Raw genomic sequence first — 72,089 nt, 5'->3', positions numbered from 1 at the left:
ACCTGAAATTAAGGTCAATTTCACATGAAGATTTTTTCAGGTCAATTTCAGGTCAATTTCAAAATTGACCTGAAAAAATCTTCATGTGAATTCAGGTCAAAATCTTCATGTGAATTCAGGTCAATTTCAGGTCAATTTCACCTGAAATTTTTTCCATGTGAAATTCAGGTCAATTTCAGGTCAATTTCACCTGAAAAATGCTTCAGGTCAATTTCACCTGAAAAATTCTCCATATGAATTTCAGGTCAATTTCAGGTCAATTTCACCTGAAAAATTCTCCATGTAAAATTCAAGTCAATTTCATGTGAAATTGACCTGAAAATAGCTTCAGGTCAATTTCACCTGAATTTTTGTCCATGTGAAATGAGATCATATTTTAATTCTAAAAATTGACACAATAAAAATCTGAAGATGAACATGATCTGAAATAATCACAATAAAAGTTTAGTCAGTGATTTTTATTACCTGAACCCTTACATTGACTTATACCTTAGAAATACTCCTCTATATAACAGTGATCATAAATTTTAATCAAACAAATGCCAGTGTTGCTTTTACTAGGTATCCACATGAAACCTGTACAATATGTACATGTAATTTGTATCTTACAAGCTATTGAGAATTATACTGGAAACTAAGATGATGCAACAGGTAAAAGAGAGACATTTAGTATAAAACTCAATATGTGAAACACATAGGGTATAAATTTCCATGATCTTACATTAATTATTTTTATATTATATTCATCCAATGTAAGAGAGGTAAATACATGTATTAAATAAATAAATAAACAAATGTACCTGTCAGGTCATTACAAGGAGAAATAATCATTTATTAATCAATTTGTCTTTCAACATGGTCTATATTGCATAGATACTGGAATTTCTGATTTTTTTTAATCACACACATGCATGATTTTTTACATCTACGGTATGTCAGTATATTATGAGCATGTGTCTACTTCATTTATAATACATTATACATGTGTACAATAATAACAAGAGGCCCAAAGGGCCTTAACGGTCATCTGACTACCTTGGCAATAGTAAAGCTAATTATATATGGTGTCACTTTGTCAGGACCCTGTCAGGATCATTTTCAATTTCTTTCAACAAATTTTATTTCAAACAAGAGGCCCAAGGGCCTTAACATATAGGAAATTAATTAGATATAGTGTCATGGTAGCCATCTTCGATTTGTGATCAACCAGAGATGTAACAATACTTTGTCGGGACCATGTCAGGATCATTTCAAGCAAATTTCAGCCAAATCGCACCGGTAGAACTTGAGAAGAAGTTCAAAATGTGTTTTCAAAATGGCGGCTGTGGTGGCCATCTTGGATTTCGCATCAACCCGAAAAATAACAACACTTTGTTAGAACCATATCAGGATCATTTCATGCAAGCTTCAGCCAAATCACAACGGTAGAACTTGAGAAGAAGTTCAAAATGTGTTTTCAAGATGGCGGCTGTGGCGGCCATCTTGGATTTCGGATCGACCCGGAAAATAACAACACTTTGTTAGGACCATGTCAGGATCATTTCATGCAAATTTCAGTCAAATCGCACTGGTAGAACTTGAGAAGAAGTTCAAAATGTGTTTTCAAGATGGCGGCTGTGGCGGCCATCTTGGATTTCGGATCGACCCGAAAAATAACAACACTTTGTTTGGACCATGTCAGGATCATTTCATGCAAGTTTCAGTCAAATCGCACCAGTAGAACTTGAGAAGAAGTTCAAAATGTGTTTTCAAGATGGCGGCTGTGGCGGCCATCTTGCATTTCAAATCGACCCGAAAAATAACAACACTTTGTCGGGACCATGTCAGGATCATTTCATGCAAGTTTCAATCTAATCGCACCAGTAGAACTTGAGAAGAAGTTCAAAATGTGTTTTCAAGATGGCGGCTGTGGCGGCCATCTTGGATTTCGGATCGACCTGAAAAATAACAACACTTTGTTTGGACCATGTCAGGATCATTTCATGCAAGTTTCAGTCAAATCGCACCAGTAGAACTTGAGAAGAAGTTCAAAATGTGTTTTCAAGATGGCGGCTGTGGCGGCCATATTGCATTTCAAATCGACCCGAAAAATAACAACACTTTGTCGGGACCATGTCAGGATCATTTCATGCAAGTTTCAGTCAAATCGCACTGGTAGAACTTGAGAAGAAGTTCAAAATGTGTTTTCAAGATGGCGGCTGTGGCGGCCATCTTGCATTTCAAATCGACCCGAAAAATAACAACACTTTGTCGGGACCATGTCAGGATCATTTCATGCAAGTTTCAGTCAAATCGCACCGGTAGAACTTGAGAAGAAGTTCAAAATGTGTTTTCAAGATGGCGGCTGTGGCGGCCATCTTGGATTTCGGATCGACCCGAAAAATAACAACACTTTGTCGGGACCATGTCAGGATCATTTCATGCAAGTTTCAGTCAAATCGCACTGGTAGAACTTGATAAGAAGTTCAAAATGTGAAAAGTTAACGCACGGCGGACGGCGGACGGCGCACGGCGGACGACGACGGACGAAACATGATGACTATAGGTCATCCTGAACCTTCGGGTCAGATGACCTAATAAACTGTGGCCTTAGAAGTAAACCATAATATTACATGTAACAAAGAAAATGGGACTTGTGTAAGACTACAAAACATAACACTGTCATACGTCACAACTCGACTCGCTTACGTCACAGACATTATAAAACAGAATATAATTTTATTCCGGAAATATTACCCACTCCAAGCTATATTACTTGTTCCTAAAAAAGATAACGAGGATGTTCAAAATATATCAAGAAATACAGATTATTCATATTGATATTTTAGTAGCATTGATTTGAGAATAATGTATTTGAATTTGAATAAAAACGTATTCATATCGGCGTTTTACTTTTCCGGAATTTCGTTGTTTCGGCAATTATGCTGTGACCTGAAGTGCACGGCGATATTGTGCTCGGCAGACGATCGATGCATTTGACGTACATGGAATATGCACGGTAAGTTGTGAGTGAAATAACAGACACTATATAGTTAATATAATACATTTTTCACTTATTCAAAAATCTATGTAAAATATCGATGGCCATACTGCAGTGTAGACTGAAATGAAATGCCGAACTGATCAGCGCGGACATTCGTGTTGATATCGCATTCGCGGTGATACCGTGGCCGTTTTCGATTATAAAATACGGAACAACCGGTTCGACCGGTTGTGAAAGTCGTTATTTAGACCAAAGTTTAAATCCTGACGGACCTGCATTTTTATACAGGTCTACAGGCATGCAAGTCTGAAAACAATGAATATATATAAAAAAACGAACAACTAGCCAGGCTACTGTACACGTACAGTCTGTACATGTTAGGTCTAATCAGTCATCGAAAACCAAAAATGGAAATGGTCCGTGTTTCAATTTATCTAGTAGCATATACATTTAGACCTACATTGATTCAAGATTTGGCCTGCTTTACAATGAGAATACATGATTTTTACAGCACTTGAGAAACTTGTACATTTACAATATGTTAGGATCTAAGTACACGTATAGACCTGTTTTACAGTACGAGTGCACTGTTACACTGATTACGTAATCAGTAAAACATGTTTATAACGAACACGGTTACAAAGGTTCCCATGATAGGCCTATACATCTGCATTATCTGTATAACGAACTTTGCTAATAACGAAGTGATTCTGCTGGTCCTCAGGGGTTCGTTATGTTTTACTGTAACTCAACTGTGTTTTACATTACGAGTGTGTATACAGTGAGTGTAACCTTAAATGTTTAGGTCTGTCTTACATAGAGTATACGTGTTTATGTAAAGCCAGTTATAGGCCTGTTTTATAGTGAGTTATACATGTATTTTGAAATGAATGGAGTCTGAAAGGATTAACTGATATGGCATCCCTAGCCTTAGCCCGGGATACCCTAGCCGTAACACCAGACTAAGACATTATGACATCTACAACATGTAGGCCTATCTGTCATAATCCCCAAGGATTTATAAGCGTCATGTGCGTCCATGTAATGTCTAAACTGTTAATTAAAGGTGATAAAAACAGAACGGACATGGAAAATGAGATAATACGCTAGAAACATTTGTAATGCCTATCTAAACATATACCAGTTTGATATTTACTTATATTTTGTCTCTAAATAGTAAAATTAATGAAAGCAATCTTCACATCATTTCGACGACAGATTTTTTTCTATGACTTACCTCCCTTGAGTTCCGATGAGTTGTGACGTCATCTGAGACAATCAACTACCGGAAGCCGGTGTGCCGATCGCGGAACTGTCAACATGCATGTGTATTTTAGCCACATGTCTTAGTACTTACGGAAATACACACGGAGAAAAATATGTTATATTTCGACTTATTGGGTAGCGTGATTTATCCCCTACATATTGACACATTATTGACGTCATAACCTATGAAATGACGTCACTACATGTAAATAATGATGTCATTAATGTCGCGGGTACATATGTCATGTGGCTTATGGTGTGCCAGGGGTTAAACCACGAATGAATAAGTAGTTCTTTCCTATTCAGTCCACCCTGGAGTAGTACGACTGTGCATGTATGTAATTTATAGTTTACACATAAAATTAACAGAGGAGTTTTGATATACATAGAATCTACTGGTAATTTTATGTGCGAAATAAGATCGTAGCGAAAATGGACAATTATTGGGGCCCACCTCTTTAGACCTACGTTTTAATAGAAAAATCATTTGTTACAAACATACGGAGACATGAAAAATACATGCAGATTAAAAGAAAAAAATCAATAATTTATAAGTTGTGTCTTTTTGCCCCCCATTTTCGTCGACTGAAATGTTCTCAAAATGCGCATTAGAAATAAAAGAGGTCCTTCTGCACATTTTTCATACTTCATTTTAGGGATTTTCATATTTATTTTGGGTTACACAACAATGTGCCGGTGGTGTGAAACCGGTATGTTCAGATCTAGTCCGCTAAACCTGCTCATATTATTAGACTTTTTTAATTAATTTTTTTTTGCCTAATATATAGGGGGAAAAAAGCCTAATAATATAGGCAGGTTTAGCGGACTAGTTCAGATCGAGCAGGGTTGCATAATGATATGACGACATTCACAGTTATCATTATTTAATTGCAGGAATTTAAATTCGAAAAATTACCATGTTAAGAACGCTCTAAAGTCATCAAAATACATCGTAAAACTCATCTCAGCAATCGTAAATACATTTAGTAATATTTTTCCTTCTCGGGGGAGACCTTAGGACCCCCAAAAAACAAAATCTCTCGCCTTAAGCCCTCGCAAAATCATCAAAATACATCGTGAAAACTCATATCTCAGTCATTCTAAATTGTAATGTCTTTATCAGGGTCTCCCCCGAACCCCCAAAACACCACAATGCTCGCAAATTTGGCCAATTTTAGTACTCATTAATTTCCTGTTATATTCTACATAGTACACTTGCGTATATATATGTAGAATGCGAATTTTTACCGATTTTTTTTATTTAGACCCCTAGATCGTCTCATAATGTTCAATAGGCTATCGAGTGTGCTGTGGTCTGTGCGTATACTTTTAAAATTTACTAAGGTCGACAGGTTTCTCATTTCCAAAACTCCGCACGGTTAGAAAATATAATGAAGCGGTCTTGTAAATGATTTGTGTTTTATAAGAAATATATGTTGTTTCATGGTCCTGTGTTAGTTGAACTATTACATGTGTATCTTGTCCACGAGTACATGTCATCCATATTAGGTCATTGTATCTAGTTTCTGTGTTTTGTGTCCCGTCTTTTTTATCGGCCGTGCGTGTATTGTTACTACTGTACATGTTATTCTATTTCGTACACATCCGTAAAACTCATTATAGAACTTTAAGAAAATAAATAAGTCTAGCCCTTTCTGTGCGGTGTTCTGAAGGATTAAGCTTCAAATAGGAAATATAGAGGTGTGCAGTACGTACATAAGGCGGGAAAGGGGCACGTTTATCGCGGTATGATAGGGTTTTGGATAGGGTATGAAGGATGGCGGTTTTTTTTTTTTTTTTAAATATGCATTATATGTACATGTATGTGCATGTAGCATGTAGTTTCATTGTAATTTGGGACCATTTTCTTGTAAAGTTATATTTCTTCTTGTTGGTTTAACTTTAAAGTCTATGTTTTGAGTTTTAAGTTACAGACAAAAGTCAAGCACAACCCCCTTGAACCTGAGTCAGTGGCACACACGTGCACGGTGTCAAATGGCTTTTAAAGATGCTCCACCGCCGACAGAACATAAATGATATTCACCATTTGAACAATAATTGGTGTTTAATCGTGTATATATATGTCTAATTAAACAATAATATAGAATAATTTATTTCGCCTTTGGTGCATGCGCAATCAGTACTTTATTCCATATCGGATATAGTAACACGGATTTTTTTCGGGATGCAATTAATTATATTTCATGTTTTTAACTTGAAGTAAAATTAGAAGCTCACAAACTGTTCAATGGTGGTAATGGTGTAAAGTAAGTAACTTTTGTAACTGAAGAAAAATACTAAATCGTCTGCTCCTGTTTTTGATAGTTAAAATTTACCATTAGCCCAGAATATGACGATAAGAATGAGTAAGCTATCGTTTTTATTATATCATTGTATGTTATAGATTATATATTATATACGGATTCATTTCCACTATTCAATATAGCAACTACACGTAGCGCGACTGTTTTAAATATCTATAATCGCCAATACCGCAACACTGCCCCATTGAGTTTCCCGGCTCTTGTCACAGCTGTTGGTCTCAGATGACGTCACGAATCTACGGCCACCTGGTGATATCAGGGGCGATAAGCGATGCGATCGTTCTAGACAAGGGTCGTTGTGGACTTCGTTTCAAGCACATTTTATGGAAATTACGTCAAATACAACCTGTATTTTTTGTTGGAAATCATAAAGTGCACCACAATAAACAAATATCAACACAAAAATAGCATATTTAAAATCTGTTTTTATCACCTTTAAGTCTGGTGTCGTGGCCAGAGTATCACGGGCTAGGTAACCTTATAATCATCCTCAAAACTGCAGGGGTTACTATCAATGACTGTCACGGTGGCGTTACATTATATCCAGCCCTGGCCTATATATCTCCTAGTAAAACTAGAGGCAACATCCACTGCTTTTACTGATATTTTTTGTTCATATTCAACAGTTTACACTAGGATGGATCTGGATCTGGTGCTTGTGAATTTCAGAACCTAAGCCATGGACTACAGGAGACTTTGCACAGGCGACTATACTGTACATGTGTCCCACAGGACAATATGAATACTAAGAAGCCAGAAGGTAATGTATGTTCATGTAAAATATATATAAGATGTGAAATTTAGTGAAGGAAGTGATAAACATATTGTACAATCATAATTTATATACATATATATGTGTCTTACACAAACATCACTACATAATAAATAAACTTGTTAAACTACTTCTGAATCAGTTACCAATTTAGCATACAGGTAACTGTTATATGCAGCTACGTTTTACCCTGCATTTTCACATCTTTTTTACAGGTGCGAAGAAATGCTAACCAGAGATGCAGGAATTGAAAGAATCGAGGATATTGGATACTGAATGCAGTTCAAAAACATCCATTTCCCGTGTGCAATTTAAAACAATACCTAGCCTGGTATCATCAAACTTGTGATGGCGATGACTGTGTTCCTTTGGCTTGTATTATATAAAATTGTTAGTCCAGACTCCTGACAATATAGTACATGTACATACAGAGTATACTGTAATATTTTAATAGTGAGTGGTATAAGTGTAATTTGAATATGTACCATCACAGAATGACTTTGGTATATATAGGATATTGGAGTGCATTTGATGTTTATTAATAAATTTGTCACTAATTTTATGTTATCTTTCTTTTTCTTATTCTGCAGGCATCCTTCATTGTGTCAGACAGCACTAGTGTATTCATTTTCTATCATGGAGAGTGTACCGATACATGTAATCAATACATGTAAACGATCTACAGAGAAAACTGACAGGAATACCACCTAATTTGCATATGAAGATTTTGACGTAAATTCACATGAAGATTTTTTCAGGTCAATTTCAGGTGAAATTCAGGTCAATTTCACCTCAATTTCAGGTGAAATTGACCTGAAAAAATCTTCATGCGAATTCAGGTCAAATTCTTCACCTGAATTCAGGTCAAATTTAAGTCAATTTCAGGTGAAATTGACCTGAATTTGACCTGAACATTTCTTCATGTGAAATTCAGGTCAATTTCATATGAATTTCAGGTCAAGATTTTGACCTGAAATGACTTTTTTGCTCTTTTCAGGTCAATTTGACCTGAAACATTTCACCTGAAATTGACCTGAAATTACCTGAAGACATATTGCCTGTGTATAGCACTATAAAAAGGGCAACAGTTCCACTATAAAAGAGGACACGACATGAATATACCGCAGTCTCCCAAAACACGCACCTCTCACAACATACACACAACACACCACATACATGGGAGGCCGTCCTTACATGACCATAGCTGTTAAAAGGTTGTTAATTAATCAAACAAACAAACAAAACATCAATATGACGTCATTCGCCGATTGATGACGTTAACAATATGTGACGTAACAATGAACAAAAAAAAGGAGCTCGGGTTAAAGTTTAAAATCTCGACCAATCAAAAGATTGGAAGATGTTATTCCGTAGTAGAATATCAATACATTTATCCAACACCTAGCTTATTTATACGATGGCCTGAGAGTGGAATAACACGACGTGTTGTGGTAGAAATAAATATACCACATAAGTTGTCGTATTTCATCCCTGTTGATGCCATAATGGGATATGCATGTTCACATTGGGAAAATCATCTCATAAATCCCATAACATTTTGTTTAAACATGCTGGTGGTGCCCGTACTTCCCTTATTTAAGGGGTTAGTATCACTTTTCCCCATACTTTCCCGTGGCTCAATATTCTTCTTTATATGGTCATCCGACCCGTCATGTAATCATACATCGTCCGTCGTCGTGCGTACTTTTCATTATCAATAACCGAAAGGTCCCGGGTACTGATATTTGGCCTGTTGCATGCTGTGATGAAGGGCTACAAAGTCTGTTCAAATGAATGACATTGACCTTCATTCAAGGTCACAGGGATAAAAAAGCCTACAATCTTTAAACGACTTCTTCTCACGAACCAAAAGATAATGAGTACTCATATTTGGCATGTGCCATGCTTAGATGAAGGGCTACCAAGTTTGGTCAAATGAATTACATTGACCTTCATTCAAGGTCGCAGGGGTCAAATAGGCTAAAATCTTTAAACGACTTCTTATGAATAACTAAGAGGCATAGAGACCTGATATTGAGCCTGTGACATGCTTGGACGAATGACTACCATGTTTGTTAGAGAGAATAACCTTGACCTTCAATCAAGGTCATAGCGGCCAAATAGGCTAAAATCTTTAAACGACTTGTAAATATATAAGAGGTGTAGAGACTTGATATTGGATTTGTAGCATGGTGGGGATGAAGGAACCGTTATTCATGATCTAATTCATGAAGTATATCAGAACCTTAACTTTTTCTATTCAAACAGTTCTTTTGTATTGACTTCATTATTTGCCACTACCTTATTCTTTGAGATGTTGTATTGTGCCAAATAGTCAGAGAATCGTTAAGGCCCATGAGCATCTTGTATAAAGTAAAAAATATTTTTTTGCTCCTCTGTCAAAGTTTCGAAAACAAACGTATTGCTTAATTGATGGGATATATATCAATGCTTTTTCAAGAAACAATACTTTAGCTCTCGTCATAATTAATTTTTGGTGGAAATTAAGTAAAACAGATGTACATTACCTAAAACATTCACACACAATTGACAATAAAAAATCGTGACGTTGTAAGAAAACATAAGAGAATAAAAGTGATATAGTTGCTTTCATTCAGCCAATTTTCAAGAAAATAAAACCACAAGTTTTCAAGATGAAGCATTTTAGCACAATACTTTTTTTTTTTATATTTTTCACTGATAGTGGCGTTAATCAGAATATAGCTATCTCCTCTATTATATATACTTTTTATGCAGTCACTGTACGATTTCCTGTTACTATATAGCCTAGATGTCGATACGTTTAGTATTATAATGAATACAAAGTTTAATCTATATATATTTATTATGAAATAGCAATTAAAGGTTGGTGGGGTTATTATTGTTGTTTTTTTTTTAAACTAAAAACATGATTTATTCAGAACTTCAAACTCAAAAAAGGGATATTAATAAAATCATGGTCATTCAAATGCCTGAATAGTTTGGGGCCCTGTATATTAAATTTCGTGACTTTTTAAATTTTGAAAATTAACTTACTTGAGTTTAATAAACATGGCAATAATCACTTGTTTGGGAACCTCTTTATCCCGTACGAATGAGAGAAAATATAGTTACAGCATTAACCCCTGGATAATCGTGGGCCTAATGTTCATTTTCACCAGGTTTTATCAAAGGAGTAAACTGTTATCGGGTATAATAAAGGAAGCAGACTACTTACCGATGAAGAAATGGATCTCCTGAACAGAGTCTGGAAGCTTCTCCCAACATCGAAGAAGATGTGTAGTTTGTTTGGCCCAAGCTCACAGTATCTGTGGATTTTACTGTAGGAAATGACCTCACAACTTGTCCTCACCAGACAGGCGTTAATACACGACCGCAGGGACATGGACGGGGATGAGAATATCACGTTAGGTACACGGATGTTCTCCAAACTGTACACATAGTTAGTGGTAAAACAAGGCATTACAATGGCGCTGACAGGATAAGTCAATAGTAACAGTGTCGTCACAAGTCTCAGTAAACTTAAACACTTCCTCAGAGCAGGTAGTTTCTTAAACATACCCATTTGTCTGCAGTTTGTTGGGCTGCACTGTCTACAAACAAAACTATCGTCTTTATCCGTTCACGTCTCGTAATGCATGTAACATGTAAACTGCTGCCAAGTTAAAAAAAACAATTAATGCAAGGTTATGATATTGTCATATATGAAATAGTCGCTTCTTTTTAGTAAGTCGTTCGATAACGTTATAGTTTAATGTCGAAAGGTGTTACTCGATTGGGTGTGGGCGGGGCTGTTCAGCTGTTGTCTAGCGCCACAGCGGTTGGCCGCAGATTATAGATGCTATAGTACAAAGGTGCCCATTGGAGTAGTATTGTAAAACATTATTTATGCATCTGTTGTGCCATTTTTCGAAACCGTTTTGTTTTAACTTTTTCTCCTGATGTAACCTATATATGAAAATATTGACTTCAGTCAGTTTTTTTGTTTAAGGTTGTATCGAGATGTCGGCGCCTGAATCCGACTGCTATATCCTCTTATACATGTAACCGATTAGAAACTATTTGCAGTGACAAAATATTTGCTCTTAACGGTAGGATACATTCGACAATGATTTTGACGGCCCTGTAGGTAGGGCATGATAATTTCACCACCTGCCCCTATTGCATGATCATAAAAGGCGATTCAACTTATTATCTTATTTTTTCTTTAATACTAACTTACTTTCTTCTTCCTAACGTCTCACGCTGCACTATGGGAATTATGTTGAGCCTTCGCCCCTGTGAGAAAGACTCTGGGTTCTTACCAATGACTGAGATCACCATAGATTATAAAATATCATAGTAATTACATTGTGTGTTTCATAATTACTGATGTAATGTAATAAACATTCATAAAGATATCGCATGAAAGGACGTTAATATATTAAATAAAACAAGACCATGTTTTTTTTTATCTAAATGTGATTAGTAGTGATTTTTGTAAGGGAGAGTGGACATCCTCGATATTCCGGGGACTACTATCACTTCCATTTAATACATTCCCTTGTACTAATATGTCATATTAAAGCAAGGGAGAAATTGACCAATGACAGGCCTACATGGGGAAGATATCGGCGTTGGTTAAGATTGAGGCGCTAGTTTGTTATAGATATGGGCAACTCTTGTGAGCGAAACATAATTTGATAATTTCATGAAGCTTTATTGGTAAAATTTAAGTTTATCTTTAAAGACTAAAATATAATTCATGTGACAGGTAGACCCTATATTTGGCAGAAGTGTTGCCTAGGAACGTCTATGTACTGTTATACAGTCGACCTAAGGTTGGTTACCTGAGTAGGCTCAACGTTCCAGCAACAGCTAATGTAATGGTTGTTAACTGGATAGTGGGCCCGAACTTAGTCATGATTCCGAACAGTTTACCTTTGGGATCACATAATATTTTGGTGTGATGCTTATCGATGACTTTATTACACTTTGTGATCCCTAGGGTAGATAAGACTTGTTATAGCTATACAAATAAAACATTGTTTTTGTTACGCTTTATACACATGTAAGTAATACTCAGACTATAGACTAGTTTGTTATCAGATTACTGTGAAAGTCCAGACTTAATAACAATAAACATCTGTATATTTGAAAGATTCTCTTTCTAGAGTTTAACGAATATTTGTTTGATTTTTTTATTATTATTTTACCATCTAGATTTTGAAGAGCATATATACGAAAGCCGATTGGGCTCCATTTGGCAGAAGAAAAAAATCAATTTTGCGTTATTACACGAAACTTAAGTGTTAATACGCGAAACGTACAACATAAGTACAATGGTTAGCACACATTTTTGTAGCATTGAGAGAATAATCAACAACTTTCAATCCAAAAGGTTATCATATGATCAAAGTTGTTTAAGTTTTTAAAAACCGTAATTTCCCGTATATTACCCGCACCAGCGTATAACACGCGTGAAGCAAAATCATGCATTTGCTGTCTATAATCTTGTAAAATAAATTCCAGATAACCCGACACCAGCAGATTGCCCGCTTTGTTTGTTTTACGGCCCATCGACAACTAAGGTCATTTAGGGGCAAACTACAAGGCAGACATTAGTATTAGGGCATAAGCAAGGACTGTATCGAAAAGATCAGGATAAGAAAAAGGTAAAACTAACACAAAATTGTATATGTTGATATAATAAAAGAAGTTGCAGAGGATAAAATAGTTTTGGCAAAAACACATGAGAAAACTCATGCACAATGTCGATGAAACAATGAGTGTTGCGTATATAAGATAAGATGAGAAAACGTTCAAATTTTGTTAAAAATGCCGATCTCTTTGAGATAGTTGAAAATACGATTATGTCTCACGGCATGGAACAAAGTGTACATGTCGGAGACATCATAATACTTATCTCGTATGTGTTTAATATCAATACAATTCAATAAGCATGCTCGACTGTGAGAGGAGAATCACATGCATGGCATGTAGGAGGATCCTCCCCTCTCAATAGATAGGAATGTGTAAAATATGTGTGTCCATTTCGGAGCCGAGAGAGAACAACTTCCTCTCTGTGGTCTCTCCGACTAGAAAGTTTAGGATTAAGTGTAGGTTGTATTTTAAACAGTTTATTATTTGTTTCGGTATACCACCTTTGTTGCCAATGGTGTTTAATGGCTGACTGAATGTAAAGTTTGATGTCGGTGTAAGGTAGTTTCAAATCTGTTTGTGCTAGGCGAAGAGCAGTCTTAGCTGCCCTATCGCTGCTATATTGGCCTTTTCATTTCCCTTTATACCCACATGGCTGGGAATCCAGAGATAAGTAATTTGAGTTTTAGAAGATAATTGAAATGTTGGTTATCAAACGATTTGGGATTAATGTGTTTCTAGGGTTTCTTGATTTCAAAGCCAGAAGAACCGAAAGAGAGTCGGAACAGGTGATTGCCTTTTCAATGTGGTCAAGTGTCAGATCGATAGCACATGCTTCTGCAGAGAAAATGAAGTTATAGTGATTTCATGTTTATCTAAAGACATGCAAAGTTATAAATATCATATATTTTGTTAGGAAATAGGTTTTAATTGTAAGAAATGCATAGCCCATACGAAAATGCTTTAGCATAGAGTGTTACTTGAGCTATTTACAATGTATACTACGCATTTTTTGTTTTGAAATTTTGTATTAGTTTCCCAAGATAGCCCGCATTGGCATCTTCTGATGTAATTTACGTTCTGGGCGACTGTACACGGAAAGGCGACTGCCTCGACACCGCCAAACTGTTCCTGAAAGATTTATTGATAAAACGAGATTATATCTGACTTCCCAAGTGTGTATAAAGATGTAATCAATGTCTTTCCACAAATAGATTTGAAAGGGTCTAATGGGTTCATCGAACGATAATAAAAACTCTCATTTTTGAAATAACGAAAATAATTCTTTATCAGATATATAACTGTGGTATCATGATAATAAAAGACGACAGTAAGAATAAATTATTTCATTATAATCCTGAATACTGCCGTAAAGTACAATTCATTATTGAACGTTGTACAGAAATGGATTATTAAACTGCACATTGGAGCTCAGAGATATAGATTTACCTGCTGATATAAGTATAACGGCTTATCATTATTATATATTATTCAGGAAAGTGACCTTTCATATCAATAAAAATAGCATTACATCGCCCATAAAACTATACCATAGTTTTATTTTTGTCACGTACTAAATTGACGCCTGGTCGATTCACTTAGATAAAATCTGTTTGGAAGTAAATAATACAGGTGTCTGGGGTTCATGTGTTGATGAAACTTGTGTTCACTATAAAGGTGTGCTACGGGGGCTTTGGTCATGGAATCGACGCCTAATTTAATACATGTAGGTTAACTTTTTACAGCGAGCTGTGTACCTCCCGTAAGATATTAATTAGAAGATGTATGAAAACTTGTTTTATTCTTCAACTTCGAATAGAACTATTGGACGAGTTCTTCCAGAGTCATAATTACCTTATTAAATCTGTCGATGACGACAATCCAATATCCTCAAAAAGAGGAAAAAAGACATTTACATATTATTCAGAAAGCTCCCTGATGGCAGTGTCAAACATTCTATAAATGACTAAACATCAAATTTATTAGTGAACCTTTCTTGTCAGGCATACTCAAGAAAAATCCATAATAAATGGTAAAATTGCTTGAAACGCAAAAGATATGTTCTTTGCCAAATGTAACACCATAAATTATGATTTTCTGTTCACATCATATTGCTCCATGATCAACGAAACTGAATTAAATATTTCAATTAAACAATTTAAAAAAAATGAACACTTAAAAATCCGGCGGACGGGAAGGAACGAACAATAGTATGCCTGGTATGTATAGGTGGGAGGGAGGGGAACATTGTTAAATACTCCATTCTGACGACTTTAAACACGCAATTTTAAACAGTAATATTGATTTGTTTTTATTTTATTGATTTTGTGCGCCCCTGTGATCAAGGCCGCATGCAGTCTTCTATGTAACAAACCAATGTGGTCTTAGCCAGGTTCCATACCCTACATCTAAGTACGGACCCAGGTTGATAACCAAATATTTACTCGCGCACGTGCTCGAAACTGGTTAGTATTCAAATACTTGTAATTATTTGTGCTCGTGCGTAGCAACGGCAATACATTCAATAATGACCCCAATCAAACAAAGGAGCTATGCGGTAAGTTCAAGTTATCGGCACCCTTGTGGAAGTGAAACCAACAAAAAACTAAACAATCTCGGTCGAGACACAGGGCCTCATAACATTATATATGTAATGTTATGTAAATAGACGCCACATACCTTATGTCCTCAATTAGGAACGAAGCCCTGTGATCGGGATATGCAATCAAGCATGACAAAGGTATAAGTCAGCCTTCATGTGCACAGAGACGGGGCAGTGCTGTAGCAGATGACTATTTTGAGCTGAGAAACAGGTACATTAAATCAAACATGTATAATAAACAAACTTAGTAGCTCAAGAATTCAGCGTATGGAATTCTATCTTAATGCATCACACGCAAACGTCGTTTATGATTTAATAAAACAGAAATCATCAAAAAATATATTCAGTAAGGTGAATGATCGAATTAGCAGAACATTAAACTAACCAATTATGTAAAACGATAATAACACGACATCGATTTTATCGATGGTTACATTTGTTTGTTTGTTTAAATAAGTAGCTTATTAATGTAACAGCCAGGGTCATGTATTGGTGTGTAGCGTGTATGAAGTGCGGGGGATGATTCCGAAAATGGAACATACTAAGTATCTGCTACAGCTAGGTTTATTGTTTGTTGGACCAAAACTAGTTTATCTTAACCCTTGTGCCCTGACCTACCCATAATGCTCCGCATAGAACCGTCCATACACAGAAAGCAACATGACGGAGGTAATGGTTAGTATACGGCAGCTATTAAAAAGGCTGATTTGGAGACTCGATTGCTGTGTCACTTTGCATTTTCCGGTTGAATTTGCAGCAATGATGACATTTCAATGCCTTATTTCCCCACGAATCACAATTTAGATCATAGATCGAAGCGTGAGGTACACAGCCATGACAGCAGGAACATGACAACAATCGACGACACCTTTTTAAAACGTGCTTCATGGCCATCGCGGCCGTGTCATTTCATGATAATTGACTTAATCTAAATTACGTCACGGGTGAAAATTATACCTTTAGTTCTCCAAAGAACAGTTTTTAGTGCCACACGAAATAAATGTAAACAACACCCCTCCCTTCACAAGTGGTAACCAGTTATCGTCATCGCATACGTTATATACTTATTTGAATAATGATCACACACACATATCAGACATGGTAGGATCGTCTATTAAAAGATGACTTTAATAACATAAATTTGTGATAATGATACTGTACAGCAAGGCAAAAACTGATATCTTCGCGATCACTACCAATAATAGCCTGGGCCACAGGGTCATGTACTGTTTGAATGTACATGGCATATCTTTAAGATTTATACATCTCATCATTAGAAACGAAGCCCTGTAATTAGACCTAATATTTTTTTACATTTTTTGAACAGCTTACTTTACTTTATAACTAGATGCAACAGGCTTTTCATTTAAATGCTTTCATAGTCAGAATGGGATCGGTTATTAAATAAATGATTAAGGTTTGATTTTAAATCGGGTTTTGTTTCCTCACTGTATGATAACAAACAAATGTACTTTACATTATTGCAAGTGCACATATTCATAAACAGGGATGATGACAATGAGACGACTCAATCACGACAAGGCATACGATAAACTTTCTCAAGCATCCTGATGTCATTGGATATTGATGAGAGAGACAGAGACCTGGTAGACCTAGCCATGAATTTAAACTTTACATGGGTTAAGCGGGAATCTGCAGACCAACTTCTGTGTGTACATTCTGCATATGATGTGTGAAATCCTGCTGCATTCTCTCAGGTAAATAGATGATTGTAGTGACTAAAATACATAATATGATGTTATTCAAATATATTTGACATCTTGATTATTATCCCGCGCGAAACACCTTTTCGGATAGTATTAAATTTGGCTACGTCTGTCCCTCTGTCCGTCCCAAGATTCTTTTCCGGCCTACTACTCCAAAACTATTTATCGCAGCTCCTTGAAACTTTCAGCATACATTAGACAAGTACCCTAGCTGTGCCTATGTTGCTGCACACTTTCAATTTTGGGGATTTTTTCTGCTAACAAATTACAGTTTCTTAGTGTTGCCTGCTATATTTTTTTTCAGTTTTACAATACCCACATGCATGTACATTTAAAATTTATACTTGAATAATTGCTACTCTGACCTCGATGTATTTGGGGTTTTATACCAACTGTGTTGCGAAGGGGATAAAGCCTTGCTTCGCGGCTCCTTGTTATTTTTCATCCCTTTATCATTTTATCTGCAGTTTGCACTATTGTATATTTGAATTATTTCATTTTTCAGGAAAATGGTTTGCACTTATACACATCTGCTTAGGATAATGTCAGCATAATCGATACTTTCTGGATGCAAGACTAAATTTCCTTGGTCACTACTATACAGTCAAACTCCTGCAGTCATTAATAGCTAGAAGGAGCATTTCAAGATGTCAAAGAAAGGGTTTCCTGACAAACATAATTTGAAAACCAAGTTGAAGGTATAAAAATAACATAAATTTACATGCATGTCTTAGTTATTCACCTTTTAAGAGTTGTTGTTCGTAGAAGAGTAATTCTAAAGTCATCAGAGAGCTGTAGCGCATACTTTCATATATCTGCAATGTATCTGAATAATAATTGTTAGACAAATTCTGTTTATTGTATGTTGTACTGAAGTTTTTGTTTTTCTCAGGTCCATGATTTTGAGTACTTGATGTTTTCTTTGATCCAGCTAATATCCTTCTATTTGTAATTTGTTTAAATTTCATGTTTATAATGATCCGTGTAAGAAATGTTTCAACTTGGTTTTATTAGCACATGATTGACTTCAGAAAGCTTCTGATTTTCATATTTCAGGTTGTGGATGATGGGCTTTTCAAGTCTAAAAAGGATCAAGACACAGTTTAGAAACGGACTGTTAACGAATGCTCAGAATGCTTTGATGATTGTATCTTTTGTTTGTTTGTTTGATTAATTAACGTCCTATTAAAAGCTATGGTCATGTAAGGACGGCCTCCCATGTATGCGGTGTGTTGCGTGTATGTTGTGCGAGGTGCGTGTTTTGGGAGACTGCGGTAAATTCATGTTATGTCTTCTTGTATAGTGGAACTATTGCCCTTTTTATAGTGCTATATCACTGAAGTATGCCGCCGAAGACACCAAGCAACACATCCCACCCGGTCACATTATACTGACAACGGGCGAACCAGTCGTCCCACTCCCCGTTTGCTGAGCGCTAAGCAGGAGCAGAAACTACCACTTTTAAAGACTTTGGTGTGTCTCGGCCACGGGACAGAACCCAGAGCCTTCCTCACAGGGGCGAACGCTCAACGCAAGGCCAAAAGTGAGGCGGTGCCAAGGAAGGCATTCGGAAAGATAAAGTCAGTTAGGAAGAAAAGAGAAGATAAGATCCTAAATTTAGTCGCCTTTTACGATCATGCAATAGGGGCAGCAGGTACAATTCTAACGCCCTACCTGCAGGGCTCTGATTGTATCTACACAAGGACCAGAGCAATAGGACTTTTTAAGGAACTGTGATTCATAAGACAAAAGGAAGATCAACATTATTGAGTCTGAGGGGGGATATTAAGATGAGCCATAACAAACTTTATTATGTGTAGCAATTGTGATTGACAGTTGATATAATAAAACTGATCATTTAGTAGCGTTAAGAATTATGGAAATTTTGATTCAGTTTACAGTGTTGCCTGTGTTGTAACATGTAATCAGTAGTGCTGCCTGAAATGAACTCATATTGACATTAATTTATTGTGAATTCTGTTTTTATTGGAGTTGTTAATATGTTGTATTAAAATAAAAAAAAAAATCATTCAAAACTTTACTCAGCAGTTGTAGTTAATAAATAATAAATAGAAGTAATCACTGCAATGCATATTTACTAGCTTACCTGCCCAACATAATAGTTATTCCTTTTTTATCCAGAACTCTGACTATTCTTTACTTTATCGAGTTACAAATGAAGTTTATACTTCTTCCAGATTGACGAACACTGTGAGAGGAAGGCCTTGGAAAGATATAATACTGCTTTTAACTGCAACATAGAAAATTTGAAGGAGAAACAAAGGGAAGCAGTGCAATGTATTTTGGGGAAAACAGACACTATTTGTATGCTTCCCACTGGCCACGGGAAAAAACCTTGTTTACGAGATTTTGCCTATGCTTGCTCCTAAGGTTACAATAGTTATTATTGAGCCTTTAAATGTCATTATAGAACAGCAATTGACAAACCTTGGATCATCAAGCTTTTGTGTCAAAAGAAATATCTCAGAAAGGGGGCCTAAAGAGAATACGTGATGGAAAATTGCCTTTCATTTTTTTCGCATCCTGAAAACATAAATGGAAACAAACCAATGTACAAAGCTCTACAGGAAAATCCAGACAGATAATTTGTAATTGTTGTAGACGAGGCACATTGTATTTGAGACTGGGGTGAGGATTTTAGGCCTATTTTTCATGACATTAAACAACTACGATCAGTGTTACCCAACGCATGCATTGTTACCTTGAGTGCAGGCCAAAAAACTGTATCAAAACATTTGTTGATGAAGAATCTTCACATTGTTGCCTTGAGTGCCACACTATCTCTGACGTATGAAGAATCCTCACATTGTTTGCCTTGAGTGCCACCACACTATCTCTGGCGTATGAAGAATCTTCACATTGTTGCCTTGAGTGCCACACTATCTCTGGCGTATGAAGAATCCTCACATTGTTGCCTTGAGTGCCACACTATCTCTAGCGTATGAAATTCACATTGGCCTGAATCTTCACATTGTTGCCTTGATGCACACTATCTCTGGCGTATGAAGAATCTTCACATTGTTGCCTTGAGTGCCACACTATCTCTGGCGTATGAAGAATCTCACATTGTTGCCTGAGTGCCACATGCCACACTATCTCTGGCGTATGAGAATCTCACATTGTTGCCTTGAGTGCCACACTATCTCTGCGTATGAAGAATCCTCACATTGTGCTGAGTGCCACCATCTCTGGTATGAAGAATCTCACATTGTTGCCTTGAGTGCCACACTATCTCTGGCGTATGAAGAATCTCACATTGTTGCCTTGAGTGCCACACTATCTCTGGCGTATGAAGAATCCTCACATTGTTGCCTTGAGTGCCACACTATCTCTGGCGTATGAAGAATCCTCACATTGTTGCCTTGAGTGCCACACTATCTCTGGCGTATGAAGAATCCTCACATTGTTGCCTTGAGTGCCACACTATCTCTGGCGTATGAAGAATCCTCACATTGTTGCCTTGAGTGCCACACTATCTCTGGCGTATGAAGAATCCTCACATTGTTGCCTTGAGTGCCACACTATCTCTGGCGTATGAAGAATCCTCACATTGTTGCCTTGAGTGCCACACTATCTCTGGCGTATGAAGAATCCTCACATTGTTTGCCTTGAGTGCCACACTATCTCTGGCCTATGAACTAATGCCTCACATTGTTGCCTTGAGTGCCACACTATCTCTGGCGTATGAAGAAGCCTCACATTGTTGCCCTGAGTGCCACACTATCTCTGCGTATGAAGAATCCTCACATTGTTGCCTTGAGTGCCACACTATCTCTGGCGTATGAAGAATCCTCACATTTGTTGCCTTGAGTGCCACACTATCTCTGGCGTATGAAGAATCCTCACATTGTTGCCTTGAGTGCCACACTATCTCTGGCGTTGAAGAATCCCACATTGTTGCCTTGAGTGCCACACTATCTCTGGCGTATGAAGAATCCTCACATTGTTGCCTTGAGTGCCACACTATCTCTGTCGTATGAAGAATCCCCACATTGTTGCCTTGAGTGTCACACTATCTCTGGCGTATGAAGAATCCTCACATTGTTGCCTTTGAGTGCCACACTATCTCTGTCGTATGAAGAAATCCTCACATTGTTGCCTTGAGTGCCACATTATCTCTGGCGTATGAAGAATCCTCACATTGTTGCCTTGAGTGCCACATTATCTCTGGCGTATGAAGAATCCTCACACTGTTGCCTTGAGTGCCACACTAATCTATGAAGAATCTCTGTTGCGTATGAAAGAATCCTCACATTGTTGCCTTAAAGTTGCCACACTATCTCTGGCGTATGAAGAATCCTCACATTGTTGCCTTGAGTGCCACACTATCTCTGGCGTATGAAGAATCCTCCCATTGTTGCCTTGAGTGCCACACTATCTCTGGCGTATGAAGAATCCTCACATTGTTGCCTTGAGTGCCACACTATCTCTGGCGTATGAAGAATCCTCACATTGTTGCCTTGAGTGCCACACTATCTCTGGCGTATGAAGAATCCTCACATTGTTGCCTTGAGTGCCACACTATCTCTGGCGTATGAAGAATCTTCACATTGTTGCCTTGAGTGCCACACTATCTCTGGCGTATGAAGAATCTTCACATTGTTGCCTTGAGTGCCACACTATCTCTGGCGTATGAAGAATCTTCACATTGTTGCTTGAGTGCACTACTCTGGGTATAAGATCCTCACTTGGCGTATGACCTAGAATCCTCACATTGTTGCCTTGAGTGCCACACTATCTCTGGCGTATGAAGAATCCTCACATTGTTGCCTTGAGTGCCACACTATCTCTGGCGTATGAAGAATCCTCACATTGTTGCCTTGAGTGCCACACTATCTCTGGCGTATGAGGAATCCTCACATTGTTGCCTTGAGTGCCACACTATCTCTGGCGTATGAAGAATCCTCACATTGTTGCCTTGAGTGCCACACTATCTCTGGCGTATGAAGAATCTTCACATTGTTGCCTTGAGTGCCACACTATCTCTGGCGTATGAAGAATCCTCACATTGTTGCCTTGAGTGCCACACTATCTCTGGCGTATGAAGAATCCTCACATTGTTGCTTTAGAACCAACTTTAGAAACCAACAAAATCAAATCAAGTTTAAACAATACGTCGACGTCCATCTGAGATAAAAAAAAACTTCTTATGGTCACTTGTTTGAACCTGTGTTCTTTGGTGTGAAAGATAAAGGTCAATGTTACCCATTAACATTGATATACTGTGTCGACAATATAGATTGGGTTGGATACGGGATTGAGCTGGCTAAACGCATCCTAGGTGAGGATTTTACTGTGGACGGAAATCTCCAGAAAACGTGAGAGTGGCAATGTTTCATTCATCACTTGAAACAGGAGCTCATGTTCTTGTTTGTTTTTGATATGTAGTTAATTAAAGAAGATACCAAACAGAAAAATAAAGAGAGTTTATTTAAGGTAGATTGTAAATCTGATGTGATAAACGATTTTGTCATATTTTCTAAGACACTTAGGATTTACGTGAAAGATTCAAGAAATGCAGTTATAGGGCTGAATGCCAGGAGTAGAAAACAAAAATCTATATGAAGAAATTGATTGTTTTATTGTATTTTGCAAGCAATGAATATGTATTATTTATTTACTTTAAATGAGAGATTTTCTTCATCTTTAAAATATACAATTTGCAATTTGATTTAGTTCTCATTACATTTAGTACATTTGTAGTTTGTGTGAACTTTCTATTGAAATGAACAAAGCCAGAGTTAATTTAACATTGTAAGTATTGGTATATATGATACAGTTGAAGGACATAATCTTTGCCAACCTTGCCAGGGAGGATAGCCCCTTGCGGGTAGTCATCGCCACAGTTGCTTTAGGAATGGGAGTGGATTTCAGGTATGTAACACAAGTGATTCATGCTGGATCACCAAAAAATATTGAAGGTATGACTCATGACAAAAATATTGACAAATCATAATATAAACTATCTGGCACATGAATAATTAAGCTTTCACTAATGACACCATTTAAACTTTTAAACTAATTAAGTACATTGTTACAACTATAAACATGTAGTATAAATTATGTTGTAATCAATCATCCCAGTTATTGGAAATCTTTGACTATCCAAACTTAAAGGACATACATCATTAAATTAATTGAGTGCACATCATAATTGCTGTCATCTTTAGAAATTATTTTTATCAGTTTGTACCAAAGTTACAAACAGCAGATTGGTCGTGGTGGACCCACTGGAAGCGTATGTTATACAAAGATGTATTTTAACAATGCAGACTTGGGAAGGCCAGCAATATCCAAGGATATACGCGAATATTGTCGAAATGAAGACAAATGTAGGCGGGTGATGCTGAATTCATACTTTGGACTCTCTGGCATACCAAATCTTGAGAACTGCTGTGATTTTTGTGATGTAAATCTTATAAACATGTCATTTACACAATTAAAGGTAATCAACACTGTAAACACTGTAGACAGAACAGCATTAAAAGCAGCACAATATCTACATATGCCAGCATTGCTTATTTAGCTGTCTTGAATTCCGAAGGAGCACATAGTGAGAAACTCTGTTTTATATATGAATTCTAGTTATGTTATGAAAAATTTCAAACTTCCGGAAGAAGTATCAAAAATGTTGTCAAACATAATTCAACAAGTATGTGAAATAGCAAATAATTAAAAGATTTTCCACTACCATATCCAACATTTTTGTATGATAATACATGCGTAACTGTTTACAAGAGGTACTGCTTATGCACTATTTCCTTAAAGTCATATTTCATGTACCTATTAAAAACCATAAGGTTTGTTGAATTGGGGTATGAAAATCATTCAAATGGTCAGACAAACAATGTCATGTATAATGCCTTATAAAAATTAGTTACAACACAGAATTTATAGACTATATATATATATGAAAACATACCATCAGAAATCACTTAACATTTTCATATTTCAATGTAAAAATATGAAATGAAATTACAGCACATATAACTTGTCATTAAGTCACTGCTCCTGAGATTTCCCATGACTAGGTCACTGTGACCTACACTTTGAACTTTTACCTTAGCTTCTCTAAGCTTTATCTCCTGTATTATATAAGGCTCTGAAACTTCAAATGTAATTGGCCTGAACTATTTAATAGTAAAACTAGAGGCAGTTCATGAGAAACAAACAGATCAATCACAAACCTACAAAATCTTCCCTTTGAAGACTATATATATCACAAACCTACAGAATCTTCCTTTGAAGACTATATATATCACAAACCTACAGAATCTTCCTTTGAAGACTATATATATCACAAACCTACAGAATCTTCCTTTGAAGACTATATATATCACAAACCAACAGAATCTTCCTTTGAAGACAATATATATCACAAACCTACAGAATATTCCCTTTGAAGACTACAGCAATTTCAAACCAACACATGAACAGTCAACCACAGTGAACCATTATACTACTATTCCTTTGATGTACATCAAAGAATCAAATTACCTGTGTCTTCTGTTGTCTTCAGTTTCACTACCAGATAGTCCATGGGTGGATGTAATGTTATTGATAGTAACCGCTGGAGTAACGAGTCTAGGGTGGAAAGAACGACAGTCATAGTAACCCCTGATATCGAGGATTGGTATGCAAGTCCAGCCACAACTTAATTACCAATTTCGTGAAAGAAAGTATACTGGTGTTCTCGAATCCATTCAGTAAGTTTTGCAACATTCATGTGATTCAGTGGACTCTGAACTGGCTATGAATATGATGGTAATTCTCGTCCTACATGCATCTGGAAGGGTGCACTCTTTTTAAGCCTGCCATCACCATTTCCTCGTCTTGAACTGCTGATTCAATTTTATGATTTTAAGCTCGTCTTATGACATTTATCACTGAATCAAATTGTGAGGAAATAACGTCCATGTCTGCAAATGCAGCTGTTCTTTTAGCTAGTGTCTTTTGGGATTTGTTGGACTGTACTGACTTCACGTGTCCTTTGATCATGCGAACAAGATGTTCCATTTGCAAATCTGCCCCGATGAGAGTGTCAAACTTTCCCTGTGAGTTTACGAACAATCCATGAAATATGTCATATGCTGTTGTTTCATCCAGTATGCATGTCTGATAACATAAAAATCTCAAAATTTCCAAAGCATACTTAGATTTGTTATTGTTGAATTTAAGTACACACATCAAATACTACAAAAGTGGCAACACACGGTCTTTGTTGGGAATTTTTACGTTATTTAGAAGGCGTTTGTATAATAACCCAATCTCTAATACCCTTTTTGCATAGCTGTTGACTCCATCTGTATTCTTGGTTGAACTTTTATCTGACACTGTATTGAGTGTTGACAATGGCACTACCAACTGAAGCGGTGTTCCATCTTGCATGGTAACCAGGACAGTCATCACATTCTTGCTGCTGGTTTCAATCAGATAATTTCGTTCTGCCTCCTGAATAACAAATTGGTCCGCCATTTTTTCCAGTGATGTGCATTGCACTTCAAATTGTTCTTCTTCTGTGATTTTATGGAAATGCCTAGGAACGTTTGTAGTTGGTGAAGATTTGACAGATTCCATTCCGAAAAACTCCAATGCGGCTTCAATGATGTGGGCATCAGTAACTGAAACTGCGAGATCTTTGCAATGTTCATAATGATTCTTCACATCATCTCCATTAGCATCAACCTTTGATAGTCTGACTTTCTCTCCATGGAGTGTTTCAAGCTCAATACTTGTTTTGTTGTATAAAAGCTTATACATAAATAAAGAGAGATGGCAGGTGAAAAAAATCAAACGTGATCGGGGAGAGATGATAATTTTTTTCTCTGTTTGTCAAAGCATCACTTCGTAAACGTTTCCTCTGTAAAGGGAACAGTTTTTTTTTTTTTTTTATAATTCTTTTATTTTTAAATCATATTGGTATTACAATTAATCATCTATATTTAATATAATTTAATTCAATATGTTTTTTTATGCGATCACTTTTTCACACATACCTTTGTATATCTACACATACACGATCATACATATACATATACCCTTACATACACACACAGATACACATACATATACATACACACACACCTACATATATACACACATGTATACATACAAACATACATAAACACACAATCAATCACACCCTTACATACATTATATATACCCAAACATATATGTACAAGGTAAATGCATAATTTACATTTTAATATAGTTTTACATACATTTATAAGAGGCATCACTCCATAGGCACATACACACACACATACACACACAAACACCCTCACACATAAAACTTTTAGAGTAAATACTTGTGTTTCCATGCATAAACATACTCATACACACAGCCTAGCACACTCACAGTTATAATAATTCTCTTGACAAAACAATGAAAATAAATTTTTAATTCTAGAAAATTTAGAAAAAGAAGAAGAAGGAAAAAGAAAAAAAAAGAAAATAAGAAAGTAAAAGGATGAGGAAAATGAGAGGTAGAGAAAATAGAGGAAAGGTGCAGAGGAAAGTGGTTAGAAATGTATTTGTTTGAGATGTGGCTAGTAACATCACAGTTGCTTCGGATATAAAATTATAAAGGAACTGTCAGATAGCTTTGACAATCATATGTCAAGGTGGATAAGATTTATCCACTTACTCCAGGTATTGGCGAATTTTGTTTTTAAACTGTCATTCTGTCCATTTGATATATATTTTAGTATGTTGTAATACTCTTTTATATTGTTTACCAATGCATGAACATTTAAAGATTTATTAAAACATCTGGTCCTATAAATATATTGTTTAATAATAAGAATTATAACATTATCAACAGCAGCATTTATACCATTGTTCGTAAGTCCAAAGATAAAAGACGGCTTATTTACTGCAAACGGAATGTAAAGTACATCTAAAAGAGTCTCAAATTTTTGTAACATATTTTGCACCTCTTGGCACTCCCACATTAAATGTATTATTGTTTCTCTTTCGGAGTTACAAAGTGTGCACATAGGACTGGGCACAGCACCATATTTAAATAAACTAGAGTTTGTAGTAAGAATATAGTGGGATAGACGATATTGGAGCCATTGAAGTTTCGTATTTTTAGTTATTTTATACGGAATATTGAAAATTTTGCTCCATTCTCCGTCAGGAAATTCAAATTGTTCTTGCCATTTGAGTTTACCTGTGGCTACAGTGGTTGTTTTATTAAAAACATTATAAAAGAGTTTAGAGTCCTTAAAACTTTGGAGTACAGGTACTATGTTTGGAGGTAAAAATGGACGAACAACTGATGGAGTATTAAGGGGCAATGGATTTGGCAAACATTTCCGAACTGCTGATATTAATCCTTGAACTTGGAGGAAGTTTGTACGGAGTGAATATAGTTGTGAAAGCTCTTCTAATGTATAAAAGGAAAATATATCAGAATTCTTTACAAGATCTGCGACAGAATGAATTCCTGATTTATACCAAGTTTTGTAAAAAATGGGCTTACCTGCTATAGTTATATCCTTATTATGCCAAATGCATTTAGTTAAAAATGAATTTTTCTGCAACTCTAGCATTTCCTTAGCATTATTAAATTTATACCAGGTATTCAAAACATCTTTCCAAAAACTGTTCTTGCATAAATTACTACACTGCAATATATATTCACCACCAATATTTAGTAATATATCAATATCAATATTTTCTTTCAAAATCAATTTCCATTTCCCTTCCTTCTTGTACAGTCTTCTAATCCATCCTAATTTTAAAGAATTTATGAAAGCATGTAAATTAATCATTTTTAACCCCCCGTTACAATAATCTTGGACAACAATATTTCTTTTTACTTTGTCAGTTTTACTATCCCATAGAAATTCAAATAGAAGTGTGTTTATTTCCTTTATCACCTTTTCACTTGGATTTGGAAGAGATATAAACAAATGGTTAAATTGAGATAACATTAATGATTTGATAATGTGAACCTTACCAAAAGGTGTTAGTTTCCTTTTCTTCCATATATTAATTAAACTTTTTAATTTCACAATTTTCTTATCAAAATTCATCTTAGGCATGTTATCTAGATTTACATCAAAGTCAATCCCAAGTAATGTGAATTTAGTGTTTCCCCAATTGAGATGGAACTCTGGGAGCATAGTCTCGTTACTGTACTTCATACTTCCTATCCATATTATTTCAGTTTTATCTACATTAATTTTTAAACCTGATATATGTTTGAAGGAAATTAATTCTGTTAAACTCTCACTAAGTGACTTTTCTGATCCGTCTAATGTAAGAAATGTATCATCTGCATATTGGGATGTAAGAATATCAGTGTCATTTGTTTTAATTCCTTTTATATTAATGTTTTTCCTTAAACGAATTGCCAAAACTTCGGCACATAGTATAAAAATGTATGGGGCTATTGGATCGCCTTGACGACAAGATCTTTTGACTTCAAAAAAAGAAGATAAATTCCCACCTTGATTAATTGTAGATGTGACATTATTGTGTAAAGTATTAAACCATCTTAGAATGTCATTGCCAAATCCAAAAAAATTCAAGACTTTTCTAATATAATTCCAAGATACAGAGTCAAAGGCTTTTTCGAAGTCTACCATAAGGATCATCCCAGGAATATCATTATCTTCTGTAAATTTCATAGTATCATAAAGTAAACGTGTGTTCTCGCCAATATACCTCCCTGATAAAAAACCTGTCTGATCATGATTTATAAGTTTATTTAAAACACTTTTCATTCTGTATGATATTACACCAGAAGCAATTTTATAAGTTATGTTCAGTAATGAGATTGGACGCCAATTCTTCAAAAAATGTCGAGGCTTATCACCTTTTGGTATACAAGTAATTACACCCTGACGCTGGGTAACTGATAATTCTTCTTTTGAGAAACCAAAATTCAAAGAACGTACTACAAATTTACCAATATTCATCCAGAAAAATTTAAAAAACTCAACCGTAAAGCCATCAGACCCTGGGCTTTTGTTATTTTTCATACTTTTTAGGAAGCTACTAGCTTCTTTATAAGTAATTTCACCTTCTAGAGACTGAGACTCTGTAACAGTAAGTTTGGGTATATCGTTAAAATTCAAGTATGTATTAAGATCGATGTCATGTAAATGTATGTTCTCTTTATACAAGTCTTCATAAAAATGTCTGATGTTTTCCAAAATATCTTCTTGTTTCTCTATTATGGTTCCATCGTCTCTTTGAATTTTGGGAATAATTTTGGAGGTAAAGTTTCGATTCTCTAGACCAAAAAAATAACTGGTAGGTTTTTCTCCATCTTTTTCCCATTGCGCTCTAGACCTTATTATACTTCCTCGTAATTTATGTAATCGAATGGCTTCTAATTCTTTTTTTTTCCTCTCAATTTCTGTAATATTAATAATTTCACTGTTTTCCAAATTGTGTATGGACTTAATCAATTCGTTTTCCTTCAAGTTTCTTTGTTTTTTCTTATAAGAGGCATAAGATATTGTTTTACCTCTAATGTTCATTAACAGAGTTTCAAGGAATAACTGATCATCAATGTTAAACTGTAAAACCATCTCGTCAATGTTATTTATATTGTTAAGATTATATATAGGTAGACAGTATTCTTTTTTTGTGTCTGTAATGACATCTTTAATTAATTTAGCATATTCTGTATCATAAAGAAGAGAATTATTGAATTTCCATAGACCCCTTCCTTTTTTAAAAGTATTAAATTTTAAAACTAGTGTAGTGATAGAGTGATCTGACCTATAGCTCGGTTCAATATTGGAAGAGCTAACATTAGGTAATAAACAATCACTTATTAGAAAAAAATCTAACCTAGATTGCTTAAGAGGATTTATTTTTCTCCACGAGTATCTTTTAAGATTTGGATGGTATTCTCTAAAAATGTCTATCAGATTATACTCATCTATCATGTTAAGCACCTTCTCCCTGGCATGTGGATTATTTATGTGTTTGTAAGACCTATCATAATCAATTTGTGGGTTAAGAACCAGGTTAAAATCACCACAAATAATAGACTTTTCATTTCCAAATTCCTCTATTGTTTTAGATATAATACTGAAGAAATCAGGCTCATCTTTATTGGGACCATATATTGTTATTAAATTCAAATTTACAGACTCAATTTCAATCTCTAAAGCTAAAAAATTGCCTGAATTATCTTTCTTAATCTTCTTAAATTTAAACTCAAAATTGTTATTGAACAAGATTGCTACTCCTCTAGCATTTGATTTGTACGAGTTGAAAAAGCATTCAAAGCCCCATTCTGTCCTTATTTGATTTTCTAATTCTACAGTAAAATGTGTGTCTTGCAAACAATATATGTTGTGTTTCTTATTCTTTAAATATGAAAATACATCTTTTCTTTTACTAAAATCCCCTAAGCCCTGACAGTTGACAGAAAAAATAGTGATGTCACTATCCATTATCGAGGATAAATGAAATGGTCTTACACATCTCACATATACAAAGCAGAAACAGGAAAGATAAGGTAGAAATGGGGCGAAAATAGTCTAGTAAATAACGACTGTACTGATTCACAGCTGAAAAGGAGAAAAGGGAGAAAGACAGATAAAAGAAGAAACATAACGTAAAACAAAACATGGGTGGTTACAAAGAAATGGACTACTGCTAACTCGCACTCACTGTCATTCTTCATCCGTACCAGACAGGAAGCCAATAAAATTACCGGAAGTCTAATACTATTCTACGAAACATACAATTATTTTTCCGGATTTTTGAGAAATAAAAAGAAATACACTGTACCCCTTTTAGCAGATGGCTTTAAATAGTTTCATGGAAAAAAAATGTACGTTTTTTCTTCTTCTAACAAACCGAACTTCAATATACACAGTTATATTGTGTATCGTACCATTCTCATATGGACCGTTTTTGTGTTGTTGTTTTTTCCGCACTGCTTCCAACCAGTAAAATATAAATAAAACCATCATTATTTTTTGTGCTAAAAGAACCTCGAATATTGATTTTACAAGTAATAAAAATTGAAAAAAAAACCAAACTAACAAACACTGTATAGTCTGATTATATACTGGTTAGGGGTTTTTCTCAAAATTAAAAAAGGAATACATCCGGCCATGTCAAAACTTTTTTTTTAATAGTTTTGAGTAGCATTTTTCGATATACACTGTAAACATATTTAAAAATCTGTATCCATAAATGTCTACAACTCAATAGCGTACTTTGTACATTAAACTGAACATTCCAATGCTGTATGATATATCAAGGATCCACATGTGCGAAGGATTTGTCAGTCTCTTTCAGTACCTTTACTTACTAAACAGCACGTACACGAGACGCCTATGGAATGGCAATAAATACCATTTTTCTGAACAAATATTTGTCATAACGAGTCAAAAGAAAAGCCAAAATTCAGAATAAATAAGAAAAATATAAAAAAATATATATATATATATATATAAATTTCACGGCGTATTGTCCTTCTCACGTATAAATCGTTGAGTACACAGATACTGTATGTATCATACATATACACTGTACAAAATATTTAAATTAAGTAAGTAGAGGGAAATAGTCAATGTAGAGTAAGTCTGATTTCTTGCAGAATTACTATTACCATGTACGCAATTTTCAAAAATGAACGATCCGTACATCAGCGGAAAGGGTTGTCTCGAGAGCATAATTTGACTAAAATATGCCGCTAAATGTGAGAATAAAAATTATTGTCATAAAGTTCTTGTTTAACCTCTATTTTTGTTAATAAATTCTATTTTTGCTTACTTGTGTACATAGATTTGAATACAATACATTATGTTCTAAATCATATATATGGGGGGTCATCTCAAAATGGAAACAAATACCTTGCGTACTTAAATGCAAGTTCTCATATTCTATTTGCCTCTCAAATTAAGCTTAATATGTTGATTTTTATCATATTAACATCCTAAATTGTCATTTTGGATGCATATCGTGTTTTTATTTCACTCTATTATCGCATCATAGTAAGGATTGGCTTTCTCACAATCAAATGATAATACATAAGGCCATCTCAAAATCAAAGTACTACATACTCTTGAGTGTATATACATATATATATATATAAAACCCATAAGCTGAGTTCTTTGGTGAATAATTTAAACTTGTTATTTTATAAGGAATAGGTACATGATGCAAGATATAAAAGTTACATGTACATGTACATGCATGTATATATATTACTGCATTGTTATACACTGTACAGATGTATATACACAACTCTACCTGTGTTGCACCGCACGTATAAAAATGACGTTACATCTTATTTTTATTATATGTAGAGTGCATGTATGTGAATTTTATACGTATAAATATGTATATACTAATTACACCATACGATTTTTTTTAATTAAAATTAATTTACAACCAACTACATACAACAGTTTAATTGGCTTACCTGCATCATAAGGAATATAAATCCACACTATACACTTCCTCACAGAAATCTTTTTCACAAAATAACACACAACCAACACTATATAATTTATACACCACCGATCGGTAAAATGGGCATCCGATCATGCCCTAGTGTCACATACCGATCATCGTAGTCAATTATAAGTCGACCTTCGTAAGAAGTTGGCGTCATTCAGAAGAAAGTTCTCCTCTAGAGGGGTGTCAAAACGAAGTTGTCTCTTTTTACCATTATGCAGAACTGCAAATAGTTTACCGTCCAGACTGTAGGAGGATTTCACACAATCAAGTTTGAAGGCATCGCGAAGTCTACCTTGGTTGTATGGCGTTAAGTCCTCAAAGATCGTGATCCCAGATTGTCTCAGATTTTTGCGTTCTTTGATAATCTCGTGTTTCTTTCGTCGATGCGTAAATTTAACTATAATGTTCCTAGGTTTGTCCTTGGAATATCGTCCTAATCTATGTGCAATGTCTATATCGTCGCTGCGTAGAGGCACTTTCAGTTTTTCATTAACAAGTTTCACCACCTGCCCAATGCACTCCTCCACAGTTTCTTTTTCCGAAGGGTCAATCAAACCCGTAATCCTGATCGAATTTTTTCGGCCATGCTGCTCAAGATCATTGTACTTAGCTTCCATTTCCCTTTGGCCGAATTCAAGTTCGTCCGATCTCGCGGCCATATTGGATATTGCCTGTCTAAGTTTCTCATTTTCTGACTCTAGATCAAATATCCTACCCTCTAGTTTTTCCATCATTTCTCTGTTCTCTTTCCGGATATCGTTCTTTAGTTTTGCTACCACTGAGTCCATATAATCTCTAGTTATGAGTGTCCGGAGTGTCTTATTTATCTCCTCTAATTTATCGTCCATACCGAGGTTCTCAAAGTCCACTCCAACACCACTTTCTCTACTACTCTTCTTTCCTTTGGTTGCAGTTGTCGATGGGGTTCTCCTTTGGCTCATGATTCCTAAGTAAACGGGTAACTTTCTCTGTATGGAAATCTATAAATCGGGCACCTGTCTGTACGTATATCACACCTGTAGCGCGTGCATGTACTGGTTAGCAGTAGTCACTGTGTCGATTCAGTCCATTGTTCCAAAATAAAATCTTCAAATCTCACATTCCGGATATAGTTTGGTCAAAATTCGTTTTCAGGATGATTCACTTAAGTTTCCTACACATGGTCAGCAAGAAAATAGATTCTACATCCTTCAAAAAGACACTAATAAATGGATATATATGCGAGCTCAAAATCACCGACCGTCCGACTCGCTTGACCAACCGGAAGTCCAACTGATTTATTACTTACCATTATTCACGACATCTATGAGATTGGCATTGAAATGTCCTCTAATCTGTTTCTGGCTTTTAGTTGCAACATAATGTGAATCTGTAATCCCCATAGATTAGAAGTCTGTCATACACCTAATAAACTAAAATAAAACTTATTCATAATGGCTTGAAATGGTCATTTGGTCACACAATGCATGAATGTCTTGCAGTACGTACATAACTACTTTAAATATAAACTTTTCTTCATTTAAAGATGCTCCACCGCTGATAAATGGTATTTTTTCACTATCAAAAACAGTATCAGCCGGTTTGGTATTTTTTTTCAGTTACAAAAGTTACTTACTTTTACACCATTACAACCATTGAAAAGTTTGAGCTTCTAATTTCACTTCAAGATAAAAATATTAGAAATAATTAATTGCATCCCGAAAAAATTCCGTGGCACTATGTTCTATATAGAATGAAGTTCTGACTGCGCATGCACCAAAGCAAAATAAATTCTTTTATATTATTTTTTTGTGTTAATTAGACATATATATATACACGATTAAACACCAATTGTTGTTCAAATGATGAGTACCATTTATGGTCTGTCGGCGGTGGAGCATCTTTAAGAAAGATAGAGTTAAATCTGCATAATATTTGATATAAATGAAATGTGTAACTGGTCTATATTACATATTTGTTGTACATGGAGCAAGTAATGAAATTAACACTACAATTAATATATAGATATATGAGATATGAATGACAAACTTTTCTCATCGTTGTAACCCAACAATATTTAGACAGGAATCTGTCAGCATTTCAAAAAACCTGAAAAATTTGAATAACAATTGAAACACAAAAACAAGTTAAATGGAAAAAACAAAACAAATGATATTACAAAAAAACCCAAATAACATGAAATTTAAACACAGTTATGTAGAAGGATTGTATTATGTTTAGATATGCTCTGCCATTATATTAGGTAACGAAGACTATGTCTGTATTATAATATACATAGCATATCTTGGTTAATATTTATTAAGATTTCTTTTGTCTGTCTTTTGTACAGTGCATGATATCACTAAACCTAGCAAAACCTTCCTTAAGCTGTTAGCTCCTAATTACTTGATGGGTGTTAATATAAATTGATTCTTTGGTATAACCTGCTGGAAGAGTTTTAGTCTTTTTTTCAACTAAATACTTGTATATAAAAGACTCAGTTTCTTAACTTTTACTTTGCAAATTAAAGTAGTTACACCCCCCCTTGATTATATTCAATTAAGGAAACAACCATCAGTCAGATATTTTGTTTTTACAGCTTCACAACTGCTAAAAGTGACGTCATAATCAACTATATTTACATTTTCACTGCAGTCCCACAATGTAACCTTACCAAGCGCAGTTTGCATTCATTTAGTCCTCTAACCACATTAAGACATCAAAATAGTCGTACCAGCGGAAAATGGCTGTTCTGTCCTCGACAATACTAGCGAAAGATTTATTCATTATAGATGCAAAATCCTTTGGGCTTTCATCCTAAAATTGTAACCAAATGTAAATATAAGCATTGAACATCTTTCAGTTGGCATTCATAGCCCTTATGAACAGATGCAAATTCGACATGAAGCGCTAGGGTGGTTCATGGAATTTGCCTGTCGAGTTGGCATTCATATAGGCTTTGAATGTCAATTGACAGACGTTCATTGCTTAAATGACATTATGTAAAGGACCTCTACACAAAAACGAAAACTCGGTCAACGAATTTATAATAGTTACTGGTTACTCGAGACCTAAAGAATAAACAACTACCAGGCGGTATGCAGCAAATTTCTTATAAAAGCGATGTTTTAAGTTTTCCCATTAGACAGCTAATATATTCTTAAATAAAAAGTTTTTTTAAACACATGCTTTCCCTTTTTTACGTTGTCGTATCAACCAATCAAATGCAACATTATAAACAGAAAGTCAATTTTTTACATTAAAGATAAAACATTTTTTAAGCCAATGAAAATGCTTGTTACAAAATTATATCAAAATTCTTTATATAGAAATCTAAATTTTCATATTGACCCTCATGATAGTTGTTTATATGAGCCTGGATCTCCCATACAAAAATGGACACTCTACCTTGATTTACCTACAACTTTCATTAGGCAATAATTCAATCTACCTTAAGCTTGTTTTGCAGCATTTTCATTTGCTTAAATACTACGTTATAATCTTATAACATTAAAAAAGACGTTGTCATCTGTAACGTCATCTTTTATTGGCTGAAACAACAGCACAGTGATTTCATAGAAAAATAGAGCCCTTCAACATGCTAACAATTTCAGAATTAAGATTGAATAGTTACTGTATACAGATTAACTTGAGTAGATTTTTTTAAAAAATATTATGGAGCTATAACAAAAAAAGCTGTATTCTCATCATTCACTGCTTCACAGTTGTTTTAAAGCACACCCTGATGTTTGTGTTATATCCAAGTTAATCCTTATATAAATTGATGTAAATTTGTTAGTAATTAAAAGCTTCAATGTACAACTTGAAGAAAACTGCTGATTAACATAAGGTATATCACCTTCTGGTGAACTTGTTCTTCAGCTAAAGCCATCGTGACCACTCTTTGTACAAATCTTTGAAACGCCTTTTCATCAAAATCACATATATCAGATCAAGTTCTGGAGTAACTCTTTCAAATGCTCTTATTTGCCAACATCTTTCCTTCTTGTAGAAACTGTGAGGAACACATCAGCAAGAAGAGGAGTTTCGTTCACCAATTTATCAACAACAGCTTCCCAGTTGAATGAACACAAAACATTGTACCCTAGATAACTAAGGCGCCTTTGCATCAGATACTTGGTACTGTCCTCAATTTCATTTAAGAATGCACTCTATATTGCCGCTTTCAGGTCCTTATCAGATAAAATATTTTGGGCAATATCACTACTCCTAGTTTCACATTAACTGGGCCTGTGCTTGGAGAATTTCAAAATAGATGAAGATGATCTAGTTTCCATGCCTTCAAATAGTTCTTCTTCCGTCTGTGCACCTCTTCAATTCCAACAAGAGTATGTGCACCTCTTCAATTCCAACAAGAGACTCTCAGAAAGCCTATATAGTCACATGGTTTATCAGCCCACCATTATCAGATGGTGGGCTATTCAAATCGCCTTTCGTCCGTGGTCTGTCTGTAAACAATGCTTGTTACCACTATTTCTCAGAAAGTACTGAAGGGATCCGTCTCAAATTTCACATGTAGGTTCCACTAGGGCACTCAGATTTTCAGACTGATCGGGAAATTTATATAGCCGCAAGGCAGCCATCTTGGATTTTGGCACTTGATGTTTGTTACCGCTATTTCTCAAAAAGTACTGAAGAGAACTGTCTCAAAGGAGGGGTATCAGTTTGGGCGGTTTTACGGCCCCTCAGTGATAAGCAAAATATGTTGCATGAAGATACATTAGTATCAGCTGCATATTGTATGCTATTCAGAATATCCTATTTTTTCTGCGCTCATGGTAATTTCAGAGGTCAAACTAATTAATTAAAAATTAGAAAATATATAACATTTTTTGCCTGTAAATATTGGGTTTGTGAAGTTCAGCTCAGAAAACTGGTGAAAAATTCAAAAAGTTGGCCACAGTATTTCTAAATTTTACAAAAACTTGTTATCAGCATGGTCCACACTTTTAAGAGCTAATGATGGAAGAAACATACAGTAACTTTTAAATCAAGAATTATTTGGCAATCATATGATTGTCATTAACAGAAAACCACTTTTCTTTAACTCCTTTTTCAAGCAGTGGAATACATACAAAAGGTGATGTATGGGATTCCACACAGAAACAGTTCAATAGTGATCAAGATATATATGGGAAACTAAGAGATAAAAGAAACTGCATTTCAGAGTTATCAAGATAGAAGTTTACAATACCAATGAAATATAAACGAATATAACGCGATGAAGATATATTAAATGTAGAAAAATCTAATATTTTTGTGGATTCGGAATTGAATATCATTGATCGAAATAATAAAATAATCGAATACAAGAACTAAAACTCAAATCAGTCAGTATGAAACTTAACGGGAATAATAGACCCGATGTTGAAATAAAATGGGAGAACCTTTATCAAATACAATTTCAATGGAAAGATATCTGGTTAGATTGTTTTAATATATTAACATGTCTTAAGAATGTCAATGAAAATGTATCCACCAACTTTTATATACAGAAAAGAAGATAAATTAATTCGGTAACTCAGATGGAAAATGTCATTTCTGCAATGTCGAAAATGAATATATACAACATTTATTCTTCAGGTGTGCTTATACAAAACTTATTTTGGATTATATAGATACCATAATGAAAAACGTTGTACCTGAATATATCCTGGTAAAAGTAGTCTTGTTTTATTAATAAACACTTTTATTTGTATCATGAAGTGGACAATATGGAAATGCAGAAATGACATTAAACACAACAACAGACTTCCAAACACAGAATTTTCAAAAATACAATTGAGGAAGCAACTTAAAAATGAGTTATGGCTTTTTTTGCAATTCTAAACAGAAAACAATAGTAACTATTGATATTGTTTCCCAAATATATGATAATATACCCTAGTAATGAAAATTTGAATAAGTGTGTCGCATGTGAAGCCTACTACATGCACTATGTGCAGTGGACTTTTGTTATCAGGCATGCATCTAAAGGAAAATTGTGTAATAAACTTTGTATAACTATGTCATATGTGTAGTCTGCTACATGCACTACGTACAGTGGACTTTTCTTTTAGCAGGCATGCATGCTAAAGGAAATTGTGAAATAAATTAACACATTTCAGTTTGACGTAACTCGTAAACACCTTAAATTAAATATTACATCATATTAGGTGAACTTTTGATTCATTTTGTCAGATGTTTGACCTGTAACTATATATTTACATTTGATACGGATTCTGTATAAACATGCATGCTTCAGGCAGGGTAATTTTAGAAAATATGTAATACAACATTTTCTCTCATATCACGCTGTTATATAGAGTTTGCCCATGTAAGATAGCTATGTATGATAAATCTATCTTACATGGCATTTCACGTGCGCGGATTAGTTTGTGTTACATGGAGACAACTGTTAAAATATGCCATCTAGGCCTACCTGTTGCACATTGGCACGTAAATGCTGTTAGCATATATATTTTGATCATGTGTCAGCACTGTGCATCATATCCTATTAGAATATGACGTACATGTATATTACTAGGCGTAATCATTAATGAATATGTTACGTGCCCCTGTGTAAACCCTAACACGGTTAGGCCTAAGTCCAAAAAAGACCAGCTATTATGTCCCTTACTGTAGCCTGCATGTTTCTTTAACTTTCTGACAACAGCACACACAATCGCTAAATGATTATAAAACTCTGAATGATAGACACAAATTTATGATTTCAAACATGCTGTCGAACATGAAAACCGCATATTATAGTTAACGTAAGGTAGTCTACCATCTGAGCGAGAACAGTCCTCCGCTTCTTAACAAGAATCACGTTTAAATACGTACAATCCTGTATCACAACAAATGTCGGACACTCGTATCGAAATCATATTCGCTGGATCCCATATGAACAACTGTGAAAAAATGTTATAAGTACTGTATAGTGCATGCCGTTGCTCCCCAAATGACGTAATAACAACGTTGTAACTAGGGTGACGTAAGAATACGGGACCTAGAAGTAATCCTTGACAAATATTGATAAAGCGGATTAATATAATTGAAAGGATTATACGTAGTTGAACCAACATATTGCTAAGGGTTTTGATAAGAGAATGTGCTGTTGTTATTTACATTTTATGTAATATTAACGTGTTCTCTGGGTTATGTTTGACAAACGTGGAGATTTGTTGTAGCGGTATCTAAGAACTCGCACCTACAAGTGCCATGGTTTTGATTAGAGAACGTACATAACGATGATGTGTTCAAACATGGATTAATAAAAAGAGGGGAGGGAGAATATTTGAATACAGGAACCGAAGTAAAATATCGCTATTGGTTTTGATAACGAAACGTGTTGTTGTTGATTAGGTATTATACACACCTGGAGCATACTATTGACAGGAGTAACGATAATATATAGCATATCCTCAGTGTTTGGTTGTCGTTAGAAACGGGGACAGGGTTATAAATCAGAGTTTGTGTTACAATCGTTACCATTTCTCAACAAACGAAAGCTTCAGCATGGATCCCCATTTCGAAAGATGGTCGGACGAAAAACAGGAGCCAGATTCATCAGACTTTGAATTGTTTGACAAGTGGGTTAAGGAGGATAAGGAGAAAAGAAAAGCTGACGATGAACATGTATGTAAATTATTAGTATTTCATGATTTGAACCAACGGTTAAGTTTTTTTTTTTTTTTTTTTTTTTTTTTTTTTCAACTTAAATTCATGATCTATAATTAATTAATCAACAGATCGACAGTGGAGTAAGTTCAGTGTTGAAAATGATCCGGGAACTAAACGAAGCTGCCGGATATCATATAGATGATAATGGTGAGTTGTTGGTCTCTGTGGCAAATCGTTTATTTTCCGCTTTATTTTCATTGTTTTTTCCTAGATTAAACAGTTAAATTGAAAGCACGAATACATGTAAAAGATTGTATATATATTGTTTTAATAGCGGAGAAAAATCGAACTCTGGGAACAGGTGCAGGAGGAGAAGGAGGAAATGAAGAGAAGGGTAATTATAAAACTTTCTATTTCGCGTACATTGTTTAAAAATAGATCTGTTTATAAGTGTCATTATCGATATTCTTGTAATTAATCTTATGTATTTCTTTTCTTTTTTCTTTACTAGAAAAATGGAGGAAAAGGAAAAGAGGGTGGGAAAAAGAGAATAGCCAGGGTATCTCCCAGAGTAGAAACGATTGTGATAGATTAGTTAGACCGGGTACATCATCAGATGCGGATACGGCAGAGAATCACTGTAACCATTGTGGTAGCCAGTTTGAGACGCGTGACGAGCTTGAACAGCACGCGACACATGCTGACCACCACAATGGTGAACGTGGTAGGAAACGACAGAGAAGGGCTAGTGTAGAGCAGCGTGAAAGTCAGTCAGAAAAAAATGATGAAACTAACGAAGAAAACTAACGAAGCTTATCGCGCTATCTTACAAAAGTACAGAAAAGTTATTAGTATGCCCCATAAGAAAGGCAAGATTCAAGATTACTATAACTTCAGTGTTGGGGATGATGCACTAAGCATTGAGGACATTGAAAGTCAGCTCATGACGATATTTTCGGAGCAAAATTTGGCTTTTAAAATAAACGGGTCTTTCGGTTTTGTTCTAAGGGACGTTCAGGGTAACTTCAGATATTTCTACCCTCACAACAATGAGACAATTTTTGAGTCTCCCCATTTAGTGAACAATGTACAGGGTGTGCACAGTCTAGTACATACACTGAGGAACATAGATATTCTGTATTCCATTTTCAAGCAACGACCGTCAACTAAGTGGACAGTATACCGTATCACTAATGTTCGCTGGACGGTCACACGAACTAGTTTTCCTCTCGGGGCCGGAACGGTACTTCCGGATTATGTAAAATCTAAAAAGTCAATAATTTCACTCACCAACGATGCTCGCACGGGTAGGGCGTTTACCGACAATCTCTGCTTGTTTCGTTGTTTGGCCTATGATAGGGTTAGAGATGTTAAGAACATAGAACGCACCGCCGCGCAGTTGTTTAGGGACTTCACAGACAATACGTGTAGCATAGAGCGGTTTCCCGGCGTGCCTTTGTCGGACTTGCCCAAGATAGAAAAACATTTTTCGGTCAATCTGAATGTTTTCCGCTTAAACGAGGACGGAAGTGTTTGCTTTGTAAACAGAACTTTTGGTTGTTACAGTCATAGCATAAATTTGAATATGTATGGTCAACACTTGAGCTACATAAAATCTTTTCAGGCTTACAGTCAGAAATACGTTTGTCGATGTTGTCAGAAAATGTTCAAAACTGCGTGTGATCTCCGTCGTCACGAACAAAAATGTGAGAACGCGACAAAACTGGTATATCCAGGAGGTTATCACTCGAATCCAATATCCGTATTTCAAAACTTAGAGAATTACGGCTACATTACGACAGCGGAAGACAGGTTTTATCCGTACTTTATTACCTATGATTTTGAGGCAATGCTCCGCTCTCCGTCCGACGATAGATACGAACAGGAGCACGTGCCAGTATCATGCAGTGTATGTTCGAATGTCCCGGGTTTCGAGGAACCTTATTGCATAGTGGAGGCTGGCGATGCGCAAGTATTAGTAAAGAAGTTTGTCGATTATCTAAAGATGATTCAGTGCGCGGCAGCTGAAGAGATGAGGCGCCGGTTTGGGGGTATATTGGAGGAGTTAGACGAAGAGTTAGTCGGGAGGGAAGGGGATATGTCTGAGGACGAAACGGTCAATCTCATAGATTACAGGTTTAAAGAGCTGAGGAAAGCGCGTGATAATCTGCTACGCTATCTCGATCAAATACCGGTGATCGGATTTAACTGTTCAAAGTATGATCTTAACCTTATCAAAACAGTGCTGGTCAAGCACTTACATATGGACAATGAACTTGATAACCAGAGCTTCGTAGTGAAGAAATGTAATCAATACATGTGTATCAGCACGGAAAGTTTCAAGTTTATAGATATTAGCAACTTCCTTGCTGCCGGCAGCTCTTATGATCAGTTTATTAAGGCGTATCATCCGGGTGCGGTACGTAAAGGTTACTTTTGCTACGATTTCTTTGACAATCCCGATAAATTAGAATTGCCACATTTGCCTGCCTATGATGCATTTTATAGCGAGCTAAAGCAGTGTAACGTGTTGGAAGCGGAACGTATTGCGTACGAAAACTTTATGAAGGACGGAATACCCGAGCGCGAGGCACTGCAGAAACTAGGGTTGAAGACCCCTCCTAAGAATGGTCGAGATAAGTACTCAGAACTAGAGAAGTTATGGGTAGATGAAAACATGTCCACATTCAAAGACTATCTCATTTATTACAACAATCTCGACGTACAACCATTCAGGGACGCAGTACAGAAACTGCTAGAGTATTACCACCAGCAGAATGTAGACGTATTCAAAACATGTATATCAGTGCCGGGCGTCGCCCGGACACTCTTGTTTAGATCTATTCAGGGAAAGGCCCACTTCTCTTTGTTTGATAGACGAGATGAAAGTATTCATCGCATGTTCCAGCGCAACATTGTCGGCGGTCCAGCTATAGTATTTAGGCGATTCCATGAGAAGGACGTCACCAGGATCCGTGACGGCGCTAAACCGTGTAAAAGTATACTAGGACTAGATGCTAATGCTTTATATCTTCACAGTCTGTCCGAGGCGATGCCTACTGGTCCTTATTCTGTAAGGCGCGAGGAGACTGGCTTCCAGTTAGAGAAACGGGATAAGTACTTAAAAGCCTTTAAGTGGCTAGACTGGGTATCAGAGAATACAGGTTGTGAGATACAACACCGTATGAATAGCGGTAGAGAGATACGAATTGGGCCGTACAGAGTCGATGGTTTCGATTCACGTACTCAGACCGTTTACGAGTTTGACGGTTGCTATTTCCACGGCCACGACTGTCTGAAAAATGTCGACCCGGCTAAACAGAGGCGATTACGCGAGCGAACGATATCGCGGCGAACTTACATACGCTCACGCGGCTACCGTGTCTGCCACATTTGGGAGTGCGAGTTCGACTGCATGCTACGCGAAAATGATGAAATGCGCGAATACTGCAATCGCTCTACTCGCGACAAACATGATTGTAGGACTCCCGAGTCTATTCTGCACGCTATTATGACGGATAAAATATTTGGAGCCGTTGAAGTGGACATCAGCGTACCTGACCACTTGAGAGACAAGTTCGGAGAAATGTCTCCGATATTTGGCAATACTAGCGTACCATACGAAGCGATAGGTAGGTACACACAGGAGTTAGGCAGAAAGATAGGCACTTCTACAAAGCCGCGAAGGTTGTTAATTGGAGGGATGCGAGCACGTCAGATATTGTTGGCCACGCCGCTAATCAAATGGTATGTCTCTCACGGATTGGAGGTAACACGCGTGTACAAGTTGGTCGAGTACGACCCTAAATATTGCTTTAAACGTTTTACGCAAGATATAAGTGACGCTAGAAGGGCCGGTGACGCGGATCCGAGACTGTCCATTATCGCCGAAACAAACAAGTTAATCGGTAATTCCTCGTACGGTTCAATGCTCATGAGAAAAGACAGGCACAGTAACGTGAACTATTACGCCTCGGACGATGAAGCGTACTGTCGTGTTAATAGTAAAAACTTTCAAACATTGACCGAACTTGGTGATAATTACTACGAAATCGAATCGAGCAAATCTCGAATCCAACTAGACATACCCATACAAATAGGATTTTTCATTCTTCAATATGCAAAACTTAGGATGTTAAGTTTTTACTATGACTGTTTAGATAAGTACGTAGATCGTAGAGACTTCGAACTTATGGCGATGGATACGGATTCGTACTACATGGCACTGTCGGGAGAATGTCTCGAAGATCTAATCCGTCCCGAGCTAAAGGACGAATTTGTGCGCGAGAAAAATCATTGGTTTCCCCGCACAGATACTCCGGAGGCTAGGGCATACACAAAGCGTACCCCAGGACTCTTCAAAGTGGAAATGACTGGACAGAGTATGGTTTGTCTTTGTGCCAAGACGTATGCCGTGCAGAAGAGTGCTGGGGATACGGTAGAGAGTAAATTCAGTTGCAAAGGTATAAACAAGAGTCAGTTACGTCACCCTATCAATATGTATAAAGACGTACTGTTCAAAGAAGAAACGAGGTCGGGAATTAATAGAGGGTTCAGAGTAGTCAACAACACTGTCTTCACCTATGAACAAAACCGCTGTGGGTTTACGGGGTATTATGTAAAAAGGAGGGTTTTAGATGACGGTATAAGAACGGAACCCTTAGACATAACCATAGACCCAAATTCCGACTGACCCTTTTTTTTCTGTCTTTTTAGGTCAAGCCTAAGTCTTTATCAACATTTTGTTTAAGTATTATAATAAAGGAGGTCTCGGAATGTAGTAGGGAAGTATTGGAAGCTGTGTACCAAGTAAACAGCGCTAGCATGATAGACTCTACCGAAACTTACAAGAAATATGTGATGGAGAAAGCTATCCAGAAATTCCGGGTAAAATTCTCAAAATATTACGAACTTGTACATGTAGGAAAGGTGTTATTCGGTTGCTGCCCGTGGAATTTTAGTCATGAGATATTGGAGAAACTATTATCTGTAATAAAGTTTGGACGTTCTCTCAGCGATAAGGGTATAGAAAGGATTATTATACGTGTAATACCTCGATATGATAGTAGGTTAGGTTGGATAGGTGGTGACCATGAAAATGTATGGGATTTCTATATTTCAGAAATAGATTTTTCCGATGACTTTGAATGGTATAATTCAGAAATAGATTTTTTAGAAAAAACGTACCCGCATCTGATATAAAATCATATGTAAATACAAAGATATGTATATATATTAAAAATGTATAATTCAGAAATAGATTTTTTTAGAAAAAACGTACCCGCATCTGATATAAAATCATATGTAAATACAAAGATATGTATATATATTAAAAATGTAGAATAGAACAGTTAAAAACAGGGGTGGGGTGGGGAAGTTACGTAGAATAGATAAGGGAGTTGATATGGTATCGATAAGGTATCGATAGGCGCATGCGCGGGGTCGGGTGTCCCCTTCTTCCCCCTCACTTGGTTGACAAGATGGCGGCGACGATGATGATGATGATGATGATGATGATAGCGCTGACAAGGGCTGCTGGAAGATTCCCCGGAAACTGTCTTCAGAAGCAGCATTCAATTGAATGCAAGACTTCCGTTTTCGTCGTCCCAGCAGACATCACCCTCCCTTCCAGGATAACCCGTTTGAATTTCAAAAGAGTGTTGAGCTTCGGCCTGAGGGCAATGTCCGCTCCTGGTGTGACCCACATCGGCATTGACAGCACTAAGACCGTCAACTGTTCGACAATGTACGATTTAGGATGGACCAACGCCACCCTCATTATAAACAAAGCGGAGTGTAACGTAAGTTTTTGTTTTTGTTTTTTTTTTTTTTTTTTTTCTTTTTTTTAACCATGATGAAATATTCTTAAAGGAGAGGAGAGAAAATGTGGTAGTTTTTTTTTTTTCTTACCGATTTATATCTTTTTTAATAGTTAACAGATGATGATGAAAACAACAACAACAACAACAACAACAACAACAACAACAACAACAACACGCCGTGCATCTGTTTCTACAACGAGGAGACGATCCACAACCTACCTGCCTACTACTACCACCACCACCACCACCACCACGGTAAGTTTTTTTTTCCTTTACTAAAGTTTTAATAATAAGTTATAGTAATAACAGAGACGTGATATACGAGTCTAGTTTTTATTTTTTTTATTTTTTTAATAATAAGTTATATTAATAACAGAGACGTGATATACGAGTCTAGTAAGTAATAGCGACTTCTAAACTTAAAAACTGACTTTCTTACAGGCAAATGACAGTCGGTACGACACGACACCCCTACCGCCGGGACTGCCGTTTGAAGTAGCCGCCAACCAAACGTCCACCGATAAGCCGACAGAGGCCTCGACCATCAAAGACCTAGCCGACCCGTTTGTCGACGGTGAGTTAGAACGATCGCTCAACTTTAAATAAAAAATGGATAATACTTTGGTAATTTTTTCTACTTGAAGATATCACAGGTGTTATATATATTATTTTTTTTTTTTTTTTTTTAAACAGGTATCCTCTTCATCGTGTTGATGTGCTTGGTCGTGTTGGTTGTCGTTTTGCTATGCCTAGCAATCATATATGGTATCAGGAGACGGACAGCATCGACCATTCCGGAGACCATTTCTATGACCAGTCTGGATTCAGAAACCGATGTCGTGTTCTCGCAATCATTGAGGAGGCGTCCTTCCCACGAGAAGATGAGTTGAAAACCCGCCCGCGCGTGGTGTTTTTTTTATTTTGTTGTAACAATTTGCGATATTAAATGAAAAAGAAAAAAAAAAAATCTCGTTTTTTGTTTGTCTTAAGGGCAAAGTCTTAAGGGTAAAGACTTATAAATAAGTCTGAAGGGTTAAGACTTTAAAAAAAAAAAAAAAATGCTACATCGTCGACAGATATTTTTTTTTGAAGGAGTGTAAGAAAGAAGAAAGAACAACGGATAACTCTTTTATTTAATTTTATTCATAATTTCATCCATGATAAAAATGACTTGTTACGTTCTCCGGGTGGACCGTCTCCCGCATAAGTTACTACTACCGCCCGTTGTTCTTCTTTCTTCTTCTTCTTCTTCTCTTCCGGTTTTTGTTCTTCATTCAATCGTAGCATACTTTCGTATTTTTCCCTCGGTAATACGACGTATTCGCTAGCCATTTTTCACCAGTATTTCCAATTTCGGTAAAACGGGTTTGAGTAGTGAACTCAAGAACGACACGCCTCTTGTTTGTAGTATCCGTCTCTTTTCCTCTTGAGATACACCCCTGTCTGCTAAACGAAACAGTACTTTCTTGTATCTACGTAACTTCTTCAGGTATAAAGTAGAAGAAGGTAAGGCCGGGTTGTATACCACGTTCCGGATGATTTCACACAGGGCTTTCACCTGAGGTAGGGTTATCGTCTCGAGCAAACACTTCCGCTGGGTAGGATTAGTCCGAGCTAACAGTGTGACGTAATTCCAGTTATGTTTGTTTGTTTGTTTGTTTGAGTTTTACGGCCCATCGACAACTAAGGTCATTTAGGGCCAAACTACAAGTCAGGCATTAATATCAGGATAAAAGATCAGGGTAAGAAAAGGCAAGTAAGGATTAAAACACAGATTGTAAACGTTTATTTGATAAAAAAGGTTTGCATGTGATAAAATAGTTTTGGCTAAAACACACGAGAAAACTCATGCAAAATGTTGATGAAACGATGAAATGTTGAGTTGATACGATGATATGATGAGAAAAACGTTCATATTTTATCTAAAATACCAATTTCTTTGAGATAATTAAAAATACTATTATGTCTCACGGCATGAAACAAAGTGTACATGTCGGAGACATCGTAGTGCTTATCTCGTATGTGCTTAAAATCAATACAGTGCACTAAGATATGCTCCACTGTGAGAGGAGAATCACATGCATGACATGTAGGAGGATCCTCCCCTCTCAATAGATAGGAATGTGTAAAATATGTGTGTCCAGTTCGGAGCCGAGAGAGAACAACTTCCTCTCTGCGGTCTCTCCGACTGGACAGTTTAGGATTGAGTGTAGGTTGAATTTTAAACAGTTTATTGTTTGTTTCGGTAGACCACCTTTGTTGCCAATGGTGTTTGATGGCTGACTGAATTGAAGGTTTGATGTCGGTGTATGGTAGTTTCAAATCTGTTTGTGCTAGGCGAAGAGCAGTCTTAGCTGCTTTATCAGCCTGTTCATTCCCCTTTATACCCACATGACTGGGAATCCAGAGATAAGTAATTTGAGTTTTAGAAGATAATCGAAATGTTTCGGATTAAAAGATTGCCTTTTCAATGCGGTGTTCTTCGATTTTGAGCCATTAGAGGAAAATGGATTGGAAATGCCGCAACTTTTATATCACCGGAAGTGTCATCTTTAAACCCCTGAGAGCGTACCGTCAGTTGTCTGATCTATGAAACATGATCAAGAGGTTCTTCGCTCTGATATGCACTCCCGAAAGGAGGATTTATGTTCCTCTTCGGGTAAATTCATAATGCACGGTTTGACTTGCTGCCCTCTCATGCAAAGATAAAATTGATATCAGGTGTTTGAATGAGCCATGGTGGTACACAATCCTGATATGGTTGTACTCGTCAATGGCGTCGAAATTTATATTTAGTTCCTGCAAAAAATTTGAAACATCCTGATGCCAAATTGTTTCTGGTCTTTTGATTTTGTCTGAATATATTTCTGAGCTTCCCAAAATGAATGCTATTTTTCAGGGGCAGCGTAAATCCACCAGGCCTAAAAAAGCTGCATCCACTCGTAGTCTCGGAATTGTGAAAATATTATCGAAAGTAATATTTCCTATTGTTCTCCGATCGCTAGATATTTTCTGCCACTTTCCTTCCAACATTAGGTAGAGCTAGTCAAGTTTCGTTCAGAAAAGCTAATGCGAACTTTTGCCCCATGTCAGTAATGGTGTAAGAAACAAGATAGAAACAATGAAAAGAGAAATTATCCTTTTGTCAATAAATGTGTACAAAGGACAGTTTCGAATCAAATATTTTTCCAACGACAATGTAGTAATAAGACTTCAACAGATAGCGAATGTTTATCATCCATTACAGTCATCAATGATCCTTTTTTTTTTTCGTTTTTGACATATGTGCAATAGCGACAGTTTTTGATCTTGAATCATCATAACAGTCTTTTCAATGAAATTGTAATTTGTTAACAACACATTGTTGTAGTCAGATATAAAATTTGATATAAACTTTGGCAAATTACCACGTATACCGATGTCATGGAGATCGTTCATGATTCCATATTGCCAAGTTGTGTCGTAATGCCTTTTCAAGGTCTAAAGTTATACGGCGGGGGGGGGACAAGATGTTCATTTCTTGGCTAATTGCTTCTCGTATACAATTGTTTACTAGTCTATCTAAGTGGTCTTACCAGTTCCCCTGCGGTTTTCTAAAGCCGTCTTTGCCAAAGGACTTAAAATATTGTTTGATTCCGAGGAACCCAAACTAAATCTAGTATTTTTTTTTTTTTCATACGTTCTAAGAGTTTTACCAAATACAACTCGTTCACAATGAAAATAGGTACGATAGTTTTTTGGCATCTCAGTAGGCATCTTTCCCGGGGCTTCGGAAGGGGTATAATAGTAGATTCCTTACCCAAGACTCGGTAAATTTTGCCCAGGAAGAGTTAAAATACTTGATTTAAATATAGTTAAAAGGACTTTTTAGTGAAGATTCTGGTAATTGTTTTTAAATATCATATATGGCGAAAATTTAGTCTGGTCCTGACTGCCGAGTCCTTTGATTTCTTCAAGGGACTCGAGCAATTTCTGGTATCTCGAAAGGCTATTGTAACTTTCACTATTGGAGGATTTAAAATTAAGACGTCTCTTTTCCTTTTCCTTTTTAAATTTTTGAAATTTTTTGGAATGATTTTTGATGGATGAATTTTTAGCAAAAATTTTTGGCAAATGGCGTCAGCTATTTCGGATTTTGAAGAAAATATTTTATTGTTGTTAATGAGGTGGGAGGATGATGTTGCTTTTCTTTTCCCACTGATTTTACCAATCATTTCCCCAAACTTTCTTCGAAGATGTATTGGAATTAATTTTTGAGACGTACTCTTTCCAAGTACTTTTCTGTGTCGGATTTGATAGACCTTCGAGCTTTTGCTCTCCAAATTTTAAAATTGTTATAGTTTGAGACGGTTGGCGAAGCCAAGTACCGCCTCAGAGCGGAATTTCTACCAGATCTAATTGATAAATGAATCATTTGAGAGACGAAACTTTGTAGGTTTTGGCACGGATTTTGGTATGGTTTTTGTAGCGATAGAAGTGAGTGCTTCTGTGAAAATTTTAATGGGGTCATCGAGGTTCAAAAAAATTTATCCTCAATGAGCTCCTCTGCGCACAAATTTTTAAATTGAACCCAGACCGCCTTATGTAGATTCCAACGAGGAATAAGGCTCCTCAAGCTTTGGTGACCCCATGCCCCTAAGTATAATTGGAAAGTGATCGCTCCCACAGAGATCACCGTTGACCAATCCAATACATAATCCAGAAGAATTGATGGATGGCACAACGATAGATCAATGTGGGTAAGCGAGCCAGAGGCAGGGTGTATAATATGTTGGGGCATTGGTGTTATAAAGACATAAGCTGTTTTTTATTAATAAAATCTTCGATACGTCTACCTCTATCGTCAGTGCCTGGGGATAGCCCAGAGGCTATTATGACCGTTAAAGTCACCCATGATAAATATATGGCACTGGTAGTTGTGATACGATGTTACTCAGTTCATCACAACTAAATGGAGTGCTATTTGGAGGTAAATATATAGAACAGACTGTTATTTTTCGGTGAAGAGTTGCGCTTATAGCAACAGCTTGCAAGGTAGTATCTAGCTGAATGTGTCTGTGAGGAACGTTTTTATGCACCACCGCCACCGCCACACCACCTGATGGGCGGCCACCTGTTGTTGGAGTTTTGGTGTATAGTGTAAATTGTCGGAGATTGATGGTGTCTTTCAGCATTATTTCTTGAAGGCAGAATATGGATGGGTTTTTTAGTTTGTATAAGGATGTTTTAATTCTCTCTATGTTCGCTTTATAAATCCGCGTATGTTCCATTGTATGATAGTGTTTGTCTCTATATTGATCCTTCGAGGATAGTTTGTGCGGACAGACAGGACTATCATTGAAGGGCACGGTTGTTTTGGTGGCAATAAATGTGATGTCCACCAACTCGCATGTACGTACGGACTTAGAACATCCTTAGATGTTCCGTCCATGGTATAGGGTCATCTCGGTTCCCTTACTGGCGTTTGTTGTTTTAGTGCAGGGAGCCTCGCCAAGCTTTATCCTTAGGTGCGTTTTGGTCTGGCGTTGCTCCTCTTGCGCGTGGTGTATTTTTTTGGGGGGCATTTGGAACGACGATTTGCTTTTGCTCGGGGAGTTTTTTTAACGTTCAATAGACGGTGTAGAGATGTAGCACGTCTATGACGAGCGGCTGTGGTACACTTTTTTTCTGATGTTCACGGTGTTTGAATTTGGTGTTGTGTACAGTCCTGGAGACGCCGGTGGGGATTGGCGTTTTATCTCCAGTGGATTTTGTTGTGGTTTGTGTTGTGGCCATAGATGGAAACCCGGTCTTGAACCTGTTCGGCTAGAGGTCCCCAATGATTTCTTTACAGGCCTTTTCGCATCAGCCATATCTGGGACATCATGTGTCCCAGTTAGGCTTGTCAACCAAGGCCTGGACCCGACGCATGTTTGACGGGTGACACTGTCAACAGGCGTCTTTGCGCGGGTTAGATTTAAAGTTCACGCTCATCTCGTCAAATCCGACGGGGGCTGTAAATGCTTGGGGGAATACACAATAGGTACCTCCCCGGGGAATATACGTGTGCGTAGATTTGTCGGGGTCCTAGGCGACAGGTCAATCACTAGATAACCGTACTCGGGCTCTGTCGCTCTCTTATAACTGTCCATGAAATACGACGTATTCCCAGGGAAAATCTGACGGGCAAGGACAGATAACTGCATCTTATCCCTCTGGTTTTTAAACAACACTATGTAGTGGGCGTTAAGGCTTATACTTCTGGCGTACTTTCCCTGTGCAAATATGTTCTGGGACAGATACACCGTGGTGATTTTAAGGTGGTGTATACCCACGGTAAACAGCTCTAGGTAGTCCAAGTCCTGCACGATACGAAATATTAAATCGTCCAGTACCAACAGCATGTCCATGTCTCCGTCCCCGGCCCACTTCTCTAACTCCTGCTTCGTAGGTAAACCCTGAAAGAACTCGACATCCGGGCATTTCTGTTTTAATTCGGACAGTGCCGGTTGCCACCTAGCGTAAGCGTACACTATCTTACCGGGTCGACGAGTAAAAATACCCCCCGTCTACGTTCATAATCATACGTTTCACGAAAGTAGTCTTACCACTCTGAGACGGGCCGCCCACGTAGATGGAACACGGGACCACGAAAGGAAGTGTGCAACGTTCTGACATGATGGAAGTGGAATGGGGCGGGCGTAACAAGGTTCTCTGTAGAATAGACGACAATCACAGCTTGTCGATATCGAGACGTAAAGGTCACTGCTGGATAAAAGTTAAAAAGGGTACGCGAGATCTGGCGCTGTCACCCGATGTTTTCGCTCTGCTATGCGACCTTAAAGAATCTGTACTGCTAGCGTGTGCATTCGTAGGTGATGGCGCAACCCCCGGGCCGCCGCCGCCGCCGCCGGATGCCGGACGATCTGAACACTTATCTCAGTAGTATTTACTTCAATTTAAAGCAGCCCGGTTCGTTTCGCAGTCCGAAACAGCTGTATAGGATAGTTCGCGAGAAAGGACAATACGACATCGGACTGACTAAGATCAGAAATTGGCTCCAAACGCAGGACCCCTACAGCCTCAATCGACCCGTGCGCAGACGTTTCCGCCGCCGAAAAGTATTGACAGGAGGGCTCAATCAACAATTCGAAGCTGATCTCATGGATGTACAGAATCTGGCCAAGTATAACGAAAATATCAGGTACATATTAATATGCATAGACGTATTCTCTCGTTACGTGATGGTGGCGCCATTGAAAGATAAGACTGCCGGGGAAACCATGAAGGGGTTTACGAAAATATTCGAGATCAGACAGGCACAAAAGCTACACACGGACCGGGGAAAAGAATTTACTTCCAATAAAATTGAAAAGTTCTTTAGAGACCGTGGCATTGTGCATTTCCTTAGCAACAACGAACCGAAAGCTTCCCTTTGTGAGAGGTTCATAAGGTCATTACGCAACATCATGTATCGTTACTTCAACGCCAAACAAAACACGTACGTGTACATTTTACATCATAACTCGACGATTTTCGGTGAAATAAATTACAATCTCACCACACAACACTCTGTGCATTGGGGATAGCTCCTTCAGGACGTTCACTACATATCTCCGAAACACATGAGGGTGGTACATTCGTGTTGATACCACCAGTATTTTTTCCGGAAAAAGAAAGCGAGGAAGCCTAAGAGTGTGCGTATTTGAATACCCGAAAAACTGAAAAGTGTGTTCCAGAATTTATGCTTCGGAGATAAGTTGCGCGATTTAACAGCATCTGACAGGAGCGCACGTTTTATCGATCGACGAAGGCTACCACGTGACTATATACCGGTGAAGTTAATATCGGTGGCGGTCGAGCGGATGCATAAACAGAGACATTCTCCGCTATACAAAACAAAGGGATTACGCGGACTGAGGGTCTTTTAGGGTACCTTTTATGCCGAAAGAACGAGTATGGCATAATGTTGTTTAATCCGGAAGACATAACAAGTATCGGATAGAGCGACGTGATTAAAACGAGGGGGACTTCTCGTAAGAGGACCACAAGCGAATTTGTTGGTTATAAATGGCTTAAACTGGAGCCCGCAGCGTAGTATAACTCATGTGGATAGATGAGGGTACAGTCGTTAATTTGTGATGGACTTTTACGTTGTAGCCTCGTGCATACGGATAGTATTCGAATACGACACCCCGACCCAATACACCGTGGCACTTTATATAATAATCTGCGAATTTAAAAAATAACGCCGCTAATATTTCACCCAACACCTGGAAATAATGGATAGTGTGACCGAGAACGGATAATAAACAATTTGATTTGGATCAGACACCTGATCTGTTCGTTTACTGTGACCTTATCGGTACGACCTTTGTGGTCGGGCAATCGCAGACCGTTTACTGAGATCGCATCACAACCGGAAACGCTATCCAACCGGAACGAACAAAGGCACTGTCGATAGTTCATAGCAGTCCTAACTGTAGAACTTTACCTGGATTAATCTTACAATGAAAGCGCGTTTCTTTAGAAATCTGGGATTTAAAACTGAAGAAAACGCGGACGCAGTGGTACTAACAAAACCCACCACTTTAACGCAGAGCATTTTAAAACCTATCCATTCCTACTATAAAAAAAAAAAAAAAAAAACAGTTTACCTGTCGGACGTGGATAAGTGGACGAGATTTTTCATTCGCTCAGCTAAAACTACTCTGCCCCGACACGACAATAGGATACGAAATTGGTGGAAGTCTCGGACAAAATGTCGGGTCTTCATCCATTCCATCTTACATTGTACCTGTAGGACGAGACGAGCATCATCAACAACAGAAACAAGATCAACCCTCCTCTGTGCAGATCGTCTCGCCCACTCAGCAAGTTAGTGGAACAGGCTCGTTTTCGGAATTGCGTCGAGAAAAGGGAGAAAAACGAAAAGAGTCCTACGAAATCTACGCACAACAAGAAAAAGAATAGCCACGGAGAAGTAACTTTACTTCACTATGAAGGCCGAGCAGGAATAACGAAGGATATACAAAAGAAAAAAAAAACTTCATGCTGTTTTTCGTCTTCCACCCACCCAGACTGTTGTAGAGAAGGTGCGGTGGGTGGTAGAAGAAAACTCCTTGTGAGGAAGGCTCTGTGCGTTACTGTCCGCTGGGCCGAGGACTCACCAAATTTCAATAAAAGTCTGTTATTTATCTGCTCCTGCATAAGCGTACAGCATACAGGGATTGGGACGGACTGAGGATTTTTTGCCCCCCGTGTCTGGTTTATTGAGAACGGGTGTGGTGTGTTGCATGGTGTCTTCGGCTGCATGCTTCAGTGATTATAGCACTATAAACAAAGGGAATACAGTTTCCACTAAACAAGAAGACCACAACACGAACATACGCAGTCGAGTCTCCCAGTACACTCACCTCGCACAAACATACACGTTAATAAAAACACACACCACATACAATGGGAGGTCCGATTCCTTACATTGACCCTGAGCTCGTTAATAGGACGTTAAATAAATTCAAACAAACAAACAAACAAAAGTGTAGAGAAGCATGTATTTTAGTCGACTGTCGTCCAGTCTCTCAAACTCCTCGGGCAGTGGAAACGATCGAATTCCATATATCGGGGACAGTCCAGCGATTACCTGGACCTACGAAGAAGCCATACTATTTCGTCAAGACTCGTATACTCAAACATAGGATGGATCGCCGTTGGTTGCCAAACGAAAGCGCCGCCGGCATTCGTAAATATACCTCTACACAGTCTCTGGGGTCAAGTGGACGTGTCGCTACAGGGAAAGGTTCTTATCAGGAAACTCGGGCAAATTTACGCGTAATAAGGCCTACATACAGAGTTTGCGTTGAACTACTTATGGTACATCTAGCGTGTAACAGGCAACGCAACTTCTCCCCTCAAACATGTATAAACAGGACACGCCCGGCAAGCATGGACGGAACCGAACCCCGTACGGTAACAACAGCGGCTTGTTTCAGGCAGTAAGGAATTCACTAAAGGCAGCTTATCCTTTGATCTAAATTGGTCCGCTTTGCCGTAGGACCTGTGTACGCCTCGACCGATATCATCTTAAAATGGAGTCAACGAGGAGATAAAACCTCTAGCTAGAAACAGGAACGGCCCTTTGTTCTCTGATGTCGGGGGCGAATCTGAGCAATCCATACGTTACTAGCTAAGTAGAGCTACAGGAAGTGATATTTCGCGCATGTCGGGTACAGGTCAACTCCGCGGCGTGTTAGTCGGGTCCATAATAAAAGCACTGGAGATATCGCCCGGCTAAGTATCCCTTTTGGATCAAGACGGAGATTTAAGAACGGCTTCTGTACCGAACAGGGCAAACTAGTTTTATTTGGGATAATTTGTATCAGTCATAAACTACCCTACTAAGATAGTGGTCGGATTTGTACTCGGCCTTGCAGCACTGACCGGGCTCCTACGACAAAGGATCCATTCAACTTTCAACCTTTTAATGCATCCACTATCGGGCGTTTACGTCAACAACAATGTCAGTGTTCCATCTTCTCGAACCCTCACACAAACTCGACCTGACCGGAGATCCGGACAGTGTTACGTCACTGCTTATAGAAGCTTATACGAAGATCGCAGGTAAAGCCGACCTGGACGCTAATAACGGTATCGCATCGTGACGACAGGCCAGAAGGATTAACGCCTTGGTCAGCTTCCGAGATACAGACCCCAATTCGTGATCACCGAGCAGTATACTTGTCCTCTGTCCCATCTAAGCCAACGTTCGTCCTATGGAGATTTAATTTTGGACTCGCTCTGAAAGAGACAGTTTTCGTGCATCGTGTATTTCTGTATTCAATGACATGTTTCCTGAAATAGACCATTCTCGCAGTGTCATCCTCTTAAGTTGAATGATAATATGAACAGAATTCAGTTACACGATATCGTTTCAACATAGTGACCGCTCTTAGGACGGGCTTTTTGTCACGGTGTGTTTATCGATTGATACACTTTTGTCTGGTTAAAATGTTGCTCGTTATTCCCTGCATGTCTCGTTGTCCAAAACTTAAATTCCCCCACAATTACAGCACGGCCATTTGGATCCGTCAATACATTTTGGACAGAATTTTCAGCACAGTTGCCTGAAGTCTTTTGACTCCTTAAGCTATCGAAAATACCCATCGAGATTGAAAACATGTTCTTATTGAGTCATTTATACAAAGAATATTATCAGCCGCATTCTAAGTTACACAATCGACTCATTTGCGGGCGTTACTGTGTGCTGTATTCTGATATCTGAGGATTAGATTATGGGCGTTCTTTCAAAGACTTTGTCACAATTTTTTTGTCGATGACTTACATATGACGAATGATTTGTACGTATATGGGACCATGTTTCGAGTTATATAATTGGGATATAATTCAAAACTAACTAAAATCTAAAGGCAATATATGTTTTATTTGTTTATTAAACAGATAACATGATCCAACACTTCTTTTCAATGAATCATAACAAAGTCACATATCTCGGATATCACTCAACACTTCACGTATTTATAATTCCTACTTCCGGTACTCCCCATTATTGCTCCGTTATTTGTCCGCTTTCCTTTTCCACAAGCCCTTCATCCGTACAACGCAAATGGAAGATACGGCATTTTACAGAACACACTTCATCTTTCTCTGAGTTATGTAATTGTCCTTTTAAACAAAGGCACTAGAAAACGTCCTGAGTATAGTCCAGATTTACTTTTCGCCCTTGTCGAATCTGTGACTCGAGCAATCTTGTCGGCACTCATCCCAGCTCTTACAATCAACCTTCGTTCATAGTTGCTGTAGGTGTACTGGTATGATTGTTTAGCTACACCTCATAACAGTTCTCACTCAGAACAGTTTGGTTTAACAGTTTCGCGCGTTTTTCCGATCCGTCTGTTGTCTCCACCATGATGCTTCACGATTCGTGCTTGTGGTCGCGACTTTGACATCCAAACTCCGCAATCTTTTCGTTTTTTATATACCAGCCACAAAGTCTAACAGTCGAAAACCATGATCTTTCAACCTTCTGCGAAATTCTATCATATCGGGTTGGATGTGCGATAGGATGATCTCGTGCTTTCTTGTCTTTGTTAGTATACAAACTATAGACCACCAGAGTCATATTAACTGGAGGTGCTACTTCGTGAGGGACGATGCCTCGACACGCTAACACCAATCTGTTACTACCCGCCAGACTGCATCAGATCGTTATCTATTTCCTCGTTCAGTGGTTTTAAATTAAGCTATAACTTCGTCAATCTCACTCCGCTGAAACTGGAGCATGACGTCTTTTCCCAGTCTCCTCAGCTCCTCCACATCGATATAACTTTTCGTACCCGAATCATCTTATTCATTTCCAACCATTATCTGCAGGCAAGTTTCTTAAACCTTTAACTCTCATTTTCACGTTCCAAGATACCTCGTGATAACAAAGGTTTAACTCATCAGCCTAGCATCGAGAATAAAGATCGAGACATGATTTGCGGTGTTGGGAAAAAAATGTCTAATGAACGATTGGTAACCACAAACGCTGTATTTATAACACTGTCCCCGTTTCTAACGACAACCAACACTGAGAGATAAGGCGATATAAATTATCGGTGACTCCTGTCCAATAGTTATGCGTATAATACACTAAATCAACAACACACTTTCGTTATCAAATCCAATAGCGCTGAGATTTTGACTTCGGTCCTGGCTTACTTCAATATATTCAATCCCTCCCCTCTTTTTATCAATACGCCATTGTTTGGAACATACTACTCTCATCGATATGTACGTTTTCTCTAATCAAATACCATGGCACGTGTATGGTGCGTAGTTCTTAGTGACCGCTCACATACATATCTCAATGCGTTTTGTTCAAACATAAACCAGAGTACCGACGTTAATATTACATAACATGTCACAAATAACAACAAGAGCACATTCTCTTTAATCAACAACCCATAGCATTATGTTGGTTCAACTACGTTGTAATCTCTTTTTATTTTCAATCTAAAACCTATGAACCAAATAACAAGATGTCAAAATACAGTAATTGTAATATACATTTTCCACAATACGCCGTGTCATTTTCTTTTTTTTTCTTTTGATAGGTCAAAATGTACTTTGACAAACAATACCGGTAATACCTTTTTGTTAGTGTTATATAATAAAAAAAGATTACCGTATTAAATAACCCAATGGCGGCGTACTCCTGTACACCGATGCAGGCAAAACAAACCGCTATTGAATTTTGATGTTTCACGTAATCGGAATCCTTCACGGGTTTCCATTTAAACATAGCATAAATTATCGACTCAAAATCAATGGTTTCAGGTAACTTTGGTAGATTTACTCGGTTACCACTTTGTTTGATGATTATTTGCCGGGAAATAAATATCATCGCTGTAAGCAGACTAGTATACAGTTTACCAAGGATTAGTGTATTGTTCAAGTACCTAACGATTAAGACATATCATTATGCTATTTTTGCAGGCGGCGAGTCTTTGAAGGATTCCGTGTTAGGCGAATCATTCACTCATGTGTATAATGAAAACAATGACAACAAGATGGATACAGCTCCAGCAGCTCCAAAAGAAACTACAAGTGAAAATCTGATAATGGTGCCTGAAGTTGCAACTCAACAAAGTGAATATCAAATTGACAAATTTTGAAGCTGGTGCTCAAAGCGAGCAGCCCATATCTGAAAACGACGTGGCTACGTCTAGCGCGGACACATATGATAACGTCATCCACGATTCTCCGGAAGATGCCTTCCGGAAATGGATCAGCCTGCACCGATCTGCATCAGAAGGAAATACAAACGATGTGTTGCGTTTGATGGAAAATGGCGCAGACGTTATGAAGAAAATAAGCAGCGCATTTTTCCCCCATCTAAAGTTGGAACGCAAACAGATGCTTACGCCGTTGGAAGTGGCTTTCTTTTCGAAAAACTGCGAGATGGTGACACTTCTGGTCAGGTTATACCGGTGATGATATCGTTCAGAAATGTCTTGACATGAGTGTGAATAAATACTTTGGATTAAAACCTTACATAGTTAAAGGTATATTGGAAAAAAAATACAAAGGTAAATTTATCGAAGTCGTGTTTGGAGAGTTGAAGCCGAAAAAACAGAAAATGTTTGCTATATACACCGAAACGATTGCGCATGGTAGTGAGACAAGCGAAGCCGGATATCCGGTACAGTTTCGAAACCCGTCAGTCTGCAGTGACGGGGTCGAAAAGCCCTGTACTACTGTCAACAACACAATTACAAATTGTCAGAAAAGGAGGGAATACTTGTAACAAATGCCGTGAAACAGTACAGCGATAAACTCTCTGAAAGAACACTCGAACATCAGAGGAATCATGTCTTCACCGGTGAAGTCTTCAGGAGGAAAATTCCTGAGGAAAACATGTCTCTTGATTTTATGTCACTTCAAGGGCTTCGTTCCAGATAAAGAACCGGTGTTTCCAGAGGAAGTTAAGGTGGGTGATGACATACTTCCGGTAGATGTCAGGGAAGGTCATTTCAAGCTTCACTACGTGCAATGTCCCGACGCTCTGCATGCTCCTCTTAGTTTTGGATGCAACATAGGAACCACTGACGACCCATCGTTTCAGGCGAGTGTTTAATATAACGCAGTCTCCCCACACACGCACCTCGCACCACATACACGCAACACACCGCATACATGGGAGGCCGTCCTGGCTGTTTAAAATGACGTTAATTAATTAAGCAAACAAACAAACAATCAGGCGAGTATTTACTCTCTAATACAATTTTTCTGACTCGAGCTGAAAACACACCTTATGTTTTATGACACTGACCATGTCTACTACATTTATTAAAAAACACACATTTAAGCTGAAAGATATCCACACTTTTGCAAATATGTTCGTGGTTTTCGAACAACGTTTCGCATCGAAAGTAGGTCAGTGGATCGACACACGTGCTGAAATTCTAAAATACAGCTGTATTTCCGCCAGTGATGAATACCGCAAAATATATGTGGTGTATTAACGACTACACCAAGGCTGATTTCAGGATAAAAAATATTCGATAATTATGTATGCCATGATGGTGTAATTTTTTATGTGACCCTGGTAATGCTACACCACTACATATTTTTTTCTTCATTTTGAAACCTGTTACTTACTTCCATTACAACATATTTAAGGGAAATGGCAACATAATATCATATTTTAATATAATAGCTTAATTGTGTTAATAATAACTAGTTATGTTGATAAATAATTCATTTATGTTGAAATTCCTATTAAAATGAATTGAAACTTAGTGATTTAAACTCAATGATAACCAAATGTGCCTTTTGTGATAGGTATGGTAGTATCGGACCGTTTGTACAACTAGCTGATGACTCAATCGGCTTCATCACATGTGCCCACGTTGTTAACGGCAGCGTAACATATGTAGATAGTGGTGTACCGGATATATGTATTCTGCAACCGGGGAGCGGCACCACTATGCACCCAGTGCACCCAGAGGAGGACCGCATGTGCGGTAAAGTGGTTTATCTGAGGTACAGCCTCGACGAGGACACGTCGATAGATGTCGCTGTCGTAAAGATCACAGCTCCTAAAAGGGTACCACAATCACCAGTGTTCGCTGCATACAGTCAAAAAGAACTAAAAGGAATAGGTATTACTGCTTTATATAAATTTCTTCCTTACTTAACCTTATTTAATTTGCTTCCTACTATAATATCTCACTTTTTGTAATTCGATTTTATCTATCAGATTTGTGATAAACGCCTAGATTGTGTCCCCCGACCGAGTCACACCCTGTTTATTGTATTGCAACTTCATACGCCTCTTTTTGAAACGTAATTATATTTGCGTATTGACGGATTGTCAGCTGTCAATCAAACCGCACGTGACTTTGCATTTTGTAATGTGTGTGCTACGATGTTTTTCTCCGACATTGAATAGAAACACTTGCGTTTACGAAAACGAGGCATGGATGTATTCGATCAATCGGTCCATTATCCGTGTTTTATATCCCATAACTTAAGGGACTATCTTTAAAACAAACCCGTTTAATTATGTCATAAGACCACGTCACAAATTTACCCATTCGTTTATGATACTGTTTTATAACGCCACGGGTATTTATGACGTCATAATCAAAATATGACTAAGTACTTGTTTTGTTAGACAGAAACGTCATATACGTGACGTCACCAATAGTGTTATTACAAAGACACACATGACAGGACGAACCATTTGTGTGATACAGTAAACTTTGACAAATGAAGTGAGTTTTATATGTAACAACTCTAACGTATACTACATGAATCCATTTCATTTCAGGAACCGCAGTTTTCGATCATGGTGGATATGGCGAACCAACAGCGGGAAAGATATCATAAAATTTGGTAGTGCTTCTGGAGTGACCTATGGAACATACAGAGGCACCGGAACCTTTGAGTTCAGTTCCAAACTTTACGGAACAACCTCCAATATCAACCGCTGGAAAGGTGTTTACTTCATCGACAGCCGCCAATGTTCAGAAAGAGGCTGTTTTGCATCACCGTTTTCCTCTCCAGGCGATTCCGGCGCAGGTGTTTTCCAAATAAGGGACGATGACTCTTTAGTCTGTATTGGAATTCTGGTTGGAGCTGAAGTTGCAACTGGATCAGGGATTGTTATTCCAATTCAACCCTATTCTGGAGGCATCTGGGGTCAATCTTAAGGTATTTTCACCCCAATCATAACACACAGATTTTCCTTTAGATTGAGGATGTGCACTATTTCAAACATTTCCGTGATGCAAATTATATACATTATATAGTTTTTTTTTTTTTTTTTTTTTTATTTTTTTTTTCAACACAATGTACACAGTCACATAAAACAATATACAGGTACACATATATATGTATTCACAATCACATATCACTCGCGAGCACACACAAAAACACACATACACACACCCACACATCCTCACACCCACACACTCCCCACCCACACACTCACCCTTACACACACCTACATTCGTGCAAGAATGTACACACAAATATTTCATTTTAAGGGAAAATTTTAGAATTGAATTTTATAATTGTTATAAATAGCACAATATTAATATATCAAGTGTATTGTTATACTAGTTTAAAATACGTATTTGAACAGGCGATGTATTTTCAATCACAACTTACAAAATCAGTTATCCAGTAATAAAAAGATTATAATGATTTATCTTGAAATATCTTATTATATTTTACTCAAATGACTTGGTAAATATCTAATGAAAAACACATTTCTAATATCAAATGTACATGTATCATTGTACTCTCACACATATTCTCTGCCTCAAGCGCATACACCCACACACAGTAATCACGTGCATAATGATATATTACATTTACATGATACGCGAAAAAACATAAACATTTTTGTTGCCATTTATTTTTTTAAATAATACAGGACTAAGTTATGGATAAGAAACTATGATTGAGTAATACAGAGTATTGTAGTTGGTTTCTTAATAAAATAAAAAAAAATTGAATGGTTGGACCAGCATAAGTGATGATGATTTTATTTCAGAGAAATCATTAGCTGAAAATATTTTGCCAATTTTCCCACAGTTTGTTAAATTTGTCAATAGTCATGTTTTTCTGGGCTAATGTTTTTTCAATATTAAATCTATACAAAAGGAAGTTTTTTTTATTTCATTTAACGTTATTTTATCATTTTTCCTGGATGAGAATAAATAGAGTACTTTGTGTGGAGGATTATGAAATTGAGAGGATAAGAAGTTTGCAAATTTTCACTTTTACCAAAAAGAATAGAAGTTAAATTTAATTGAATAGTTTTATTTATTTTATTTTTGTATCCACTCTATAAGCATCTGCCAAATCCTTTTAATTTCATCACACTCCCAAAATAGATGTTGAATACTTTCAATTTCAGTTTTGCATATATTACATTTATTACAGTTTTTTATTCCTATGTTTTTTTAGATAAGTGTTTACAGGCAAAATTCTATGTTGTAGTCTGTATTGGAACCATTGTATTGTAGTGTCTTTTGACAGTTTAAAGGTATTTTCATAAACTTGCTTCCAATTTTCAATATCAATATTTAAGTTTGAAGTCCATTTCAATTCAGCTGTATTTGTATTTTGTACGGAATTTATAAGTGAATTGTACATGTCTTTACATCCTTTCTTATTTTTTATCAGAATATTTATATGATTTGGAATAAAAGGTCTAGTTATATCAAAATTTTTTCCCTTTTCTATTTGGTTCGATCTTAGCGCAGTTTTGATTGATTCGCAAATTCCTCTATAGAACAAAAAATTGGAAGATTCTAAATTAAATTTTTGTTTGAAGCTTTCAAAATTCAAAAACATTTGATTTGAATCCATAAAGTCTGATATAAATTTTATACCTTTTTCGTACCATTCTTTATTGAAAAAGGATACATTATCTATTTTAAGAAGGGGATTATACCATACAGGAGATTTTATAAATTCTTCAAGTGTTGTGATGAAGTCAGAATCAGATATGTTTGACCATGCTTGGAAAACATTTTCCCAAAATTTATTATTAGTTTTAACTTTTTTCAAAAAATCTGATCCCATATCTATAAACTTTGAAATTTTAAAATGTTCTGTTTCAAATATACTTATCCATTCTTTTTCTTCAGCCACTATTAGTCTTCGTAGCCAAGTTGATTTTAAACTTATTATAAATTTCTGGAGGTCAATCATTTTTAAACCCCCGTCCTCATAATTTTTAATCAATGTATCCCGTTTTATTCGATCAATTGATGATTGCCAAACAAAGTGAAAGAAGTTTTTATTCAGCGTATTGATTTTATCTATATTTGGGTTAGGAATAGACATAAATAGGTGATTTAATTTAGGTAATAAAATGGATTTTATTACTACAATTCTTCCTATGGGTGTGAGCACCCTTTTTGACCATTGCACAATATTTTTATCTATTGTATTAATTGCCTTATCATAATTCATATTACTAATTTCATCTAAATTTATAGAAAAGTCAATACCTAATAAGGTGAATTTTGTTTTCCCCCACACTAGTTTCCATCTATGGTGGTAGACATCTTTACTGAATTTCTTACTTCCAATCCATATGACATTTGTTTTATCATTATTTATTTTCAGGCCTGATATTTGTCCAAAAAGTGTCTAAAACCTGCAATGCTTCATTAAATGATTTCTCTGATCCATCTAAGATGAGAGATGTGTCGTCTGCGAACTGCGAAAGTTTATGGTTTTTCTCTCCAATACCTATACCGCTTATGTTTTTGTTATTTTTAATCATAATAGCTAGGATTTCTGCGACTAGGAGAAATAAATATGGTGATATGGGGTCGCCTTGGCGGCAGCCTCGGCCAATATTAAAAGGTTTGGATAGAATACAATTTTGAGTTATGGCAGAAAATGTGTTTTTATTAAATGTCTGTACCCATTTTTTAAAACTATCTCCAAAGTTAAAAAAATCCATGACTTTTTCGAGAAAATTCCAAGATACCGAGTCAAAAGCTTTTTCGAAATCTATAAATATGAGTAGCCCTGGTATATTATTAATTTCTGTAAAATTCATTAAGTCATAAATTAATCTAGTATTTTCTCCAATATATCTACCTTTAATAAAACCTGTTTGTGTTTTTGAAATAATTGTGTCTAGAACTTGTTTTAGTCTGTTTGCTATGCATGCTGAGGCTAGTTTGTATGTAACATTCAATAAAGTTATAGGTCGCCAATTTTTTAAATATTGTCGTGGTTTATCACCTTTTGGGATGCATGTAATGATACCTTGTCGCTGTGTAATTGACATCTGTCCAATTTCATATCCATAATTTAAAGATCGAACTAAAAATGCTTTTATGTCTATCCAAAAAAATTTAAAAAATTCACAAGTGAAGCCATCTGATCCAGGAGATTTGAAGTTTTTCATTTTTTTAAGTGCAATTAAAAGTTCTTGTTCTGTTATTTTTCCATCAAGTTGTTTACTTTGTTGGTCTGAAAGTCTATCAATATTACATCCTTGAAGAAGTTCATCTAAATTTACATTTTGGAGAGAGTCAGAACGGTCTTTGTATAGATTTTTGTAAAAATTTTCAACCTCTGTTAGAATGCTTTCCTGTTCAATGATGAGTTCTCCATTTTCTCTTTCTATTCTGTTAATAGTTTTATTTATGAAATTTTGTGATTCTAGATTACAAAAGTATCTTGTTGGTTTTTCACCCTCGTCTAATAGTTGTGCTTTTGATCTTATCATTTCCCCACTCATTTTTAATTTTCTGATATTTGTGAGTTCATTTTTTTTAGTTTCGTAATCTTGTACATTTAGTTTCCATGCGTCATTTTTCTCCATATTTTCTATATCTAACAGAAGTTGTTTTTCTTTCTTGTCTTTTTCTTTTTTAAGGTGTGAAGAATATGTTATTGTAGCACCTCTAATTTCCATTAAAAGTGTTTCTAAAAACAATTGATCATTAATGTCAAATAATAAATCTTTATCTAATATATCAGTGATGTTGTTATTAATTGGTGAAGCATATTGTTGTTTAACTCTAGCAATAGTATTTTTTATTTTGTTAATATATTCTTTGTCATAAAGCAGACTGTTGTTAAATTTCCAAAGACCTTTACCTTTAACAAAATTTGAAGTTTTTAAATCTAGAGATATAATTGAATGATCACTTCTGTAACTAGAGTGTATATTTGCTTTTTCTGATTGATTTAAAAGATTTTCTGAAATAAGAAAGAAGTCTAGTCTAGCCTGTTTTATTGGGTTTTTCCTTCGCCATGTATATCTTTTTTGTGTAGGATGGAGGTTACGATAAATATCAATCAAATTATAGTCTTCTATCAGTTTAATTATTCTGTTACGTGCTCTAGGGTTGTTTGTATGTTTATAATTTGATGTATCAGTATCAGGGTTTAGGACTAGATTAAAGTCACCACAAATGATGGTACGTGGGTTATTAAATTTGTCTATTATGTTTTGTACTGAGTCAAAGAATGTTGGTTCGTCGTTATTAGGACCATATATGTTTAAGAGAGTATATCTATTTTTTTCCATTGTTAGATCTACTGCTAAAAAGTTTCCTTGGTTATCACAATGTGTATCATGTATATTGAATTCAAAATTATTTTGAAATAAAATGCATACACCCCTAGCATTTGTCCTATAGGAACTGAATAAACATTTAAAGCCCCATTGATCTGATATTTTCTTCTCTTGATCTGCAGTAAAGTGAGTGTCTTGCAGACAAAAAATACCACAGTTACTGTAGTTTGATTTTAAGAAATTAAAGAAGTCATAACGTTTTTCTAACTGACCTAAACCCTGGCAGTTCGCAGACAATATTCTTATACTATTTGACATTTAATGAATAAAGATATCCTAAATTGATATTGGTCCACTATTTTCCACTTAGTTAAGCATTGAATAAAAAAGGCAACATTTTTCTTAATGAACAGGCTAATGAGTGAACAGACTGGAAAAGTTTCTGCATCTAAGATGTCCATACATACATTAACACACACAAAACAAAACATCAACATCAACATGAAAAACAACATATTAAAGTACATTAAGATGAAGAAAGGGGGCAAGAAAAAAAAAACAACAAAAGATGTTCCACTTGACCATATAAATTTGACAGATCAGTTTTCTGTTATCCAAAGTAATTTCTGATATATTGTGGATATATGATTTGAGTTCTCAATAGCAATGAATTCGCTTGTCTGTTATGTTTGACCATTATTACTTAAAAAGATAAATTATCATGGTCAATTATTTGGAGACTGTCTTATACTTCTAAAGATATAGGTAAGTAAGAAAGCATTTGAGCTTAGATATTAATTTAGATTTATCTAAGGGGGATAACCGCTGCTGTAAAAAAACACAGAAGTCATGGCGTTTATTAAAAAGACGTTCATGTTTCGCTTTAGGGGTAATGGTATTTTAATACATGTTAAAAAAAGGTTCATCTGCCATAGATATGGACCATACATATGAGCACCTTGTAGAATTGTAACAGGTATAATTAAAACACACACATGTGCGTACCGGGAAAATGCTTTCTGCTGTATGTAGTTACGAATATGTTTAAGAACTATCATCGAGCAAAATGAAACACAAATATAAATATATCATACATTAGAATATGTCGCAAATACTTACAAGGGACAGATCCGCCTAGTCATAATTGGCTGATATTTCCTTAATAATTCCTCTACAGAATTGGGAGTGAGCACATGGGACTAATAACAGGAAGTTGTGTTTCAGCGACTAATAGTTAAATTGGTTCCTCTGCCGTACTAGGAATCCGGAATTTAGAAATATTATAAACAAAAAATAGAATAAAAAATAGATTTCCCATCGTTAAAGTAGAAAGCGCATAGCAGAAAAAAAAAACTTATTTGGCTAGCTATGCACTTTGTGCTGTATTTAAGGAATTGATATATATATTATATATATAAATATTTAGGATTTTTGAAAGTAGTGTATTTGGCTCTCCCACTCCCATAGGGAAAAATATTAAAAAGTATTATTCAGAAAAAAAAAAAGAAAAAAGAAATAAGACTAATTAAGAGTACAGATTTTGGAGTACTTATTTGTAGGAATTTAGTTAAAATATCAGGTCATAAAGTTTGAAATTATTTTACATGTAGTTCAGTGAGCTGAAAAATCACATACATTTTGTATATATATTGATATCTGCCCATATACACATGTACGTGCATGTGATTGTAATTACAATAATACAAATATACATTTATCAAAAATTCATCGGTGTCCGGTTTATAAACTATGGTAAACATATTTATATGTACTTATATATAAGTATAGGAAACGGATTGAAGGGTAGTAGATACAATAACTCAAAGTCAAGCATTAATTTTCTTTATACATGTAGGTTTCTACGGTTAGAACTTTGTCACATTTTATTGTCACTGATCCTTTATGCAAGCGATCCCCATAGATAGTCGAGGTCTTCTTCCGATATAATTTGTACCGTATCACCACAGTTTGTCTTAACTTTTATTTTTCCGTTGCTGCACCAAGCGCGTAGAATAAAGGGGCACTGGCGGGCGCGCTCGATAATCGACTGATTATAACTAGTTGTGTCGTCCCGAATTGTTATTCCTTTATTTTTAAGCACGTTTCTTTTATCTACAGAGCGTAGTTGGTCCATGATTTTGAATTTTGTCCGCCGTTGAACGAATTTACAGATGATATTTCTCGAGCGTTTCTCTGTGTAAGATCCTAGTCTATGTGCGACGTCAATCTCTTTGGAATCGATATCTAGGTTGAGGGTTCCTTTACACATTGTAATAATAGCCTGTACAGTTTCTTCTACCGTCTCGTCATTTTTCCTGTCATCTACACCAGAAATCCGTATCGAATTTGCGCGTCCATGTTGTTCTAGATCATTGATGGAATGTAGAGTTTCTTCATTGTTATAAAATAGACACTCAAGCTGATTTTTAAAATTTTCGTTGTCAGTTGTCAATTTCTTGACTTGGTGTTCAAGATTTCTATTTTGATGCTCAAGTTCAAGGAGTTTACTATCAAGTTTTTCTATTTCAGTTGATTGAGCGTGTTTTAGTGTGTCGATTTGAGTGTTAAACTTTGCTTCCAGATGTCTCATCGACTTTTCATGTTGTTCTCTGGTGAGAAGGTTTTGTAAGTCAGATTTCGAAGGTAGGCTTGACAATATAGTTTCTATGCGTTCAAGTCTTTTGTCCAAACTCACGTATTCTTCACAACTATTCGGCGATTCACAGCTTTCTTCTGCTGCTTTGTTTGTAAAGAATTCTAATGTTTTTTGCTTTTTATTTTCTTGTTTGTTCTTTTTTTTATGTTTGTTTTTCTTGTTACCTTTAGATGCCCTAGACATTTCTGGACTTTCTTCATGACTCTCTGAAAATGATTCTCTTGGTCTTTTGGGTGTTTCCTGTTGACTATCCATGGTAGATTATACGTCGTCCACACACTGGTTCAAAGACAGTGCTACATATACGAACACACAACACACACACGTGCACGGTTTTTCGGTAGTGTAAGCTTGCCCGTGAACAATAACTCTTGTTTAATCAAGTGGAACCGTCAGAAAAATAATTCACTTTTCACAGTTCATTGTTCAATGTCATAATCTTGGCCACTCACAAAACTGTTTTTAGCGATGAGAGTAATATTGGAATATCAGATCGTAGATGGAATATTGTCTATCAAATCACGTAATTCGGCTTACAGGTATAAGTGTCGAAATAGCTCGTGTCCAACCAGGTGGAACCGGTTCATTATATAATGTGTTACTCCAAATTTCGATAAGCGACAGTTTCTTCAATATGAACAAATATATCTTTCTGAGAATTCTTGAGGTGATAGAATATGTTTATCCTCCAAAAATTACAAAGATATTTTGTTTCTGAGGGTTTTTTAACGTTGAAATCTTCAAAAAACTACGGAGCCATACCTGAAGCGTCTGGACAGGTTGCCGCCATCTTGATCATTTAAACTTTTTAATGGTGGTAATTGTATTAATTAAGTTACTTATGTAACTGAAGAAAGAAACGAATTCCTCTGCTCCTGATTTTGTAAGAGAAAAAACACCATTCATCAGCAGTGGAGCATATTAAAACTGATCACATTTTGAATAACCGGACACTAAGATTATATAGTAGAACAACGGAACAACTTAAAAAGCAGTGAATCAAGTTTGAATATCTAGCCATGAGATTTAAAACTTCAAAGTGTCAAACTGCTTTAACTACCAAGAAAATAATATGAAAAAATGACGCGTAGAAAGACACAAAATTTGATAATTTGCTATCAAAAATTCTACTAATTGAATTGCAATGCTGTTTAGTTCTATCATAAAAAAAGTCCTTCGACGCCACATGGAATAAACAATGTTTAATGTATTTGGCCTTATATATTCGAGTGAATGAAATAATTACAATTACTATTGCTTATAACACACTGCCAAATGTATTTGTCACATGTTTATGTGTGATTATATCGGCAATAGTTGAAAATTACAATGAAAATGCAATAAAGCCTACTGGAATGAATATTGTACAGAGGGTTATCCATGTGCTATTGATCGGGTATGTTTACTAGATTAGGGAGGGTATATGTGTTTATACAACAAATTGATAACAATATATTTTGAGTATGCAATGCTGACCCAACAAATACATGGATATAGTTCTGAACAGGCAATATCGGCAACATAAGAATATGACATATAATGATATACTATACTTGTATGTTGCTAACAGACAATACTGGGCACATAGGTTCAAGGATATAGAATGTTGTGAACAGTCAATACTGGCCACATAAGATCAAGGATATATAATGATATTCTACATGCTGTGAACAGGCAATACTGGCCACATAAGTTCATGACAAAAAGTGATGTACTACATGCTGTGAACAGGCAATACTGGCCACATAAGTTCATGACAAAGAGTGATGTACTACATGCTGTGAACAGGCAATACTGGCAATATAAGATCAAGGATATATAATGATATTCTACATGCTGTGAACAGGCAATACTGGCCACATGAGTTCATGACAAAGAACGTTGTTGTGCATATTGTGAACAGACAATGCAACTCACTATACAAATGTAGAAATCATTATTAAGAGTAGATGACAAATGCTGACCCCAGTCATTATATATATGAATTCAAAATACCGTAAATTGGGATATATTGGCGTCGGGAAACTTTGGAGGTTTCGTAGAAAGATGTATATTTTTTATGAATAACCGTTTTATTGCATCGATTGGAGTAAAAAATATAAAGGTAACAACATGAAATTTAACCGATATTTTAAAAAAAAACATGACATTATGTTGACCTGTGTTTATAGCATATAG

The 72,089-nt window shown here is 36.5% G+C and overlaps 2 protein-coding genes, 1 long non-coding RNA gene and 1 pseudogene across 4 annotated transcripts; 3 read left to right on the top strand and 1 right to left on the bottom strand.

Moving 5' to 3' along the window:
• The first annotated feature begins 2,901 nt into the window (after positions 1-2,901).
• LOC138309121 (uncharacterized) lies at positions 2,902-8,212 on the top strand. Its single transcript, XR_011206202.1, has 3 exons — positions 2,902-2,998; positions 7,200-7,333; positions 7,561-8,212. It is a non-coding gene; the product is annotated as an uncharacterized lncRNA (long non-coding RNA).
• A 31,498-nt stretch (positions 8,213-39,710) lies between these two features.
• LOC138309093 (uncharacterized) lies at positions 39,711-47,184 on the top strand. Of its 2 annotated transcripts, none has more exons than XM_069250229.1 (6): positions 39,711-40,402; positions 40,722-40,781; positions 40,899-46,188; positions 46,320-46,464; positions 46,651-46,783; positions 46,903-47,184. In XM_069250229.1, the coding sequence occupies exon 3, from the start codon at positions 41,169-41,171 to the stop codon at positions 45,078-45,080; it is 3,912 nt and encodes a 1,303-aa protein (XP_069106330.1). In that variant the 5' UTR covers positions 39,711-40,402; positions 40,722-40,781; positions 40,899-41,168; the 3' UTR covers positions 45,081-46,188; positions 46,320-46,464; positions 46,651-46,783; positions 46,903-47,184. The 2 variants fall into 2 exon arrangements, with proteins under 2 accessions (XP_069106330.1, XP_069106331.1); XM_069250230.1 differs by having other exon boundaries at positions 39,711-40,594.
• A 5,882-nt stretch (positions 47,185-53,066) lies between these two features.
• LOC138308749 (uncharacterized) lies at positions 53,067-62,988 on the top strand (annotated as a pseudogene).
• Positions 62,989-69,155: 6,167 nt separating this feature from the next.
• Positions 69,156-70,166, bottom strand: LOC138308748 (putative leucine-rich repeat-containing protein DDB_G0290503). Its single transcript, XM_069249772.1, has one exon. It carries the CDS (start codon positions 70,164-70,166, stop codon positions 69,156-69,158), a length of 1,011 nt encoding a protein of 336 aa, XP_069105873.1.
• Positions 70,167-72,089: the final 1,923 nt, after the last annotated feature.

The sequence above is a fragment of the Argopecten irradians genome, chromosome 15 (genome assembly GCF_041381155.1).
Source record: "Argopecten irradians isolate NY chromosome 15, Ai_NY, whole genome shotgun sequence".
Lineage (NCBI taxonomy): Eukaryota > Metazoa > Mollusca > Bivalvia > Pectinida > Pectinidae > Argopecten > Argopecten irradians.
This window is presented reverse-complemented; position numbering and strand designations above follow the sequence as displayed.

What these genes read in the sequence shown, in the direction of transcription:
- LOC138309093 (XM_069250229.1), top strand. Translation starts at nt 41,169, where the DNA reads ATGATGAAACTAACGAAGAAAACTAACGAAGCTTATCGCGCTATCTTA.
- LOC138308748 (XM_069249772.1), bottom strand. Translation starts at nt 70,166, where the DNA reads ATGGATAGTCAACAGGAAACACCCAAAAGACCAAGAGAATCATTTTCA.